The sequence below is a fragment of the Arachis hypogaea genome, chromosome 8 (genome assembly GCF_003086295.3).
Source record: "Arachis hypogaea cultivar Tifrunner chromosome 8, arahy.Tifrunner.gnm2.J5K5, whole genome shotgun sequence".
Taxonomy (NCBI): domain Eukaryota; kingdom Viridiplantae; phylum Streptophyta; class Magnoliopsida; order Fabales; family Fabaceae; genus Arachis; species Arachis hypogaea.
The window spans coordinates 14,737,931-14,804,818 of record NC_092043.1 but is presented as its reverse complement, the minus strand read 5'-3'; the positions used below and the strand labels follow the sequence as shown (position 1 = coordinate 14,804,818).

The window sequence follows — 66,888 nt, the reverse complement described above, 5'->3', positions numbered from 1 at the left end:
AAAAAACCAGGATTAAAAGGGATTAGGAATAGACTGTAATAAAATGTGAGTCAATCAGAAAATGGTTTGGACAAACTTTGCAGATTGAGCTCTTGCTTTCAAAGTATCCTTCTTTGATCTTGCCTCCTGCATCTTACTCTCCAGAAGCTACAGGCAATTAACAAAGCAAAAATGGGATAAACTTACATCACTAGTTATAACAAAAAATTCCTGCACTATAATTAAAATAGTCCAACCAGTTTCAACAGCTTATAGGATTCTGGGAAGATGCAATTTCTTACAAAAACAAAGTTACTGGCACACTATAAATTTTGGTTTCTAAGCATACCAAAAACAAAGCTGCTGCTCTTTTTTATTTTAAAAAAAAAACAAACAAAACATAAAAAAACTGGAAGGGCAGAACAAAGTTTGTTTCTAAGCATAAGCATAGTCCAGAAGGAAACAAGAATTAATTTCAGCACAAGAAGATATCCCAGAACTTGTTACCTCATGTATATAATGCATCAACATATTTTCAATGCCGGATTTCAAAGTCACCGAAGAGCTTGGGCACCCACTACATACTCCTTGCAGCTTAAGTTTTACTATTCCAGTATCCCTAGATAAAAACCACAATAAATAAATTAACTTGGTGCAAATATAATTCTATAGTGCCCGTAGTTGGACGCTCTTCCTAAAAGTTTCATCCATGTGCTTCAAAACCAAAATAACAAACTATTAAGAACTTACGGATCAAATCCTCGATATTCAATGTCTCCACCATCATCTTGAACAGCCGGCCGAATACGAGTCTCCAACAATTCCTTGATCATTGCAACAGTTTCAGAATCATCCTGTACAAAACACAGGCATACTACCATTTAGTTTAGGCCTCTCAAATATTGTTGAGTACATACTCAAATGTACTCCAGGGTTAAAACATTTTCATACTAAAGGTACTTAGATTAGTTAGATACAAGTATAGAGTATGTTAAGGAAAAAACCATCTGAACTGATTAGGTAGGGCACAAGGTAGTGAATGCCAATTTAGTGGGGAAATGGTGCCTTTACATCAAACCCAAGAAGAACAAAAAGAAAAAAGAAAGGTACAGGAACAGAGACAGGTTTTCTTCCAGTTGGCACAACACAAAAAATTACCAGAAGGAAAAACGATGCCTAACTTAGCAAAATGTTTGATGACTACAGTGATTAACCAAACTTAGTAGCATCTCATACATGATAGCAAGGCAAAGCAAAAGTCATTATATTACTGATATAAATCTAGCATTAGTCTTTATGCAACCAAGTGAAATAAAGGATTCAGTGACAAATACATAAATATTAATTTAAGGATTAAGTAACTAAAACAGAAGCATTAGAATAATTAAAAATAACAACAAAAATAGGCTTCTAAAGTGATGATTGAACAGCTGAGACATTATCTATTATCTCCTTGAATAGGATTGATTATTGGCTTATGCTATGTGTACCAGAGAGAGTAGCAGAAATTAAAGCTATGTAACAACCTGCACTGGATACCTATGAATGCAATCTTCCCAAGGAGACTTGGGTGAAGCCTTGACATGCCTAAGTGCCTGCCCCACTGCCTTGTTACACTTAAATCCACTTCCAAATGCAACCTACCACACCCTATTCCCCTTCCTCATTCTTCCCTTGGCTTCAGTGTATGCCAGCTCATACCAAATAGAGCTTGAAGAAGTGTTTCCAAATCTGTGAAGTGTCATTCTAGAAGCCTCAACATGCATAAGCAGAAGCTGAAGATTCTTCTCAAGCTCATCAATCACAGCTCTCCCATCAGCATGAATGCAGAAATGATCAAATGCAAGCTTGAAATCAGGTATATAAGGCTTCACTTTTGCATTCAGAAGCTTCTTAACAACCAAAGTAGCAAAGAACAGAAGCTGTTCACTTATTGGAAGAACAAGAGGCCCCAAAGTTGTGATGTTAGTCTTCAAAGCCCCACCAGCAATAGCCATAAGATCCTTTGAGAGAGAAACACCAGTTTTGCCATCATCATCTTGTTCTTGATACACACACCTGAAAGCTTTATCATCAGCACTCTTATGAGTCCTCACAACATGAACAAGCTTGTACTTTGCTCTTCTCTTAACAGAGCATTTGTTGGATAACAAAACAGCAGAACCACCAACACGGAACAAACAATTTGGGATCAGAATAGATTTCTTGTTCCCAAAGTACCAATTCTGAGTAATGTTCTCAATGCTAACAACAACAGCATAAGTGTTCCTATGAACTTGAAGCATGTTCTTAGCAAGATCAATGGCTATAACTCCTGCACTACAATCCATACCACCCAAATTGGAGCTTCTAATGTTACCCCTAAGCTTGTACTTGTTCACAATCATTGCAGAAAGTGAAGGAGTTGAGTTAAACAAACTGCAATTCACAACAAGAACACCAATATCCTTAGGCTTAATCTTTGTATTAGCAAAGAGATTATCCAAAGCACCAAACATAACATTCTTAGATTCTTCTCTTGCAGCAGCCATGGAAGGAGTTGGAGGGATATGATGCATGGCTTCGGGTACATACTGACCGTCGAAGTCTAAGGTTTTGTTCTTGGTTGAGCTTCTGCTCTCTAAACTCGAAGGAAGGAAACTGGAATGGAGATGGGTTTTTCTACTGAGCAGTCTGAGAAGAGGGGGGCAGAATCGTGACGGAGACAGAGGCCAGGCGACGAACACAACTCAGAAGACGGTGGTGGGTTGGAAGAATCTGCGACGACCAGAAGAAGATGATGGTGACTGAGCGCCCGACGGACGGCGGCAGGAGCGCGATGGAGCAGATGAATACCAGGAACTGACGCGCCGAGGTCGAGGAAGAAGAAGCTACGATTCTTGAAGGAGGAAGAAGCACGAACGACCAGACGACGATGGTAGTGCCTGAGAGCGACGGACGGCGGCAGTCCTTGCGGCGGTGGTGGAGAAGCTAGGGTTTAGGGGAGAAGCTGTTAAGATAGGGGTATTCAAAGGGTATTTTTGTCTAATCAAATAAAGGAAAGATGTTTAAGTCTTTTCATTCAAATTAAATAAAATTTATTTTTTATTTTTATTTAATTAAAATGGTGTTTTAGTAAAAGTGGTGATATATTATATATTTAAAAAAGAAAAAATTAAATGCTAACGTTGAAAATAAATTCCACTTGTCTTGATGTTATTTGTCTATATTTTAAACGTATCGGTACGTATTAATTTATCATTGTACCGTAGCAAACACCTTATATATTTTTACGAAAAATTATGTTTATAACTATCTTTTCAGTATTAAGTATTTTTATGTATTTTTTTATCTTTATTATTCATTTTTAACATATATATATATATATATATATATATATATATATATATATATATATATATATTAGATATTTATTTTACGTAAAATTAATAATTAAAAACTATTAAATAATTTAAATAATTTAACTAAATTTTTATTTAATAATTTTAATTATTAATTTTACATAAAAATAATTTAATATTATACCTCAATTTTCACGTATATTATTCTTTCAGATTTCAATGACTGAGCATCCTTATCGCTAATAAAGTCAAAGCCTATATATGATGTATTGTGAATGTGAAGCAAACCTGATATATTATCTTACCTGATGAAATGGGTTGCAGGTAGTTACTAACTATGTTAGAATAATAATTATTATTATTTTGAAATTAATACAATATTTTGTTTAGCATTAGGGTCTTGGGGGCCTCATTATCTCTCCCTTTTTAGTTTTATGCTAATATACTAACGAAAGGTATACTCAAAATAGTATATGGTGCATTGAATCAAGCACATAAGGTTAAGGTCATAAGCCGTCCAATTAATATTAGCTTGCTTGACCAGAAAGAACAGCTACCTTGTTGCATGTTTTCTCTGAAGCAAAGTTGCATTAAAGTAATGGCCAATTCTCTCGTGCTATTTTGTATCGAATTTTATCTAACTTTCTATTTAAGGTAAATTTTTAACCGTTTAAAATTATTTGTTTTTATATTATTAAATAAATATTGATTTTTGTTTTTTTAATAAATTAGAGATTAAAATTTAGACATCATAACAATACCAACATAATTACATAAATACACAGTTAGTCACATAAGAAATTTTAAAAAATATATCTCGAATACTGAGACTCTAATTTATGTAAAAAAAAATTTAAATAAGATCTCAGTACCCGAGGTACATACAAAAATAGAATATGACCTTCATACTTAAAATATACACAATGCACAAATCGGATGAAAAAAATTAAAATAGATGACTGTATCTTAGGTAACGAGTCACCAATTCACACATCATGCATATTTCGGATATTGAGTTCATATTCTATTTTTTTATATATCTCGGATATCCTAATATGCTCTAAGAAGAAGCAATGAATTACTAGAGTGAAAAATTTTAATTGAATTAAAAAGATACTAAATGATTTAAGTTTTTGTGTGAGCATATTGACAGCGAGACGTGAGATTCGTAATTATAAAAGCAATGGTATAGTTTGTAGAATAATTCAATTATATATATAGTTGTCACGGGTACATATATCCACTAGTAGTTGTAGGTGCTTTTAGAGTTTATTTTATATTTTATACTCAGAATAACTTTTAAGATTGTGGGTTTATTGTATTAAATAATTTTGAAGCTAAATAATACTTATATTATATACATTTGAAAAAAAAAATTACTTAACATTTCCCAGCAAAACTTTTAAGATCAAAGTTTTCTTAAAAGTACCTTAGTAATTTTATTTTTGGTTTCTTTTAGTTATTAAAATCTCAAGCTCAAAAAAGTTATTAAAAAACTCTTCTGCATTTTTTTTAAAGAAATTTGATATTATTGGCTTTTAAAAGAAAAGGTAAATATGTTTTTCAATCACAAATATTTTTTTAAATAAAAGCTAAACCAAACACCTTTAAGAATTCAAAGAAGTACTTGAGGAAATCTCTCTAAAAGCCAATATAAATGCACTTTTAATTTTCTATTGCATACAATCTTAGATTGTTCCAATATTAAATATTTGATATAAAAATAAATATAATTTTATTTCTCAACAGTATTGACTAGCTAATTATTTTTTAAAGAATTGTTAATTTACTATCAGATAATAGATAGATTATTTCATACTAAAAATTCGTTAAGAAAAAAAAACTATCTATTACATGTGTTGGTTGTGAAATAGTTTATACCTTTACACTATAAAACCAGTTAAATTATATTAAATTCCCTAAGCCACTTATAATTAGTCTTTATTTATGTTGAGGTGGTGTTTAGATACTAAGATTTTTTGTCCCCACTATTTTATTAGTAGGAATTTAGAATAATATCTTGTTATTATCTAGGTAGTAGTGAGTGTATGCACGATGAATGGTTGAGTACTCCATCTTTCTCTTCTACTAGGTACCTATTGAGCTATTGGCTATTGCTTCCCCCTTGTGCACACAGCACTACGATACTGGGAATGGATCGAGATAGATTCTCTCCATTGTTAAAAAAAATTAAAAGTATAATTTTTAATTTTTATATTTATTTTTAATTTTACTTATAAAATTAATAATAAAAAATTATATTTTATTTTTTTAATTATTAACAAAAATTAAGAAGATCTATTCCTTAATATACTCTTGTGTGCAGTACGTATCTTCTCCCTTGTTAAATTAGTTTTCTAAAAATTATTTCTTTTTAAATTAATTATTAAATTTTTTTTAATTAAATTTATTTTTTGAAAATTTTAAATTAACTATATTAATCTTTCTATATTTTTTAATAGAATCAAACTTTAATAATATAACACATTAAATAATACTATAATACATATCTAAAAATCTTAATAACAAAATTAATATAACTAATTTAATTTTTTTTTTAAAAATTAATTAAAAATTAACTTAAAAAATAAATAATTTTTTTAAAATTAATTTGACCGTCTACTCTTTTCTCAGCCTTCTGTTTGAAGTTTGAACTGGGTGGGTGTAAACACATTTACACCTGTGAGGCATGAGTCTTTAGCATATCGTTTATGCACGTAACAAAACATATAGAGGTGTCACAGGTGTGGATTGGTTTGGGTTAAGATTAATCCGTGAAAAAAATATTATGTGAATATTACAAACAATTGTTATATATTCATGTATAAATATATATTATTTATTAATTTATTTTAATATATATTTTATAAAATTTAATTTTAATGTATTAATAATATAAAATATTTTATAAAATCATATAATTATATTTTTTAAATAATTATTCATGTAATTAATATAAAAAAATAATCTTACTAATATAATATTATATGATTAGATGTATATATAAAATTATTTTATATTAAAAGTATATTAAAATAAAATTTATATTTTATATTAACTACTAATTTTAGTAGTTAATTGTTATTAATTTTAATAATTAATTTTAACTATAGTTTAATACTAATTCAATGAGCCTCATCGAAACAAACTATTAACAACGGAATTGAATTAGTTAGGGTTAAGAAGAAAAAAGACTGTCAAAATCCATTCATCCCACAAACTAATAAATTAATTAAAAACTATGTTATATCTATATTAAACATTAATAATAGCTAAATTAATTATTCGTATGTATATATATATATATATTCTAAAGTTAGGAGTGAGACTCGAACTAGTGATTTCTATATGAGTATAGAAAAATTATGTTATTTGAATTATAATACGTTGGTAATTAATAATATATATTAAAATATAAAATATATATTAAAATAAATTAAATAATATATATTTATATATAAATATATAATAATTAATCTTTTATATACAAATAATATTTTTAAAATAATTATTAGAGACCTTAAATTTTAATAAACTTTGCAAATAATTATCAATGTTCAACTATTAAGGTAAATTTTTAGTTGACTGAGTTCTAATGAAGTAACAATTAACATTACCATTAATAAAAAAGGGTGCACGCCATCACCTGATGGCAGACCCACCTCCTTCCCTCCTAATCTTTTTATATTCAATTTGGTTATGATTTTCCTTTCCCCTACTACAGCGTAAGGGCAGCATCCATCCATCATTCCAGCTCCAACCCATAACTCCGGTTTCCGCTGCTTAAAATACACACAACTACGTCATAACTAATCAACCCAACAAACACTCTCTCTGGAACCATTCCATGTTTTTTGTTTCTATCCATACCCAATAATATTCCTCAATCAAATACTCTCTCCACCGAAAACCCAAAACCAGTGCGTCGTGCATTGAATCAAGGTGAAGTACTAAGCTACATAGTATAGAATTATAGATCAGAATACAACTGTTTAAATTCTTAGCTATATAAAAGTTCTTCAATATATAACTCTCGTTAATGGGTTGAGGAAGAAAACGGAAGAGAAGGTGGAGGCGGCGCGAGGAGGGAGAGGGAAGACGGAAAAGAAAGAGGTTCGCATGTGCATGTGCATGTGCACGTGATCAGTGTGTCAAGAAGCTCGTGACTCGTGAGGAGAAAGAGAAAGAAGGATGCCTCACAGAGCCACATACATTTTCCCGCGTCAATTTGGGGAGAGAGGGTTAGATGAGTCTTCGAAACAGCTATTGGATCACGAGAAGAAGAAGACACTTACCTCATGGGTCAAATCGGAACCATCCTTCGGGATCGAAAGCGACGCTACTTCCAAGAAGTCCAAAAACGACGTCGTTGAAGATGATGAAGATGTCGTTTACTCTAAGACACACTCCGCTGTGTCGGAGCTCTTCACCGCCGTTGGTGGCCGCCGTGAGAATCTCCGGAATAAGCAAAAGCATGTCGCCCGTGCGTTCCGTGACTGGCTGATCGAGAGAAAAGGAGATCGCCGATCCAGTCATGATCACCGGAGGTTCTCGTTGTCCGAGGAAGAAGACGAGTGCGGGCTTCTGCTTCCTCCGTCGGCGGCGAAGGACAGTGCCGGTGGAGCATTGGACCAGAGTTTTGACCGGCAGGTGTCGCTTCCCAGAATGTCTAGCGGGAGCAGCTACGCCGGGAGCTTGTTCTCCGGGACGGCAACGGCTACGACGGTGGACGGGAATTTCTTGAGCGAGGTCGTGAAGGAGGAAACGACGTCGTCTTCGACGTCGAGTAGGAGGAGGAGGCAACAGGAGGAGGTGGAGGAAGAAGATGAGAAAGAGAGGATAGAGAAGGTTGCGGAAAAGTCGAAGGAGAGCTACATGCTGCAGGCTACAATGGCGAAGAGGCTCACTTGCTTGGCGAGTCTCGTGACTGAGCCCATTCTTGCTCCCACCACTGAGACATGGGATTCCGAATCCGTTTCCTATCGTCTATGGGTAACAATACGAATTCCCGTTGAAAATTCTTTTATTTTGACAAAATATTGTTTGGAAAATTCATTTCAAAACGGCTAGGATTATTAGTTTACTTTTTTTCTGTTTGGATAATTACGAAATCGCTATTTCGTATCTTGAAGCCTTAAACATTGCAAGCAAAATTTGTTTGAAATCACAATACGCAGTTGAATTGAAACTAAACATATTCGAGTATTTTTATTATTATTTTGAAATTGTAGCGCTTCTATTTCAGTATAAATAAATGCTTTTACTAAATTGGTACATAGAAAAATAATTTATCATGATGCAATTGTATCTGAATACTTGATTTTTCAATGTATTAATTTAGTCAAACAAAAGGCGAGTTTGGGCAAAAAATTAAATGCTGATCAATAATATATAGCATCTTTTTCCACCTTATTTTTTGCGGCACTTCAATTTCTCATGCAAAATAATTATTGTTTTCTGATGAATATATGATTGTGTGTTGTTTTATTATTTTGGAATTTTAGGTGAGTGGGTGTTTGTCATACTCAGACAAGATATCGGATGGATTTTACAACATACTGGGGATGAATCCGTACCTATGGGTGATGTGCAATGAGGTGGAGGAGGAAGGGAAAAAGATACCTAGTTTGATGGCGCTGAAGGCAATTGAACCCGGCGAGACGAGTATAGAGGTGGTTCTTGTTGATAGACAAGGCGATTCTCGGTTGAAGGTACTTCAAGATAAAGCGCAGGAGTTGTATGGTGCTTCAGAGAATACTCTCGTGTTGGTTGAACAGCTTGGAAAACTTGTTGCCTCATATATGGGGTGAGATATACCGTATCATATAAGAACCCGTCGTGTCTTTGATGCTGCAATATTCATCAAGTGTGGTGGTTCATTTTCGCTGTCAACATTTTTGTTTGTATATTCTTTTAAAGTGATTTTTGTCTTTGTAAAAACTGTATGCAGGGGTACATATCCGGTGGAGCAAGGAGATCTGCACAAGCGGTGGAAGATGATCAGCAGGAGGTTGAGGAATTTTCACAAGTGTGTTGTTCTTCCCATAGGCAGCTTATCTACTGGGCTTTGTAGGCATAGGGCCATTCTCTTCAAGGTCAAGAATTTATTATGCTTCCTCATTAGTTGTTTTCTACTTTCTAGTTTGTACGTTTACTCATTCAACACGGATTTACTGAATATGCATGCATATGCATGAAATGGGTGTATTAATTGATGTAGCTCTTGTTTTGGTGCGCAGAAATTGGCAGATTATATAGGTTTGCCATGCCGCATTGCTCGAGGTTGCAAGTATTGTGCTGCAGATCATAGATCCTCTTGCTTAGTCAAGTTCAAAGATGACAATCAGCTCTCAAGGTTTGGCAATCGCTGTCTTTTCACCTTTAATTTTTGGTTTGTCCTTTTCTCATATTGATTGTAATGGCAATGCAAACATCTCTTCATCACTTGCAAACCTTGCATAACTTCAGTAGTATCGATTCATTATCCCCTTTCACTTTTTGTAGGCTGTAGTTGATTACTTGGTTCTGCTCGTAACTTTTCATGTTCATCTTGGTTTCGAGCCCTTAAAACATGCATGATATATTCATGGATAAGTTGTATAATTGTAACGGCCTTTTTAGATTTATCATATAAGGACTTGGCATGCCACCTTCACATTTTCTGATGTACCTGTTTTGCTTTATTGTTTAACAGGGAATATGTAGTCGACCTGGTTGGGGAACCAGGAAATGTCCATGGGCCAGATTCCTCAATTAATGGAGCGTATCTTTCTTCAATGCCATCCCCATTTCAAATTTCTCATTTAAAAGAATCACAATCACCTTATATGGATGGCACAACATGTTCACAATCTCCGAGTTCCAACCACATTTCTGTAATCCCTGAAAGTCATCCGTATTTAGGTATGTTGTGCTTTAGAATTACATAAGTGGAAAGTTGATCTACCAACTGTTTGTAAGAACTTCACCTTCAAGGAAGGAATCTGTGCTACATAAGTTTATTTGCAGTAGGGTTCAACCACATGTTTTATTTTGCATCATTATCCTTTCTAAACAACTGTCAATTAATCATGCAAATGATGCACCAGGACACAAGCATTTGATCTCTAGAGTAAATGCATTTTGAAGCTTGCTTTAAGATTTCTGCCTCCTTATGCACGTTAAAACTTTAACACGGGTTGTAAAGTGTCTGAATAGAGTCTATACTTCTGTTTTAGTAAATCTCCACTAGCAGAGAGGACTTCTATAATTTAAGTTGGTCTTAGCTGCTATTTAATGTTCTGCAGGCTGTGAACAGGAAGATCAACAAATTAAAGAAGCTGAATTGCTAAAAAATCACAACAGCTCCATTTATTCTTCATTTGAGCAATCCCAAGAAGAAACAGTTCCACCTCCAATTCTTTTGGATTTAAACGAGAATAATAAGGCATGTGCAGTCCTGGACCCAATTTTGCCTTCCATCCATGAAGATGTTTCTAAAGCTCTTCATCCAGCTACTGAAGTAGCATTTCATGATTATGTTGGACTTGGCAAAGATGCAATTACTGTACAAGAAACTTACAAGAATGAGATCATTGTTACTGAAAGTTCTGTGGTAAAAACTAATTTTAAGCAATCTTTATTGTGCTCATCCAGCCAATCAGAACAGGTGCAGGTAGACAATGGAATCGAAAACCAGGGCTGTTTACCATCTGGGAATATTCCACGGTACCTGAATCTTGAGCCATCACTTGCAATGGACTGGCTTGAGATATCATGGGAGGAATTACGTATCAAAGAGCGTGTTGGTGCTGGTACTATTTCTGCTTTGCATGCTATTTTTTAATGCGTTTACTCCCTCTACCTCTTTTCCTTTTTATTCTTCACTACGATTTGGTACATCTGTAGATCAATGTACCAAGTCATAATGGACTTGTTTACCTACTTTATTAGTATGATTTTTCAACGGGAAACTTGAACATCCAACTTCCTATTTAACTTTTTTCTTTGCTTTAGAAGTCTTTCCATTCGGTAACTCTGATGCTATGGTCTTGTCTCTTTATAGGTTCATTTGGGACAGTGCACCGTGCGGAATGGCATGGATCAGTAAGTATTAATGTGCACTTATTTCTGAATATTCTGTAGGGTCATACTTTGTAGTGCATAGCACCTTTTACTAAAGATTGTAAAGAATTACGGGCAATGCACATTCTCTCTACATCCTTTTCACGCAATTCTATTCTCTACCAAGAAACTTCTATTCTGTATTGTAGGCACATTTTAGTAGACTCTCAGTATATTTTAGATAAAACTATGTACTTCCATTTTTTATTCTTTACCCTTTCTGGGAAACTTATTTATTTTTTCAAATTGTACAATTGCAGGATGTTGCCGTCAAGGTTTTAACAGTTCAGGATTTCAGTGATGATAAACTAAAGGACTTTCTGAGAGAGGTACATTCACGGATATTAACATGAGCCATTTTGGATTTAACTAAGCACTGTGGTTCAGCACAGTATGTGTTCCATCAGTGGGAGGATGCATTTCCCTCTAGGCTCTCATGCTTTACCGTTTCCTGTTTATGACCAAATTTACTTCTACGAGAAAAATAAACCCTGCTGTTTATTATATTGTTATTGTTTCTTTGTGAACTGTATTGTATATTTACCAAAAATGGAGCAGGTTATGTTGAAGTTGTTATTTGCATTGCTTTAGGTTGCAATAATGAAACGGGTTCGCCATCCAAATGTGGTGCTCTTCATGGGTGCTGTTACAAAACGCCCCCATCTATCAATAGTGACAGAATATTTGCAAAGGTAAGAGAATAAATTTTTGGTGCTGTTAACCATAAAATTTGTTGTTCTTTGGATGTCTCACTGTCACTGATTCCTGGTATGTGTGCGACTTGTATGACAGAGGTAGTTTATACCGACTGATACATAAGCCAACAGCTGGTGAACATTTGGATAGCAGGAGAAGATTACGGATGGCTTTAGATGTGGTTCGTACCATGTATTAGTTTTTGTTACACTGCTAGGTGCTGAATTATCTTGTAGGTGACATATGGCGTGTCTGATTGCAGGCTAAAGGGATCAATTATCTTCATTGTCTAAAACCTCCTATCGTGCACTGGGATCTCAAATCTCCAAACTTGTTAGTGGACAAAAACTGGAACGTGAAGGTGGAATGGAAACTGTTTTCTATTTTATTTTTTTTGAGATCTTAAATATCTTGTGCAAGCAGATGATAATTCTAGTTTCCTTATTTTCTCATTTCACAGGTTTGCGATTTTGGGTTGTCTAGATTTAAGGCAAATACATTCATACCATCAAAGTCTGTTACTGGAACAGTTAAGTCTCTCTTGGATTATTACTTTAAATTAAGAAATATAGAGATTCCAATAGATAAAGTAGTTAAGCTATCTGTTAATGTGCCTCGATCAACATATCCATAATCATGCTTTAGAGAGATAATTGATTATTGATTATCACTTATAAGAATGGAATGCATTTCTACTATCCTTTAAGGGACAGTCTTGACTTATTATTTTGACTTGTTATCCTAGATAGGGAGGCAAAATATTTTCAACATTGAAAATGATCATTCAATCAGTATTTCGTTGATTGAACTTTTACTCCATTGAGACTTACTCCCCAATTAGAGTTTAACTTTATTAATTCTTTTTTTAGCCTGAATGGATGGCACCAGAGTTTCTCCGTGGAGAACCTTCAAATGAGAAATCTGATGTATACAGTTTTGGAGTTATCCTATGGGAGCTAGTAACCATGAAACAACCATGGATGGGACTTAGCCCTGCCCAGGTAAACTTATGAAGTATTTAATTTGTGGTCTCAAACTCTCAATTAAAGAATATTTGAAGCCAGCTATTTTTATGTAATGTGTTTGTTTATTAATACAGTAGTAGGGATCATTTGCACGAAATTGTTAATTTTAAAGGACATATAATGGAGAGGAGAGGTATACATGTAAACTTGCATATCTCAATGTTGCTTGGCCAAGTGAACTTCTAAATTTTATGAGTAGATTTTCTGAAGTAATCATTATCGGGTGAACTATCAGGTGGTTGGAGCTGTTGGTTTCCAGAATAGGAAGCTTGCCATTCCTCCAAATGTCTCCCCAGTATTGGTCTCCCTCATGGAATCTTGTTGGGCTGAGTAAGTTTGTCTTGTTTCGTCCAGTTATAATAAAATTAATTGGATCTAAATTACCTTGGTAGTTCTCTGGGCACGTTCATAGAAGCTAGGTATGATGCTGTATGGGATGGTTCTAGTTCCATGATATAAAAATTATTTGAAATTTTCAATCGAAACACTCTTGGAGGGGTTAAGAAGCGGAAATTCAAATTTTTGGAGCCATATATTTATCAATCCTGCCAATGATGTGGATATGTTTTTTTACTCAACATGCATAATTGAGGTTTCTAGTGGTTTTATAAGATTGGACTGAATAATGCACATCTTAATTTAGGTTATTATTGGGTAAAGATAATCCAAGATTTAAACAGTCAAGTTACTCACTTTAAACCCACATGATTATAATAAGTTTTACTTAGTTGCTTGTTAATTATTCATGTTTGCAGCTCTTTTTTCTGTGCTAAACTCTAATTTAAGCATTGATATAATGCTCTGCTTCTGATGCTTGCTTTAATTTACTTGACAGTGACCCCGCCAAACGCCCATCTTTTGCTAGTATGGTTGTCTCGCTGAAGAAGTTGCTCAAGTCTCCAGCAGAGATGATAAAAATGGGCGAGACTTAACGTCTAACGTAGCCCATAATTCGGATTCTTGCGGCTGAAATTTGTTGCCCATGTATGGGAAAAAGGTTAATTAACAGTAACAACTAACGTGACCCTTGTGGTCATTCCCTCGGATTGAGGGAACTCTTGGTTGTTTGCAACTGTATATTAGTTGCCTTTTGCTAACCCGTTTTAGTAGGGCAATAAAAGTCTAAAAATGAATTCAAGCAAGTGTTAACATTGCTGCAAAAAAGCATAGGTTTACTTACTCTTAAATAAAAACAATAAAAATAAAAATGGACCTATGTTATGCACACTGCAGCCTCAGATTTATGTAATTTTTTTAGTGTTTACATTCCAAGTCACAAATGTTGTATTAATTTTTTTTGTTCCTTTTTCCCTAAACATGAAATGTGAAATTTGTTCCACCATGGTAATCGTTTGTACTCCGATTTGCATTTTAATACCTAAGGGTGCTGGTTGAGATGTTTCCTCATAAAAATATAGGAAATTTTAATGGAAGAATTCCATATATATTTCCTTTGATTTATCTGATATAAAGGTACAAGATGGTGGTGGTTGTTTTCCTTTTGTGGTATTAAAACGGGGCTATTGCCCCAAAAAAAGAAAAAATTAAATACAAACTACTTGGGGGTAAAGAAGTTCTCATTCTATCATTAGCTAGGAGTTGGATAAACTGTCTAGGAGGCGAATCCTAAAAGTGAAATCCTTGATTTAGATCGATGTTCTTTTGAGCCAGATAATTAACAGTAGATAGTCTTCTTAGTAGATATTAATAAAATAAACATTTCAATCTCTCTGTTTCCATCGATGTATGGTTCTAACTAAGGTATGGTGGTGGTTGTTATTACTATTATTGAGTACAATTGCGGTATTATTTAATACCAAACATTCATGCCATTAACATTGTCCAAGCGTTTTTAAGTCTTCAACTAAATTTATCGCATATTTCTTCTTGTTAATATGTACATATGCATTATTGTTGCTTCTTCTTTTTCTTCTTTTTCTTCTTTCTTCGTCATCTTTTTCCGTGCGCTTTTTTCTTCAATGTTGTCATCGTTGCTATTACATTCGCTATCGTCATCACTACTACCTCCTTTTTCATCGTCATTATCTTTTTATTTAAGTTTCTTTTTTCATCATCATTTTCTTTTATTATTATCATCGTTGTCATCTTCTCATATATATATATTCAGAAAACTAGAATATAAAAATTTTAATATACAATATTGAAATTTTGGTGTATATTATAAACAATTTGATACCCGACACAAACTTTTAAAATACCACATACCCAAAATATTGACATCCAACTAAAAAAATATGCATATCACATAGACGGTGTACAATACTAAATTTTTGGTGCATAGCACAGAAATTTTGATCTACACCACCACAATTTTTAGCGTACCACATATCCAGAATGTCATGGTCCAAAATGAGCCATGATTGGCGCTTAGGAAAATAGTCCCCTAATTCAAAAATGAGATAACATAAGAAGGTTAAAAATATTTTGAATAAATTTATAATTTCTAAAATGAATGAATACATAATTTTTTAAAAAAGAGATAAAATGAATAATTATGGATGAATCATGCCTATAACATATGAAGCAAATAATGTCTAAAAACTCAACAAAGAATAGGTATCCACTCCAGATCATTATCCTGTGTAGAAGATTCACATAATCAAATATTGTTTCTCATTTTTTTTAAATAAAGTGAGTTTTGCAATTCAGTGACTAGACAATACACCTATAATTCACATGAGACTATATAAATACTATCATAAAAATAATTTTATTTAGAAAATAATAATTTACATAAATAAGTGAATCAATAAGGGAGTTCTCAATACAGAAATCAAATCAAATAGTCCACACTTGTGCGGCTCCACCTCTGAGGGTAGCCATTTCCTCTCATGTGTTCGTCAAGAATAACAAATCCAACGTGTGACCTACACGTTAGGGTAGCAACGTTCCTGCTAGCTGAAGTCTGAGACAGATGCATCTAAGTTAATGTCATGACCGCCGTTAATTACAGTTTTCTAATACAAGTCCCACAAACCAATTCAAAACATATGATTTCAAATATTACATATTCTTGAATCTTTCAGTATATGAGGTAGCAAATCAAATAAAGTAATACTTTCTCATCCAAATCATTTTCAATCATATTTTCTCAATCTTAAGGCATTTCAAACATATTTCAAAATTTCAAAATAAGTAAGTACCAACCAATACTTCATTGCTTCAAAAATACATATTCGAATAAAATCAAATGTTTTAAAATAATATAAAGCTTAATCAAATATACATAGAATCTCAAAAAAAAAAACATATAGTCTCGTGTGCATATTAAATTGATATTAACAATGATAAATATTTAGTTTTAATAAATCGATTATTTAAGCCAATTTAAAATCTTTTGATAGTAATATTTGTAAATATAATTATAAGTTCAAAGCACCGTATATCAAAATAATTATAAATGTAAAACATACTCAAAACGTGATCCTAGGACCGAACCCAGAGTGCCAAATAGAAAAATTGAAGTAGAATGGAACGGAAGAGTGCAGAATTTGGACCGAGACAATAGCAACAACTTTAATTCTCATGGTAGCAACAATGACCACAGCACCAGGCATATGTAATAAATTCAAATCGAATAAAGAGACAAATGTAGATATAGTTTTGGAAAATCCAAAACAGAACAAAGATAGAAAAATAAATCAAAACAAAAGCATGGCAGAAAAATGAAAATGGTGGTAGAGATATGATGAAAATGGAACAGACTAAGGGAAGAAACTAGATCAGAACAGTGACGAGGAGTGTTATCGGCAAATTTGGAAGCTCCAACGTGTTTTTTGACAACAATAAAAGCAGCAGTGGTAAAGCAAAACAGTGGTGGCATCAGATCCTCTCCTCCAACAGTGGCATTAGTAACTCCGATAAAAATAGAGAGGTCAGAGGTCAACCACAGTAGAGTAAAGTAGGGGCTAAAGTAGCTTCGAGTGCACCAATGGTGAGCTCCAGTGACGATAGAAGCCTTCATCGTCACCTCTACTCGCGACTGCCACCCTCCGACGGCGGTTCCTTCAGCAGTGGTGGCAACGCCGTGCCTCCTCCCTCTCTTCGTCAAGTCGTCTCTCTCAATGCCTCTCTTTCTGGTTCGGTCTTCGTCTTTTCTTCTTTCTTTCGAGTTCGTGCTCGTCATTCCCTTTTTTTTCTTTTTTTTTTTCATTTAAGGAGAATAAAATATAATCTTTTATCATATATTTTATTGATAGGACAAACAAATATAAAAAAAATTATTAAAAAATTAGAGATCCATTTTACTCCTTCAGAATTAAAAGATCCATTCCCTAATATACATGTCCTTTTAGTTTTAACACACATGGTACATAGACACTTTTAGTTAAACTCTTTTTTTTTTCAAAGAATAAGTGTGTGTTTGGATTGTGGTTGGTCAAACTGGAGTTTGAATAAAAGTGATTTTATAGAATTGATTTTGGATAGAAGTAAGTTTGTGTCAACATGATTTATGTTTGGCAACTTTTTACCAAAATTGATTTTGATAAAATAAATTTTGTTTGGATAATATTAGTTAAAATTACTTTTAGATAGATAATTACTTAAAAGGACATTACATTAAATTATAATATTATTCTTTTATACATGTTTAATTTTTTTTATATTTTTTTCTTATATATTTTTTATATAATATATTTTTAATACTCTTAGTACTCTTTTTTATACATTATAATTTTTAACTATTATTATTATTATTATTATTATCTAATGGGATCAATAAATTCTATTATAAAAAGATAATAATTAATATAATACACAAAAATTATAACTATAAAAATATATAATGTCAAATAAAAAAATTAATAAAAAATAATAAAAAAGAATTCATATAAAGAGGAATAATAAGAATTCTATAAATATGTATAAAGGATAAAGTTAGTAAAAAAAAATAAATATGGAAGGTATTAGCTAAAAACACGTTAGTGCAACGGAGAAGTTAGAAATTATTGCTTCTTGTAAACGTGGGTTTAGGAACAAAAGCACTTCTGCGTTTGTAGAGAAGAAAATTAACCAAACAAAAAAGTGAAGCTTTCAAGAAGCTCTAACGTGCTTTTTACCTTCAAACGTGGTTACCAAACACACCCTAAGAAGTTAAGAGTTGACTTAAGAACCCAATCAAACACGGCGGCTGCAGATTAAAGTCTCCGAACACTGAAATTGAAATTCTTTCACAACAAAAAGCCACAAATAATCGACATAAATAAGTACCTAACTCCGAGGTCTCTGCCACCGGAAAAATCCTCAGATCCTCGCCGGAATAGAGAAGTTCACCGTCAAAATCAATGGAAGACACTGAGCAGAAACAAATGTTCCGCGACATCGTGCTCCAAGTCGTCATGGTCCTCTTCTTTGTAGTCACGTTCCTGGCCATGCACGGCATCCCTCAGAGGCTCCTCGCCTGGCTCCGCCTCCCAAGGGGACGCTCCGTCCGAGCCAAGCGCCACTTCGTCCGCAGCGCTCAGCTCCTCGCTGAAGCCCGAACCGCCAAGAAGAGCCGATCCTCCAGCTTGAATTCGCTCGCAAACGAAGCCCTAACCGAAGCAGATCGAGCGATCGCGCTCAATCCAAGGGATGCAGCTTCGTACCTACTCAAAGCAATGATCCTCGATCTGCAAGGGTTCCGGACCTCGGCGCTCGATGCAGTCGACGCGGCGCTGTCGCCGCTGGCAGCAAAGTCGCTCGCCGCGGAGGAGAGGGGTGACGCGCTGGTTAAGCGAGCGGAGCTGAAGTTGGCAGTGAGCGAGCGAAGCGAAGGCCGAGTTGACTCGGCGGTTGCCGATTTGACCGAGTCGGTGAAGCTGAACCCGAAGAACGCGAGAGGATGGTGTCTGTTAGGGCAATGCTATGAGGAGAAGGAAATGGAGGACGAAGCGAAGAAGGCTTATAAAGAGGCTCTTGAATTGGAACCGAAGCTTAGTGTGGCTGAGGAAGCGCTCAAGAGGTTGAGTTCTTCATAGGTGTTTGAAATTGGTGTCTTAATTACGAATTTGAATTTTCAGATTTTAGACAACTTCATAATTTCATTTGTATGCTGTAGTTTGGTTCTTAATTATGTACGAAAATGGTGCTTAATAGTATCACATGTGCACTAATCATTGGATGTTATGTGCGAAAATAAAACGCTGGTTGATGTATTGAACTGAAAAATCTGTAAGAGGGTTTGCAGAATATAGAGATCTGAAATTGACGGAGTTCTCCATTTTTTCGCTGAGTTTCTTGGGCTTATGTTAAGGTTTACGGGTGTACCATGCTCTGCGACGGGGAAAATGAAGTTTGATTATCAGTTATCATTACCAGTTATGATTTATGAATGAAAAAGATGTTAAGATAACAAAAATGGAAAATTTTAGGATGTGAGATTTTGTTGATTATGCAGATCAGATGAAGAATGAAGTTGCCCGCAGAACATTCAGTTAAAAGCACAAAGACAAGCAAACATTTGAGGATCTCACTTGGCAAGTTTGCATTGCATTATAAAGAGGGGTAACTCACACCTGCACTAACATTGCATTTGGTGTGGTCTCACCTTAAGACATAGAGGCAAAGATATAAATCAACTCGTGCTTTGCAAGGTGAGTAGACATATCATTTCATTATATTCATGGATAACACCAAGAAATTAGCTACTTAAGGACTAACCCCAAGGTGTCTGACCTTCTCCATCATGGTTTTAACTTTTGACTTTTAACCCAACCACTTGTAAAGGTGCAAAATGCAAAACCGTATTGACTATAAAAATATTATGTACAATCACTATATATTTGTTATAAATACATGCATGGTTAAACCCATTTTTAATATATAATTTATATTCTAACATATATTTTATACAAATAACAGATTTATTCTATACAAATAACAGATTTTTTGTGTACATGTAATATAATCATTTGACTATGATGGACGCTACTTAGATTTCTGAGAATATGATCTGAGATATCAAATGACTTTCACTTTCTGCTATGATGAAGGTACCGTCTTTGCCACTTTAGCCTTTACCATATTCCTACCGGAATTGCAATCCAAAAATAAAATAGGAATGATCTTCTAGTTTACCTTGTGTATATCCCTATTTAACGAAACCTAACTAGTTAAGAATAGAAATAAAAACTAACTAGTGAAAAATGAGAAGTAATTACTGAAAAGTGATTTTAGTTTTTAATGTAAATGTATGCAGAAAGACATGTATATTCAAAAATGTTATTCATACACTAAATTTAGTCACTAAAATCAGTTACCAATATATGTATATAAATACATGTATAGTTTAATTTATTTTTAATGTGTATTTGTATTACAACATGTATTTTATACTGGAAGCTGACTTTTGTAGCTGATTTTGGTATACATGTAGCATAGTCAATTTTCAAAATCCCCACATTTATATCCAAAAAACAGAAACAAAAGCTCAAATCATGTCCCATCTTGTGGACAAAAAGGGAGCAGACAGTTGAAATATATATATATATATATGCAACAATACAATACAATAAATAACCAGTCTCAAATGGCATGAGTTAACTGATAAAAATTATCAACTTGCTTTGAATAATCTCATAGCCTATATTTCTACCTCCCTAGATGAGTGACGGCCAACAAAGAAAAACCGTTGGGATCCTCAAGGTTTTGTAACTCATAAATAGTCTACTCCAACTTGAATATTTTCTTGAATAGTAGTCATGATTCAATCAATACTCGAAGCCTATATAACCACCAAACCCACCCCTCCCGCACCCGGGCGGGGCACCCCAAAACACATACCAGTATTTGTCACAGTTCGTTTATGATTTCTCCATTATCTTGCTGCTTGTTCAGCTCCACACTAGCTTCTGGATCTTTGGAATGCAATTTTGTTGAGTTCCCAATTTCAACAGATCCATTGCCATTCATCACCGGAGAACCTTCCTTAACCAATACTTCTTTCTCGCAATAATTAAGCAATATCCCATTCTCAGAACTCTTCATGGCTTCTGAAATGAATGCTCCATCACATTTTGTTTCCTTGAAGCCAGACTCATTGCTGATATTTGCATGTGACTCTACCCCAGGATTAATATTTGCTCCAGTGCCTGCATTTTCAGCATTACGGCCAGTCTTGTCTTTAGAGAATTTCCTTTTTGAAGATTTCTTCCTAAATCGCTTCTTTGGCTTTGAGGGTTTCGAAGTCTCATCAACAGGGGGAGCAGTTTCTGCTGCCCGTTTCCGGCATGGAATTACTGTCAACTGTGAATGACCCAACTGGTTTTGGGAAGAAGATGCACTTGATTGGATAGCTAGCAGAGCAGTTCTAGCTGCTTTTATTTCTGCTTCTTTCTTTGTTTTTGCCGCTCCCCCAATATAGAGAATACCGCCAATGTCAACGGTACATGTAAATCTGGGTGCTCGACTTGGTGTTTCATCCTTTTGGCTGTGATACATGGGCATTGCATAATTCATCTTCTGCGCATACTCCTGAAGTAAGTTCTTGCACAATCCAGTTTCATGCTGGAAGAAGTGGCATCAACATGGTCAGAGGCAGCCATACATAATAACTAGAAAAGCTGTAATAGAATAGAATGCAAAAAAAAAAAATTTCGGAGAAAATACAATCATGAACCCCTTACATCGTGCAACAAAGCTATAAGCTGTTGAAGTATTACATCAGATGAAGTAGTAGAAATTAATAACTGAGACAGGTGAAATACACAGAACAATTCTACACATCTTGAAAAAATTTAGGCAGCCTTTAGATAAAACGAAGATATGAACCACGGGCAGTTGTTAGACTTAATAAACATCCAACTCATTCTGTTAACATTTATGATTATTGGCTATGAAACATTTCCATGCACAGATATGCTATTCAACAAATATATCAGCCCATAGTCAAAATGGAGAAACAAAGAGTGGCTTTCAACAGTGAGGGCTACATATTGATGAGTTATCAAAAACTCAGGTTAAGCCATAACAGAAACAAAACATTAATGTTTTGGGTCTCAGCCAATCACCCTCGTACATCATTTCCCTTGTGCATAATCTTATGGTAGTTACCAGATGATTACTGCATTGAATTCTTATTGTACAGAAATAAAATCTCTTCACACCCAGGTAGACAATTTTCTAGCAATCAAAATCATATTTTATCTTCCTAAACCCCCCCCCCCCCCCCCAAAAAAAAAAAGAAAAAAAACACACACACACACACAGACATATTCCTAGAAACAATCTTTGCTAGTAGTAACAAGAGCTGCTAACAGCCTAGCAAGCAGATAGAGAATTGTATAAGCAGAAGGCCCTTTTTAAAATGCTATTCGCCGGTCAAGATCTGTTCTAAACCTTGTTAAAAGAACATTATCTGACCCACTGATGGGATTGAAAATTATGAGTGGGAACGACTTTAGAAGGGGAACTTGTGTTATGAATTAATGGAGAGTATCTTGTAAAGCTGTATTTTGCTGAAACATGATACTTGCACCACCAATTAGTAGACCATAAGTGTATGCCTTCCCTTCTCTCACATTAAAAGATAAACTTTTAACATTCTCTCTTCTTAACTTTCACTTTAACTAATAATAAGGGAAGGTATATACAAAATAGTCATATTACATTTCTCGGAGAACTGCAATTGAAGAATTCCAGCAGGCAGGAGACTACTGCATACAAAGAATCGAGTAGGGTTGTGCAGCACATCTCATGAAACTAACATTGATTCCACTACACTATCTACAACCAAAAGCCACCGTATTAACACCTTCACAAACAAAGTGGGGCCGATCAATCCCTATCAGCAACCCAACTTTAAAAGAAAAAGGCATTCATGCCACCAGGCCACCACATATCATACACCAAGAAATACAAAGATTACCAGATCAAGCAGAGGACACTAATTCCACCAACAGATAGACTAGATTTTCCAGTGATAGAAGAGTACTCAACACTGCCAACAGACAGATCACTCTGCCAACAACCTCCACCATACACAACCAACCACTTCATCCCGGTGAGGTTCCCCCACATGCACACCTTAAACCTACGCAACCACAGTTATGCAACAATTTTGGCAGTTCAGCAAAACCCTTGTCAGAAAACATTCACCAAGAAAGAAACAAGTCTCCGACCAACAAAACAGAGTGTTTTTCTAGATTAAGAATGACATATAAAAATAAAAGGGGAGCTTTATTTATCAAAATATAAATGACACAAGATTAGGAAACCATTCAAGGACCTCTAACTAGTATAAAGTTACATGGTTGCATATAGACTATAGTACTAATTAACTCACAAGAGCATCATACCATTAAGCTAGACAGAAATATCATCAGAAGGGCATTTAAGAGGAATCTCTTGTAGACAATAGAAGTTGTATTAATCAAGTGCAAGAGTTTTGTGATAAGCATGATAAGTATTTTTCTCCTAACAAAATAAAAGGGCAATCAAATAAACAAGGCATTAAGGCAATGCACCCCAACCCAGCTGCAGAGCATGAAATACAAGAAGGCAAGTTAACAATTAACCAAGGGAAACAAAACAATGTGACATTTATGTAATTAAAATTAAAACAGAATAAAAATCAACAGAATTTTCTAAAAGCAAAGAGACCTAACATTATCAACAAAAGTTTCATACTGATTAAAAGTGTAAAAGACTACTCACAACAGGTTGTTTAATGGATTGATTAACTTCATTAGTCTTGGCCAGCTCCATCAAAGCAACCTCAGCAGCTGACTGCTCCGCCGCTTTGCGGTTGAAGAAGCCGGCGAGAGAGTCATACCTGACATCATTGACTATCACTGTGGACCTGAAGGAGGGTTCATGAGAAGGCCCTTCCTTGATAGTTTCATATACAGGTGTTGGAAGCCCCACCTTCTGTGCATACTCCTGCAATCTGCTCTTGAACACATAGCAATTCGAAACACCTAACATTTTTCCCCCAAACAATGGAAAAGGAAAAAAGTGTATTAATTAATTAGAACGAGAAATATGCATCCAAAACAAAAGAACCTTCTGCTCCGTAAATACAGTGTTACAACTAAAACCAGTTTCTTTCTTTTTCTTTATCCCGATGAATGAAAATTAAAATAGATTCTTGTCGATAGTATTACAAAGAGGGGGGAACTAGAACAAAAAAAAAACAAGAAAAAGAAAAAGGTCCAATCAAGAAATAAATGAGACAATCTAACAGAAACGAGAGAGAGAGAGAGAGAGAGAGAGAGAGAGAGAGAGAGAGAGAGTACCTTGGAAGTCTTCATTAGTGGGCATAGTGGGCATGGGTGAAGACGAGGGTTGATAGTCTGTGATTGGGTAGTTTCAAACTGAAGAGTGATGAGTATCAGTGTTTTGGTTTGTGTTGCGTGACTGTGTAATGTGTGTTTGTGTTTGTGGGAGGGAAGTGAGAGTGGAGGGAGAGAGGAGAGAGAATTGGTGCGTGTGTTGTGTGTTGATGCGGCTGTGGGCAAATCCAATGCCGGAATCTGCGCCGCTTCGTGGATGGGACGCGTTTGCGTTTCTTTCTTTCGTAATTCGTATCATGTAATGCAATCTTATAAAAGCCCTCAATCACGATTCACGCACATCCGCATCCGGTGCCACTGCCTTTTCGTCTCGCCGTCCATCAGACTTAAGGGTAGTAACAGGTAGAGTAGAATAGGATTTCGAGTTAACCTTAATTTTATTTATGAATTAAGATTTTTATATAAATTTATTTTATTTTATTTTTAAATCGAAAATATCTCGATCCTAATTCTATCGATTTTTAATCTACTGCTATTTGATTCTACTTACAAATTATAAAAAAATATAATATTATTATATAACTTGATGATAATTTAAAATAGAATTGACTTTTATGTAAAAAAATTAAATTATTAATTAATAATTTTTTTAATGGCTAAAGATCTTTTACATTTAGTAAAAAGTCTTTAATTCAGCATTCACTTAAATATATTTTTACATAAATATATAACATATACATATATAGAATGCGGGTTCGTCGAACAGGGTTGAGTTTAACTCACACCCTATCTTATCTGCTGCGGTTTGGGTTGATAATTATATTTCTACTGGATGGGGTTGAGTTAGGTACCCACAGATAGGGTGCATGTTGTCACCCCTAATCAAACGGTGCTTGCTCCAGATTAAGTGGGGATGGTTATCTTGTCCCGCCCACAATGAGGATGGTGGTATTATCCCAGTCACGAGAGAACGAAATTGAGTATTTGATAAAGAACTGGGGTTAAAGAATCTAATAACTTATAAAATTGATTAAAGTAAATAATTATGATTGGTTGTGGCCTGAATGACTGATTTGGTAAGGACGGTAGTCTTATCCTACTTGCATGTTTGAGATTGACAAAAGTTATTGAGAGGCAAGGTCAGAGGTTCGTTCCACTTGTGAGGGAAGGTTGTGGGCTCGATCCACTTGCGTATTGATTTTGCACATGCATCGGATAAGGACGGTGGTTCCATCCTGCTTGTTTCGTGGTTGCGGTGTGACATGAAAAAAGTGACAAAGCACTATCCCTCTAAGACAAAATGATACCCCCAATGAAAAAGTGACAAGGCACTCTCCCTCTGAAACGAGTGACAGAGAACTCTCCCTCTGAGACTAGCTTGTGATAAGCTTGGAATGTTTCTATTGAGGAATGTGGTGGGTTGTTTTGTCCACGTTCTTTCTTATTGCAAGATGATAAGGCATTCTCCCTCTGAGACAAATGATAGGGTACTCTCCCTCTAAGATAGAATGATACCTCCAGTGATAAGGTGATAGGGCACTTTTCTTCTGAGACCAGTTTGTTATAGTCCAGAATATGTTTTTTTGAGTGTGTCGATAGACAATGTCCGAGATAGCTACCGGATGTGGCGGATTCTGGCAATTTAATAGACATGTGAGCTCATGGCCAGTAGAATTTGTTTGTTATTGTTTGAGTGAGCAGATTTGTTTGGTTTGCCTAACTGTATATTTCTATTTAATTACTAATAGTTGTCGTACTTGTTCTCTACTTATATTTGCTTTGTATCGCTTGTTGTTTGTGTATGATTTTACTGTTGAGACATGAGACTTGGAATTAATGATGATTATGACCATGGGAATAAATAAGATTGGTGATAGTTTAGAAGATGCTAAGCATAGCGAATTAACCTCGTATTGATTAATATTTGTGATTAAAATTACTAAACTAAATCCTAGACCAAACAATTGTGGTATTGGGATTTGGATAGTTATACATTGGAAATGATTGAAATTAGAGGTAGATATGAAACTGAGATGTAGTAACTTAACTCTGTTTGGATTAGAAAAAATTCTAGGCTTAAATCTTGTGAGTTTTGAGACTAAAATTATCTAGTGGGTTCATATAGTTTTACATAGTCTCCATTTTGAATTATTACCCTACTAGAAACCTTCGGGTTCTCACCCGTTGTAAAAAAGTTGTTAGTTTTTCAGATAACAGAATGTGACGCATCTCACTAATAGTTCGGAACGTTAGTGAAGTAAAGAAGACTTTATTTTTGAAGTTTATTTTGTATTTAGCATATTTCTCCACTGTTGAACATGTATTAATATACTTTCCTCTTATAGGTTTTATTTTGGAGACACAAGATTGTATTTTGTATTTCTAATTTTGTAATATTTTCTAGTTGGCATTATCTTCACGAGTCAAGACTAATGATTATTATGTATCTATCCAAACCTTTGTGTATTTTATATATATATATATATATATATATATATATATATATATATATATATATATATTTATTGTGCTTTAGCATACAGCATTCACTCGTATTAACATTTTTCGTGTGAATATCGGTCATTCGAAATTTTACTTTCTTCACGAGCTCCTAGTTGTGATGTTATTCTTCTATATCTATATTATATTTTTTTTAGACGTCGTAATACCTAATCACATTTGATTTACGATTTAAGTATAAAATTCTGTATAATAGAGTATTATATGATGGATGATAAAATTAATACTTATAAAAAGAAGAATAAATTTTGTTTCCAAATCATAGATATTGTTAAAAAGTAGTATATACAAGTTCAGTCTTTTTAGACTGACAAGACTCAATAGTCAAAATTGCCACCAACTTTTTTTTAAATTGCTTTATGTGTCTCATCATGTTATCCATTTTTTTAATTTTGTTTTTTTTTTCCAAATTTTGGTTTTTGAATCACGCCCAGCTTGTCTGGACTCAATTTGTATCAATTAACTAACTATAATTCTATAGAACTCTACTATAGTCTAGAGGTATAGGCATGAGCAAAAACCATAATAATAAGTTCTATCCGTAATCATACTCTTAATACGTTAAACCAAATATTTTGTCCCCAAATAAATATTGGGAATGGATCCTCTCATTTTTTTTTTACGATTGAGAAAATAAAGTGTGATCTTTTATCATTAATTTTATAAGTAGAATAAAAAATAAATATAAAAAAATAATAAAAAATTAAAAATTACACTTTAAACTTTTAATTTTTTTAACAATTAAAAAAATTCATTTTTGTAAATATTTTGCAGACTTCATGAATGTGGCGTAAAGATCGAACTCAGCTAGTTTTTTCCAACCACAATGATGGGGCTATCGAGGCACCATTTTTTACTCTCATATCATACAGTTTTACACTTCAATCTTTTGCTATTGTGATTTACGTTTCTTTTTTACTATAGGGTTGACACACACACAAAAAAGTCTAAATTTGTTATGAATTTATAAGATAAGAAAGTATAACTGATTAGCACTTTTATTAAAATTTGGTCAGTGTTTAATTATAAAAAAAGTAAATAATTTTATATCATTAAATAAAATCTCACACCATTAAAAATATCAATAATAACTAATTAATGGTTACAAATTATAAAATTTATTGGTCACTAACACTTCTCTTATGAGATATTTTTTATTCAAATAACCTTATTCAAAATATTAAAATTTTTAATGTATTCAATATTTTGAGAAAAATTGATCACGTTCTCTCTTCAAATTTTTAAAATATAATATTTTTATAAATGATTAATTTTAGTATATTTGTTAAGGATATTAAGTGTAGACAATTTTAATAATAAAAAACTAGGCTTTTTTTAAGGCTTCCGCAATTTTAATCATAAAAAAATTGAAAAGGTTATTTTTACCCTTTTTAACAAGTATGCTAAAGTTACTTCTTAACAAAAAATAAAATTAAGAGGATAAATTCCTCAAATAAACAAAACTACTCCATATATATAGATATAAATATATATATATATATATATATATATATAATTTACATAAATCCAATTTTTTGAAAATAGGTTATATTTATGTCCTGATTTAATTTTATATAAACTACGGAAGATTATTATGATTTATGATTTTTATATATTTTTTGCATTTTATAACAAATTATGAGCAACATCCATTTAAGTCTAATATGCTATATTTTGCTACGATTTATGTTTAAATTCATACAAAGTATAAATTGTTACACTTCTACTACAGTTTATGCTCAATGAAATCGAAATATAAATTACTACATAATGTAGCGGTTATGAATAAACAGAATAAATTGTTACGATATTTAAAAAATGTCAATGATGTTCTAATGGTAAGTTTTTTATCTATTTTTTTCATAAACTTTTGTTTTATGAGGCGGTTTATTATTTTATTCTACTTGTTTATATACCGTCCTTAGTAATTATTATGGTTCGATTTAGTTGAGTATAAATCGTGATAGGAGTGTAACGATTTATGTTTTGTATGAGAATCGTAAATTACTGATGCGGATTAGGCTTAAGCGAGTGTTGCTCGTAATCCGTAATAAGATGTAGCGGATTATATAAGAATTATAAATTTTGGTAGGCTGTCACAATTTATGTAAAGTTAAATCAGGACACGAATGTAACTTGTTTCAAAAAGTTGTATTTATGTAAATATAATCTAAATGTATATAACGCTTTACTATTTACATTAGTAAATTACTGTCAGTTACAACGATTTACTATGAGAAAAAATTTCTTATTAAAATTGGCCTAGGTGATAATTTACCATGAACGAAGTGGCTATATAATTCATTATAGGTTAGAATGATTTTGTCTTGCAACACGCTTATATAAAATGCTGGTAGCGTTTGGTAGAGAGATAGAGACTGAAAGATTGATACTGAGAGACAGAGACTTAGAGATAGAGACTGAAATAAATTTTAGTATTCTGTTTGGTGCAATGTGGGAGACAAAAATTGAAACAAGAATGAAGTTCTAATTTAATTTGTACAAAGGATAAAATTAGAATTAATTAATTGAAGTGAGGGTATTTTAAGTATGAAATGTTATTAAAATTTCAGTATCCGTCTCTAAAAGTTTCAGTCTCCTGTGTCCCTACTTTTTAGAGGTAATGAAATACTGAAATTTTGTGGACAGAGACGGAAATTTTAGTACCAGTCTCTGACCCAATAAACATGATACTAAATCTCAGTCTCTGTTTCAGTACCTCAAAACAAACGCTAAGAGTCACAACAATTTAGTGTGCTAGGAGTGTGGATAAATCATTTTAGGCAGAACGAATTATTAGGATCCATTGGTCCATATAAATCGATTTGAACCCCAACGATTTAGCGGGAGAGAGAGACGAATCGCATTGGGTTAAATTTATTTCATTTACCTTCAATCGTTGAGTCATGAGATACAAACAACGTAAAGTACTCTCTGGTGGATAAATTCCTTATATTATTGTATATAAATGAAAAAAGAGAGTATATAAAATTTGTTTATATATTATATTAATAGTATAGGTTTTTTATTACTAATATTTTATAAAGACCGAGTGTTAGTATAGTTAGTTTCTATAGAGAGAACTAAATTAAGATGTGGCATATATTTGTAAGGCTAAATCGTTTTAACCTAGAACAAATTATACAGCCACTATCAATAAATCATCACCTAGAGTGATTTAATTTTTTTTTCATAGTAATCGCCGAGTCTTATTTATTTGAGTGATTTACATATTAAAGGAGTTAAGTCTCAATGTAGTCTCCGAAGCTGCACTCGAGTTTTATAGTAGTTTCTGAACTTAAAAGTTCTACAAATTTATCCCCAAACTTGTACTCTGGGACTCAAACTTGTCCTTCCGGCAATTTCTGGCCACCTGGCGCAACCGAAAAGCAAAGCTGGCAACCTTCGTAACACATGGGCGTTACAACGGCTAGCTGATGTGGCAGAGTGAACTCTCTCGAATTAATTTGGTCCCTCAATTGAAGTTAAAACACTAATCCCCAAATTTGAAGGTATGTGTTCTTGTCTTCTCCATTTTTGAAGTCCGACGGTTATGGCAAGCGCGAGCAATGCAGCTGGGAGCTCGAACAACCCACGATCATTTGGAAGCATCATGAGGAGAATGAACAGAAACAGAGAAGCTCGTTTGCCAGAATGGTGTGCCTGCGGGTCGAGACCAGTGCTGCGGTGGTCAGGGACGGATTCAAATCCAGGGAGACCGTTCCTAAGTTGTCCAAACTACAATGTAAGTACTATTGTTGTTGATTGCTGTATTTATGGATATAAATTTTGCTGATTCAATTTTCTTGGCTGTGCAGACTATGGGTAAGAAATGGTGTGGATTGTTTTTGTGGGTTGATAAAATTTTGGAAGATGTCATAGCATGTGATGATAGAACAAGACATTCAGTTGATGATGAAGAATGGAAGATAAAAATTGCTTGAAAATTTGGTAAATTAGAGGCTGAAATTAAGGCTCTAAAAATGGGGAAAATTTTGATGTTTGTGTTCATGCTGCTGATTGTAGTTGGTGTTCTTGTATTAAAGTTGGATAGACAACAGTGTCAACTGTATCTAGCAAAAAATAAATGACATGCATGTTATATGCATATGTTGTTTATGTACTTGTTCCTATCCTTTTGTTTGAAAGAAATGCAAATTAAAGTGTTTGATTATATGCATACTTATGTTGTTGCACTTCTGTCCAATGAAATGAAAATGGACAGGATTTGAATTACTTTTAAGTCTGTAACAGAGGATAAAACATAACCAAAAGGCTGACAAAACTCAATTCAATAAAGTCATAATTAATATTGGTAATGTTTCATTAAAAAAAAAAGCATTATAGAGGCAAAACACTAAGTATATCAAAGTTGTTAACATATTGACCTGATAAAATTCAAATACTAAAATTCCCAACACTAAGACAACGTTTAAGAAAGCATACATGGTAAACAACTTCAGCAAAATAGATACACAAAAACAACATGTGTCCCTAAACATAATCATCCTAATCTTCATTTTTTGTGTCTGGGTGCCTTGAATCCAGAATTGGGCACAAACTTCATGAAGTTTGCAAGTCTTGTAGCAGTCTCCTGTGTTGCACCTTGCATAGGGTTAGGTGGGGGATTCCTTGCTGTATGACTGCTTCCTGGTGGGGTAGCAGCAGGTGGGGTGGTTGCTGGTGGATTGCTACTCCCTGAAACTGTTTTTTCATGATGCTTGGCGAACTTTCTTTTTAGAGGGAGCTTTGGCGGCCTAACCGGTGAGGGTAAAACCTATCAGCGAAAACATATAAAATAGTTAGTAAACTAGGTAAGGATGTGAATATAATAAATTAAAAGTCATCTAAGTTTGTGAACCTGTTGAGAGTCATCAGTTACTTCCAAGGGTGGTTCACTTTGGTCAAGATTGATTTCAGTTAGGGCTTGTGGGACAGGGGCAGTAGAGTTGGCCTGACCTTCACCACCATTAGCAGCAGTGGGTTGTGCAGCGGCAAACTCTGCAGCTGCAGCAGCCTCTTCAGCAGCAGCTCTCTTTGGACAGTTCTTTTTGGTGTATCCTGCTTCGCCACAATAACGACATCGATCTTTTTTATAAATTCTTTTCATCTTGGTCTTCAACTTCTCCAACTTCTAACTTCTTCCAAGTGTGTGATAATAGGATTAGCTCTAACATCTTTGATCTTGGAGTTGAAGACTTAACAGGTATTGTTGCAGATGTTGTCTATTTTAGGTGCGTTACTGAAGAATGCCCGGCTCCAAGAGTCTCTAGGCCACTTGTTCAAATACTCCCAGGCTTCTTTATTACCCTTTCAATCTTTTTTATGATCTCAAGGAAGCCATCTTTGCTAGTACACCTTGTACAATCCCATAGTAGCCTTCTAAGCTGGAGATCCTTCCATTGCTTATTGAAGTTCTTCCACAAATGCCAAACACAGAATCTGTGATGGACATCTAGAAAAACCTCCTTAACTGTATCTATAAAGCCCTGTTCACAAGCCAAAAAAAGGGTCAGATACTTGTTTTTGGGCATCAAAATAGTCCTTACACTTGTATAAGTGACATCAAACTAGTCTCTAGATTTATATAAGTGACATCAATCTAGTCCCTACAATTATGTAAGTGACATCAGACTAGTCCCTCAACAGCACTGTTACATACAAACAGGACATTATGCAGTATGTAATCAGGCTAAGAATAATTCAGCATGTATAGACAGCAGCCCAGTTTATAAACAACATGATGAAGCACACCCAATAGGTAACAACTAATAAGTAACAATAGATTAACACTAAATAATTAAGAACTAATAAGTAACAACCAATAGAAACAGCAAATATTGCATACCTTCTGCATATCTGAGATAAAACACAACTTGTTCTTCTTATAATCCCCCAAGTCTTGATGAAGTAATTCCAAGAACCATCTCCAGTTTTCAATGTTCTCAACAGGGACAATTGCATAGGCAATCACATATATATGGTTGTTTGCATCTTGGCCAATAGTAGACAGGATCTGACCACCATGCCGGGTCTTTAGAAAAGCTCCATCCAAGCTTATGAGGAGTCTACAACCAGCCAGAAATCCTTTTTTACATCCATCCAAACAAACATACATCTTTTCAAATATTGGATCATCATCAGGGTTGGGTTGAGGTATAACACCAACTGTGACAGTGGAGCCTAGATTGCTCTTCAGCAGTGTCAGCCCATAATCCCTCACCATGCCATATTGGGCAGCTGCATCACCGTACACAACAGATCTAACATCTCCGAAGGCCCTGGTCAGTGAAGACTTGTTTAGATCCAAATCACATTTAGTTTTAAAATATTGTGCAGCCTTGGAGTGTCTCAGAGTCGGATATTTTCTTAGCTTCTTCACCAATTTGCAGGCTAGCCACTTCCTATTAGCTAGTCTATTTTTTGTCTCTCTTATACAGATGTAGTCATCCATAAACGTCTTGATCTACCAGCAATTATTCTTAGTATAATTAGAAGCATACACAAGCCAGACACAGCTCTCATCCTTACACACAGCCCTCATCCTCATGTTATCTTCTTAAACCAAATCCTTCTACCCTCTTGTATACAATATTCACGCACAGCCACTTTGAACTCCATCTTTGTAGTGAATGTCATTCCAACCTCAAGCCTAAGCTCTCCAAACCTCCCTCCTTCTCTAAACTCAGAGAAGATGTCATCTGAATCAACTTCCTCCAACTCATCCTCAGAGTTCGGAGGAGTCTTCATTTCTTCCGAGTGCCATGAATCTCCACCATCAGAATCATTATAAGCATCATCCTGCACATCATGATAAGGAGAAACTGATGATCCAAACTTAGGAATCGGTCCAAAAATGATTTTATCATCCTCAGAATCTGAGTCTGCACAAACAGAACCATTATTTTCAACCATAACAGCCTTCTTTCCTTTTGTAAGTTTCTTGTCTGTCCTACTTCTCAGTTTCACATTAGTCTTTGTTGCTGATCTATCCAGAGGTAAGTCTTCTTCATTGGACACCTCATCACCACCAGGCCTATATGGTTCATCCTTTGCACTATCATCACTGTCATGGCTGTCTGAGGATTCCTCTAAACTAGACAAAGCAACAAAGGCTGTCTTGGGCTGTTTTTCCTTACGAATTATTCTTGCGATATTTTCAGTAGCAGCAAATCTTATCAGTGGCCTCCTTCCACATGCTGCTGCTATTTTTACATTCTTACAGCCTTTCTTTGGTTTAGCCTTCTTGGTTTCCTTCCCTTTGGACAAAGGTTTCAGAATTGCAGTGGGTTGGACCATTTTTTTGGTGGAATTTTGGGCTTGGTTTTACTGGATTGGGCCATTATTTTTTGTGGTGGATTGGGCTTAGGTCCAAGACTTGTGTGGGTTGGGAAAAGTTTTTTCTGGTATGTTTCGGTTACCAGCATAAACCAAAGAAGGTGGCTCCTTTGGTTTTGTTGTATCAGTAGCATTTTTTGGTTCAGAAGCTGGAGTGCATGGTGTTGTGGTGAGAATTGGTTCAGTTGTGGCATTGGTGGTGGAGTTTGGGGTGGGAAAAAGGTTGGTATCAGCATCAGCTCCTTGCCTTTAGATGCCACTGGTTCTGCTTCCTCAATATACACAGGTTCAGATACCCCATGTTTATAGTACACATGAATAACCCCCTTGTTTTGTTGAGCCAGGTAACACATCTCCATGAGCTCCTTATCATCTGTTATTGCTCTTAAACCAGTTTGCAAAGGCCTATTAGGCACCAGCCACCAAGTTTGGCTAACCTTGTCATAACCAATTTTTTTGTGATAGTATCTGACGAAAAATACATCCAATGTGTCTGTATCAATGTCTGGCAACTCATAAATCTCTCCACCGTTGTAAGACATACTACCATCAGCCTCTGCGATAAACGACCCTCCATGGTAAAAAATAATGGTAATCCACGGATCACCCATCTGCAATTTAAAAAAAAAAGGTTCATCGATCAGAGTCATTACCCTAAAACACATTAAGAATTTGAAAACTCCACAACTAACTGCAGTAAACCCTAACACATAAAGAATAAGTTTCCATATCATCAAAACACAAGAAACACTCTCAGTCTAGGATTTTGTTGGCCAAACCACTAACAAACCTAGTCATGATCAAATCCTAGCACAGAGCACAAAACAGAGGCGTTCATACCCACAGATTACAATCGAAAGAAAGGCCTGAACTTTGGTGAATGTTAAATTAACAACACTATCAAAAAACAGAGAAAGCACATATTTTTTTCATTTTTGGCTTACCTGTGTCAGAGAAACCAACCTTCCCAACTCTGTGTATGAAAGAGATGACAACAGCGATGCTCCAAAGCCTGAGTTTTCGACTGAAATCGGTGCGGTTAATGCAATCGCACATGCACAATTGGTGACCGTATCGGAGAAGAAGAAACCTCACTTTGTGTTGTGATTGTTTTGTGTTTTGAGAGGAAGAGGGAGATCATATTAGTGTAACGTTGAGGGAGGGAGGCTTTCAGCATGAAACGACGCTGTTTCATATCATTTTGGCGCCACAGCCAAAACGGCGTCATTTCTGTAACGTCCACGTGTCACGAAGGCTGCCAGCTCTGCTTTTCGGTTGTGCCAGGTGGCCAGAAATTGTCGGAAGGACAATTTTGTGTCCCGGAGTGCAAGTTTGGGGATGAATTTGGGGAACTTTTAAGTTCAGGGACTACTATGAGACTCGAGTGCAACTTCAGGGACTACATTGAGGCTTAGCTCCACATCAAAGATGTAATTCTCAATCCAAAGTTAAAAAAAAAGTATTGTTTTGGTCCCTAACGTTAAGTGTTAGAATCGAAATCGTCCATGATGTAGTTTTTATTTAAGAAAGAATGCATTGGGATGGAGGGAAGGAAAAAGGGTACGCGCAGCGAAGGGGGGCAGGGAAAGGGGAAAGGAGAAAGTGGGAGGGGGAAGGGGAAGAGGAAGAAGGGAGGGGAGACGGAAGCGGTGGCAACACGGTGACCACTCACCACCACCGTCGCGTCTTCTCCATCTTCGCGGGCTCTCTCTCTCTGTTTCTCTCTCTCTTCGGCGGCGATGCGACGACCTCCACCTCGCGGCGGGACGAGGCTGAACGGCGGCTGGGTGCGACGTATTCCTCACCTCTACGGCGACGCGTGTAACAGCGGCGACTCCTCCCTCTTGGTCACTGGCTCTCTCTCTCTCTCTCTCCTGGGTGCGACACAATGGCGACAGTGACGCATGTGACGGCGGCGACTCCTCCTCCCTCGGTCACTAGCTCGCCGTCACCCCTTCTTCCCCCTCTCTTTTTTCTGTTTGAGCTTCTGCTTCTGCTTCTTCGGCTTTGCTTCTGTCTTCTTCTGCTTCTTCGGCTTCTGCTTTTGTCTTCTTATGCTTCTTCTGCTTTTAATTCTAATTCTAACTTTGATTTGTTATTATCGAATTTCTTTGTTGTTGTGTGTTAATTTTTTGTTATTGAATTTGATGTTGTTTAATCTGATTTGTATTTGGTGGTGGTAAAGATGTTAATGGTGGTAGCAAAAGTGCTGGTGGTGGTGAAAGGTATTTTTATCCATAAAAAATTAAAAGAACGATTTTAATACGAAATAAAACGTTTAGGACGATTCTAAATTAAAAATTACATCAGGGACGATTTTGATTTTGATCTCAATGTTAGGAGCAAAACAATACTTATCCCAAAAATATAAAAATAATGTATAAATATCAGCCACTCACACTGGTGAATTGGGGGTTGATTGAATAATTTGAATAATGATTCCAAAGTTATACAGACGTGGCTGATTATTTCATTTTCAGTTTGTTAGGCTTAATCTGATAAAGTTTTTATTTTGTAAAATATATTATTTATATTTAATAAATTAAATTAAAAATAATATTCAATAAATATAAGTAATAATAATTATATTCGATAACATAATTTTTAAAATTTAAATATAATATAATAGATATTAATATAAAAATTAAATTTAAATATTAACTAATATATAATATTATATTAATCTTTTTAAATTTGATAAACACAAATAATTTTTAAAATTTTTTACCTTAAATATTTAGAAAAACAATTCATCTTTTAAAAATTACAAATATACACATAATTTTTTTATTTATCAAACACAAAATAATTTTTTTTTTTTTAAAAGTACAACCATCTTTTTAAAATTTTTTGTCAGACCCGAGTCTTGACAACCGGGCAAGCATAGTTAGTTATAGGCTTATAGACTTGGTTTTAGGTTTACCCTGTGGTCTATAACAATTCGACAAACTTATAGTTATAACACACAAATTGGAACAATTTGGTATGGACTGTGGTTACAATTTATTCAAAGTTACAACTTACATTTCATAAATGAGGGCATGAGACTTACTTCATAACAAGCACTAAGTATAAATTATTACCCATACAAATATAATTCTTTTTTAATAACACTATAAAACTCTTTTCCACCAATTAAACTCTATATTTATATTATTTATTTATAATTTTATTAGATAAATAATGACTTTTGTAAACAATGTGAATAATAAATTTTAAAATTAATCAAATAAAATAAAAAATACTCTATCCCAAATTACTTCCTAAACTATAACATTGGGATAATCATCTGCACAATTAATAAATTGAATATTAAATTATTATTAATTATGCATGAAACATTTTACATTATTTACTATTCTTATTGTCTACCTATACTTTTCTATTTGTTTATTATATTTGAATGGAACACAAAGTTTGAACCTCGGAGAATTTGGAACTTGCAATCAAAATCCTTATGCAATTTCATTAACTTGTTTGGATCTTTGATTGATTTAATTAAAACCGCGACAGAATGTAGGTCCATCCCATTTCCTCATCAACCATTTCCCCAACCATCCCTTGTAAATAAATTTAGAGTACACACATTACTCAACTTTTCTCAACGCATAACCAACATAAATACCAGCCCATAGAAGCAACACTTTATCGCTCACCCACTCACCCCCCAAAACGCACCGTTTCGGATTTCACATTGCCAAAAGGTCAAATATGGGTTCACTGGGTAACCTCGAAGCACCACCGCTCCTGACTTCAAGAATCTCAACGGTGGTTCCCGCCACCCCGCGAGGTGACCAAAACAGTGCGTATCAGCTCAGCTACATGGACCTCCTCATGAAGCTCCACTACATCCGACCCGTATTCTTCTTCGCTTCTGAGTCCGTACAAGGCCTCACCATCTCGGACCTCAAGACGCCAATGTTCCCACTTCTTGACACGTGTTCACATGTTTCGGGTCGGATTCGAAGATCCGAATCTGGAAGGCCGTTCGTGAAGTGCAACGACGCCGGTGTGCGTATCGCTGAGTCGCACCGTGACGTCACGCTCAGGGAGTGGTTCGATGAGAATAATGGATGCTTGCGCGAGGTTGATGATGGGCTCGTCCATGACCACGTGCTTGGCCCTGACCTTGGTTTCTCCCCTCTGGTTTTCGTTAAGGTTTAGTCTTTTATTTTTTCTAATATTTTTTTATTATTATTATATAATGAAAATTTTAAAAAGTTTAAATTAGAAATTTTTGTTTTAATTTTTTTATTATACATATTAATAAAAATAATTTTTTGTATCCATAAAATTTAAATATAAATTCTTTTAACTAAAATATTTAACATTTATTATCTTGTCCAATTTTATATTTATTATTATTTTATATATTTAATTAATATATTATAGCCTAATATAAATAAAGTTTCTTTTGGATTGTTTTCAGAGATAAATACAGATACAATTTCATTTAGTGTTTTTAAAGAAGAATAATTGAAGATGACACTATTTAGAAGATAATTGATAAACGTAAAAAAATTGTTATATTCATTTTATACGTATGTATGTATTCATTCTTTTAATTAATAATCATGATAATAATTTGTTTTCGAATAATATAATAATTTTTTTGTATCCATAATATTGCTAATTATTATCATTATTGTCAAACCTCAAATTATTTATTCAAAAAAAGATATTAACTTTTTAAAATTTTATATAAAAATTAAATCTTATAAAAATAATAAATTTTCTTAATAATAAAAAATATTTTTAAAAATTAATTATAAAAATAATTATTATTTCTCTAAAAAATAAGTAAATCCCACGAGAAAACAAAATTGTATAAAACCCATGAAGACGTTAGTTAAGACGCATGGTAAAAGGTGCTAAAAGAGGATCTGTTTTGTTGCTATCCTGACAGAAAATCAAATCAGTATGATCGGTAGCAACGATGTCCATGCAGAAAAGAATTTAATGCACGATACGTTTTTTTACAAATTTATGCAAATACACAGGGCAAAAATAAGTATATATGAAGTGGTATTATTAAAAATAAAAGTATAATTATTATTTTCAGATAATTTATATTTTTAATAAAAATAATTTTATAAAATAAAAAGAATAATTAATTTATGAAATATTTATAAATATTGACAAAAATAATTAAATGTTAAATATATATTAAAAATTTAAAAATTATATTTTGATATAATTTTTTACAAATATTATTAAAAAATAAAACATTTTTATCCACAAATTTTAATAATTTTAAATGAAGTGAGTTTTTTTTAACAAATTAGAAATTTTCTTAAAAAACTGAAAAAATTAGAGATAAACTCAGATTTCTTATGTGTGATATTTAAATATTTTTACAAAATTTTAGATCAAAGAAACATTATTTATTAAGATAAAAATTATTTGTAGTTTATAAAAAATATAATTTTTTATTATTTTTATCATATTTTATATTTTTAAATTAGTTTTTGAATGGTATAAACTTTCTAATATTATTTTAATATTTTATTCTTTTAATCAAGATAATGCAATCTTGCCTTTGTTATTAGTTGGTAAGGACGTGTAGTAATTATATAATTCGTGTTTGTTAATATGATTTTTTGTTTTAAGAAAAACTTTTAAAGCTTCTTACATTTATATCCTTTTTTTTTTATATTTTTCACAAGTAAAATTTAGAGAAAATAAAAAAGAAAGAAAAATCCATTTATTTTCATGTCTTTATCTAATATTATTGATGTGCTTGGATTTATATGATGATTATACCTAGTAATTGTGCGGCAAAGGCGGAACAAAACATATTATTAGGTGAATTGATTATTTTTATAATTAAATTAAACTAAACTTTTTTACATGTATTTTTTTTAACTAGATATTCTGATTATCTAATAAATTATTAGACTAATTTATTTACTAAAATAATTTAGTTATATAATATTGCTGAAAGTGTAAATACTCATCAAATTATTTTACAAAAACAGTATCATTTCGTTTCGGGATAATAAAACTGGAATTCTTTTACTAAATGAGATCAGTTAAATTGACTTTTTAGTAATTTGTGTTTTTTTTAATATTTACATTTTTTTAATATGTATGTCTTTCTGAGTATTCAAGTAGTTGAATTTATAATTACAAAATTTTGAATCACAATTTCATACAAATTCCAATCTATTTTTTTTTAATAAGAGCGTTTGTGTTTTGTTAATATTTTTTTCTTTCATTTGCTTTTTTTTTTACAATATAATTAGTTAATTGAATTCTTTTTTATAAGAAAGTTCATCTTATTAATTTTACTAAATACTAAATAATAGAAAATAAAAAATATATTTTCAGTAATAATTTTAATATTTAATTTAATAAATATATTAATATCTAAAAATGAAAAAAACGATCATATTTGTTGAGCTACTACTTATTTTTTTTCAGTTAATATTAATTATTCTTCAAAATTATTTTATTTATTTTAAATTCTAGTATTTAAATCGTAAACGGTTAATCTTAACTTCTAAATTATAGCTTTAGAGTTAACTAATATTTGTTAACTAAAAATTAGTTCTTAATATTTTTCTAATAATAACAACAACAACCTAAGTATTTACTATTTAGTAAGGATAAAAGTGCAAAACCAAATTTAAAATATGCCAAATATAGATATATTTAAGTTAGAGTAAAAAATTATATCTGACTATAAAAAATTCAAACATTAATAAATTTATTAACAAAAAAATAAAATTATAATTATAATCATAAAAAATAAATTTTAATTGTTAAAACTACTTAAACTCTATAAATTTATTTAAAATTCTCAAATTATTCCTTGTAACTCAATCCAAACTTTCTATAATTTAACTCTAGAGGGTCAATATATTTGGTAATTTGTAGTTATTAATTAATCATCATTAGTATTTTTAATAGTTTGAGATTATATATTTTTTTATGATTAAATACTGACTAAATTTTAACAAAAAGTGTTAATTCATGAGATTTTTTAATTTTAATTAAATTTAAATTTTATTGTCATCCATATCAAGGAAAAATAACAAAACACTAATATGTTTCATTTGCTTTTGCATTTAGTTCACCTGGTTCAAATGTGGAGGACTCTCCGTGGGCCTGAGCTGGGCTCACGTGCTTGGCGATGCATTTTCAGCTTTGGACTTCATAACCAAGTGGAGTAACATCCTTGCTGGTCACGTGCCAGTGCCACCAAAATCTCTTCAGATCCCAAATAATCTCACTGCGCCTGACGAAGAAATAATCATTCAACCAAATAATAATTCCCTCCTTGTTTCTGAGAATCCTACTTCCATCAAAAGGGCCACAATTGTTGGGGAATACTGGCTTGCTTCCAATGTCAGCCACGTGGCCACTCACTCTTTCCATATCACTTCTAAACAACTTCACCATTTGGTCAAAGCCACATCTAATAATAATAATGTCCTAATGAATAAATATTTTGAAATAATTTCAGCGCTAATATGGAAATGTGTTACACACATTAGGGGGAATGTTGGACCTAAGGCTGTGACAATATGTACGAAAAGTTGTAATGGATCCAAACGTGGAGAAAATGATATCCCCACCAATAATGGTTTGGTCTTAAGCAAAATTGAACCTTATTTGGCATCTGGGAAATCTGATATTTCAGAATTGGCTAGGATCATTGCGGAGAAAAAGATGGTCGAGAACCACATAGTGAAAAATTTGGTGGAAAAAGATGAAGGGAAAGAGGACTTTTTTGTGTATGGTGCAAACTTGACATTTGTGGATTTGGAAGAAGCCGATTTGTTTGGGGTGAAGCTGAATGGGCACAAACCAATTGTGGCAAATTGTAGCTTCCGTGGAGTAGGTGATCAAGGGGTAGTTTTGGTATTTCCATCCCCATCAAAAGAGGATAGTGAAGATGGTGGTAATAATGGAAGGATTGTAACCGTTTCCCTCCCTGTGAAAGAGCTCTACCAGCTGAAAAATAAGCTAGGAGCAGAATGGGGTATTGTTTGAGATAATTAAGACACTAGTTCATGTTAGTTATATTTTGATATTCCAAAAGGGTAACTGGGTCTATGTTTACGTGGATTATTTTTCATGTATTTTCCAGCTACTATTCCATTATCATCCTTAACTCCTTATTATCTCTGCCAGCAATAAAAGCATATATCAAGCATGTCATTGTTTCCATATGTTTTAATACTTGTATTACTTTGTTTATATTGATGATGGGGATATACAAGAGGAAGTAGGTGATTCGTGTTCTCAATATTCGTGATACGAAAAATTTAAACATTATTTAATAGTTAATAATTTATATTTTTAAGAATTAAAATATTTAATTTTATATATTTTAATTTTATTTATTTAGTTGTAGATTGGGCTTTACATTAGTAAATTTAGAATTTTTTTTTTTACTTTAATCTAATCCAAAATTATAATTGCGTCATAAATTATTATAACCATCAATTCATCATAGAATGATTTAAAAGCTCAAAATTTTTTTTTAATTTTATAATAAAATCATAGTATAGAAAAAAGATTAAGATTAAAAAATAAAAATTAAGAAACTGAAATATTATATTTTGTATAAAGTGTATATAATTGAGTTCTATCTTAATATTTTATTTAATTTAAGATAAATATAAAGATAAAATAAAAATATTTACTTAAATATTTTTAATTATTAAAAAAATATTATTAAAATTTTAATCTTCTATATTTTTATTTTTTAAAAATATTAAAAAATTAAACTTTTTTATTTTTAAATTAAAATTTTAATTTTTAATCACTAAATACAATACTAAATTCTAATTCCTTAATCCCAGTTTTAATATATGAAAACAAACACTACCCTTATGCATTAAGTGTACCACATCGTAGCATACAAGTACCTGACCGCTGTGTACGTGCACTTTATGGAAAAAATTAAATTACTTTACTCAGGGTTTACTGGAATTTATTTATGGGAAAAAAGATAAAAAGATAGGTCCTAACTTTTTAAATTTTTAACAAATATATTTCTGACAAAATTTAAATACAAAAAGTTTCTGATTTTAATAAATAAAGAACAATTTAGTCCTTCCGTCTATTTGCCTCTCATACACCAAACGGAACTGACTGACGTGACTAAAACGGTGTCCAGGTATTTGTTACAGTGCCACGTTAAAAGGGGAATAAAGTTCAAAGGACAAATAAGTCCTTGACGTCATTTTGCAAATAAAGTTCGAAGGACAAATAGGTCCTTGAGAATTTTTTTTTACATTATGCTTTTATTATGTTTCTATATGAGAATTTAGTTTATAAAATTATACTTGCATTGTATTTTGAAATCTAGTTAACTTGTTGTATTCTACAATTTAAATTATTTGTATTAAAATTGCAGAAATTAGGCTTGTTCTGTTTCTATTTTTTTCTTAAATTGCATTAATTCAGTTTTCATCATACCAGTGGCATTAGTTAGCATCAGTTCATATATGCATCAAGTTAGCATTAGTTCATTTGTGCATCATTTATGTATTAAGTTAGCATTAGTGCATTTGTGTATTATATTAGAACTAGTATTTTTATCCATAATAACATTACGAGAATAATTTTTTTTAAATTATAGTTCACTTTGTTCTAACAGTATAAATTATGCATGACATAAAAGATTTATAAAATCAAAATACTTTTACAAAAAAGTCATAAGTTGACAAAAGTTTCTCACTAAGAAGACCAAAATATCCGCAGATAAAAAAATTAAATAATAAGATTTTTAGTTATTATTTTTATATGAAAAAGTATAATTTTTTATTAATAATTAATTTTAACATTCGTTATCTAAAATTTAAAATAATTTAATGTGTATGTTTTTACATTTAAAAATATTTTAATTGTAAAAAAATATCAAATGACATATTTTGATTTGTCAAATTACTAATATAAAATATAATTATATATAGAGTAAAAATAGTAGAGAGAAATATAAAAATGGAGAGAGGTAGATGAGAGAATTTAGAAAAAGAGTTTATTAATTTTAAAAAAAAAATCTCAAGGACTTATTTGTCCTTCGAACTTTATTTATAAAATGACGTCAAGGACTTATTTGTCATTGGAACTTTATTTCCCTTCCAGCGTGGCACCATAACAGACACCTGGACACCGTTTCAACCACGTCAACCAGTTCCGTTTGGTGTATGAAAAGAAAATAGATGAAAGGACTAAATTGTCCTCCATTTGTTAAAGTCAGAAACTTTTTTGTATTTAAATTTTGTTAGGGATGTATTTATCAAAAATTCAAAAAATCAGAGACCAATATATTTTTTTTCCTTTATTTATTTATTTAACTTCAGAATCACTTTACAGACGAAAAAGAAAATATAATATTTTATTAATAACTATTTTTTATTAAAATATTTTTATATAAAAATGATATTATAAATAATTAAATAATTTAATCAAATATATTTAATTAAACGTATAAAATTATCTAATAATTTATAATATTTTTTTATAAAATAAATAATTATTTTTGAGTATAAAAGATTGATACACTGATAAATCTAACCATAAATAATTTAAATAAGTATTGTATTCATAAATTATTATATTTGTTTGATAATTTTAATCAAATGTTAATTTGATGTGAGTCGGTAGTTCTGATCCTAACTAATTCTTACTCTTTTGTGGCAATAATTAATTTTATTGTGAAAATTAAAATATTAATAAGTGAAAGAAAGATAAAAAAACGTTTAGTTATCCCTAATCGTTCTCTTTCTTTCAAAATGTAAGAAGAATTCACGTGAAGAAAAAAGTGTGAACACAATGACAATACGTCGTCTCTGCTAACCTCAATGGATCGTGATTGTTCCAAGCCTTCATCGTGCATGAGTTTGGGCGTCGATCACTGTTGCAAGTGCAGCCTTAGCTTGAACTGTGGCAGCATCACCGCGGAGGAGGAAGATCCAATTGGAGACATTAGCGATTCGATTTTGAAAGGTAAACACTCGCACAAGCATGGATACTTGAATATTATGGTTTGATTCATTTCATGTCCGGGTTCATTGCAATGAGACTATGGGATTAGAATTTGTGTTTTTACTATTTGCAATTCTTTGATAGTTCTTAAACCAATTTTTTTTCTTCTGTTAATTTTGTTGAGGTTTTTTTTAGTAAAATATCGTTTTTGTTTCAACGTTTGGGGTAAGTCCCAAACGTTTCAATCGTTCTATTTAAATCCCTAACGTTTTAAAATTGATTCAATGTTGTCCTGCCATTAGGGATACGTTAACAGAATTGATGGCGGAACAAAATTGAGACGATTTTAAAACGTTAGTCCTTAAATAGGACGAAAACGTTAGGGATAAAAACGATATATAAAAATAAATTTTAATTTAATTTTATCTTTCAATAATATTAATTTTTTACTGTACATAGCATTCAATTATTTTTTAATTACATCTAAATAAATTACACTTAATCACATTACTTTCATTTTAAATAAATATTTTTTTATAATTTTAAAGAATTTTGATACGTTAGAGACAAAAGGTATAATTTATATTTTATTGTATACATATATATATATATATATATATATATATATACAACAACAACAACAACAAAGCCTTGTCCCACTAAGTGGGGTCGGCTACATGAATCAAACGACGGCATTGTGCTCTGTCATGTATCATGTCTACAGAGAGACCGTTTACATGTAGATCTCGTTTGACCACCTCATGGATGGTCTTCTTAGGTCTTCCTCTGCCTTTCGCCCTTTGTCTATCTTCCATCTCATCCACCCTCATGACTGGATGTTCTATCGGTCTTCTTCTCACATGTCCAAACCACCTGAGACGCGATTCAACCATCTTTTCCACAATAGGTGCTACTCCAACTCTCTCCCTTATATCTTCATTCCTTATTTTATCCAATCGCGTATGACCACTCATCCATCTCAACATCTTCATCTCTGCCACACTCATCTTATGTTCGTGCTCCCCTTTAGTCGCCCAACACTCCGTACCATACAGCATAGCCGGTCTTATAGCGGTGCGATAGAATTTACCTTTAAGTTTTAAAGGCACTTTTTTGTCGCATATAAAACCAGATGCACTCCGCCATTTTGACCAACCTGCTTGGATCCTATGATTTACATCATATTCAATCTCTCCATTATCCTGTATGATGCACCCAAGATACTTAAAACTTTTAACTTTTCGTAGGGTGTTCTCTCCAATTTTCACCTCTATATTGGAGTTTTCCCTTCTCAGACTGAACTTACATTCCATATATTCCGTCTTGCTACGGCTTATGCGCAGACCATACACTTCTAGAGCTTCTCTCCATAACTCCAACTTCTTATGTAGGTCTTCCCTTGACTCTCCCATAAGGACGATATCATCGGCAAAAAGCATGCACCATGGCACAGGCTCTTGGATGTGCTCTGTGAGTACTTCTAAGACTAATGTGAAAAGGTATGGACTTAAGGATGATCCCTGGTGTAATCCTATACCAATAGGGAATTCCTCTGTCACACCACCTTGAGTCTTCACACTAGTTGTGGCCCCATCATACATGTCTTTAATTGCCCGAATATATGCGATCCTTACTCTCCTCTTTTCTAAAACCTTCCATAAGACCTCCCTTGGTACCCTATCATACGCTTTTTCCAAATCAATAAACACCATGTGTAGATCCCTTTTATTACTACGATACCTCTCCATCATCCTTCTTAATAGGTATATCGCTTCAGTGGTAGATCTGCCTGGCATAAATCCAAATTGGTTCTCTGTTACTTGTGTCTCTTTTCTCAACCTCCGTTCTATCACCCTTTCCCATAACTTCATAGTATGACTCATAAGCTTAATCCCTCTATAATTTCCGCAACTTTGTATATCCCCCTTATTCTTGTAGATAGGTACCAAGGTGCTCTTTCTCCACTCATCAGGCATCTTCTTTGACCTTAAAATCTCATTAAAAAGCTTGGTTAACCAGTTGATGCCTTTTCCTCCAAGACCCTTCCAAACCTCAATCGGGATATTATCAGGTCCTACTGCCCTGCCATTTTTCATCTGCTTTAGAGCCTCTTTTACCTCGAAGTCTCGAATCCTTCGATAGTAGTCAAAGTTTTGATCTTCTTCCCTTGTGCATAATCGACCAAGGCTCGGAAGAGTCTTCTGTCCCTCATTAAATAACTCGTAGAAGTAGCTCTTCCACCTTTCATTAATCTTCTCCTTTTGAGCCAACACCTCTCCATCCTTATCCTTTATGCACTTAACCTAATCCAAATCTCTCGTTCTTCTTTCCCGGCTCTTTGCAATTCTATATATACCTTTTTCTCATTCTTTCGTGCCCAAAGACTGGTAGAGACCCTCATATGCTCTTGTTCTTGCTTCACTTACAACCACTTTTGTCTCTTTCTTAGCCGCCTTATATTTTTCCCAGTTATCTGCATTGCGGCATAAAGACCACTCTTTAAAGCATTCTCTTTTTATCTTTATCTTTTCTTGTATACTCGCATTCCACCACCAGGACTCCTTGTCTCTTGGTCCTATTCCTTTAGATTCACCAAAACTTTCTTTTGCTGTTCTTCTAATAACTTCTGCCATCTCCCTCCACATCTCTTCCGCGCTTCCATTCCCATCCCACTTTGCCTCTTCTCCTACCCGTCTTAGGAAGCTTCTTTGTTCCTCACCTTTCATCCGCCACCACCTCGTCCTTGGGTTCTTCGTATGATGTCTTTTCCTCAACTTTTGCTCAACGCGAAAATCCATGACGAGTACCCTATGTTGTGTTGTCAAACTCTCTCCCGGGATAATTTTACAGTTAATGCAAAATTTCCGGTCGACTCTCCTCAACAAGAAGAAGTCGATTTGAGAGCTTGTCATGCCACTCTTATAGGTTATAAGATGTTCGTCTCTCTTTTTAAAACATGTATTTGCGATGAGAAGATCAAAAGTTGAGGAAAAGTCCAAAATAGTTTTACCCTCGGCATTGATCACCCCGAAACCATGGCCTCCGTGAATACTCCCATATCCAGTCACTTCTCTCCCAACATGGCCATTTAAATCTCCTCCTAAGAAAATCTTATCTCCCAAAGGTATGCCTTGAACCAAACTCTCTAGATCCTCCCAAAACCTTATCTTGTGTTGTTCGTCCGAACCCACTTGCGGTGCATAGGCGCTAATCACATGGAAAGCACCTCCCTCCACCACAAGTTTGATAGAGATGATCCGATCTCCCACCCTCTTGACATCAACTACGTCCTTCTTCCACTGCTTATCCACAATTATTCCAACTCCATTCCTATTCTTCACCTTTCCTGTATACCAAAGTTTGAAACCAGAAGAATCCAACTCCCTAGCCTTTGCACCAACCCATTTCGTTTCTTGTAGGCACATAATGTTAATCTTCCTCCTTGTCATGGTGTCCACCACCTCCATGGACTTTCCTGTTAGAGTGCCTATGTTCCATGTCCCAAATCTCAACCTTTTGTCGCTTCGACCTTTACCTTTTCCTTTGTGAACTAGCTTATTTACCCTCGTTCGTTCACGAAAACGCGAGAACCCTTGCTCATTTAACACTACATCCGGGCACCGATGCAGCGGCTCTTGCTTTGACACCGTACTCGAGCCATACGGCGCGTTACTTCCGAGTAACGACCTAGCTTTAGCGCAATAATGTCTTTGATTCATGTCATGGGGGGTTCGGCTATATTTTTACGTTGGTTGCCGAAGACCTAACACAACCCTCCTCCTTTATCCGGGCTTGGGACCGGCTATGTACCGCAAGTGTAACATAGGCGGAGTTATATATATATATATATATATATATATATATATATATATATATATATATATATATATATATATATTACAAGTTTATATACTAGTCATTCTACAAACATTTCATGATAATTAAAAATCTTTAAGAGTAAAATTATAAAAAAATTAATTTATTTAAAATAAAAGTAATATGATTAAGTGTAATTTACTTAGATGTGTTTAAAAAATAATTAAATACTATATATAGTAAAAAATTGATATTATTGAAGGATAAAATTTAAATTTATTTCTATGTATTATTTTTGTCTCCAACGTTTTTGTCCTATTTAAGTCCCTGACGTTTCAAAATCGTCTCAATTTTATCCCGCTGTCAATTCTGTTAACGGATTCCTAACTGCAGGACAACATTGAGTCAGTTTTAAAATATTAGGGACTTAAATAGAACGAGGAACAACTTTGAGACTTACTCCAAACGATACTTTACTCTTTTTGTTTTCAATTTATTTGATTTTTTTTTGTGTTGCGAACGTTTTTTCATTTAGACTTTGTTTTTATTTTTTTTGTCTTTTTCTGTGTCTGTGTTGTCATTGTTAGAGAGACTAAAAACTAAGAATTTTGTCATTGCTGTGTTGAGACTACGAGAATTTGTGTTATAATTTAGTTATGGTTTTTTTTTTGCATTGTCAATATTTTTTAAAAGAGAAGTGTTAGAAGGCTAATAAATTTTGTGATTTATAACTATTAATTAATTATTATTGATATTTTTAATGGTGTGAGATTTAAAATTTCATTCAATAGTGTGGAATTACTCATTTTTCTTTTGCTGATTAATTACTAACCAAATTTTAATAAAAGTGCTGAACTATTAGATTTTCTCTTTTTAAAAATATGTTTCTTCTCCTTTCTCTTCGCAATTGAATTTCTGGCGATACTAAAACTTATATTTGATGCAGACGAATTCATCATTCAGCACCTTGACATTCTTTTTCTAAAATTATCTATGGTCTCCTTTTAAATTTGTCTTCCACTTTTACAAATTGGGGTTTAGGTCAATTTGGTTAGGAAAATGAGAGGAAGAATGAGACCATTCATAGAGGAAAAAAAAATTAGATGACATCACTAACACTATTTATCACCTATAAGAACTCTATGCCACATAAGATCAGAACTAATAGTCTCTCTCACCAAATTAATGTTTGGTTAGAACCGCCAGTCAGCTATATAATTATTCATAGACACAATGCATATTTAAATTATTCATGGTCAATTTTATGAGCGTTTCAATTTTTTATAATAAAAAATAGCTATTTACTCTGTTTTTATAGGAGTAACATTGTTTTGTTCAACATTCACTGTTGTGAATACGTGATCACTTTTTAGGACACAACACACGATATTTAGACTCTATTTGGTTATATCTTAGACATAGGTATAAACACTGAAGCATATATTAAAAAGATAAAGATACAAATTACATGTATATATATTTTATGTTTGACAAAATAAATACATAAATATACAAAATAATAAAAAGTCTATAATATTTTCATATTCTATTTTTACTACCATCATCATACAAACTTTTAATCTACTACCACTTATTTTTCTCCTTTACTACCATTCATATAATAAAAAATAAATTATTCAGATATGAGAAAATTCTAATAATTTAAACAACAAATTCAATAATATTAAAAAAATAACAGAGATGAATAATAAAAAAAATTTTAAATTTTATTTTAGAAAAAAAATAAAGAAAGAGACCGGAAGAAGAAATATTAGATAAAGAATAAGATAAAAAAGAACAATAGTGATAGACTAAAGAAAAAAAAGAAGAAAGATAGTAATGCAAGTCAGAAAGAAAGAGAGAAAAAGAGAAAGAGAGAGAGAGCTGAGGAGGAAGAAAAAGCAACGAATTTGGACAAAAAAAAGAGACGTGACAGGTATGGACCAAGGTAGCAGAGACGGCAGATCTAAACGAATGGTGAAGAGTTATAAGAGAAAGATGAAGAGAGAAAGGTGTAGCAACAACGTTAATAGAAATGGTGGAGAGAAAGAAAGTGACAACGGAAATAGGGAGAAAGAAAGAGAGAAGAGGAGGAGGAGAAAGATGGAGCATCTAAGAACAGATAATGAATAACAAAAATAAGAAAAAGAGGAGTTAGAATTTGAAATAAAAGTGGTATTTTAAAAAATAATTAGAAATAACAAAATAAAAATTTATATATCATTTAATGTATCTCAGTATCTCATCTTATTTTAAGGAAACCAAACTCATGTATTTTATGTATGTTTGTGTGTCACTGTGTTTTTTAAGATCTGCGTCTCAACAATCAAACAATATTCATGTGTACCAATGTGTATGTTTTTATAGATTCGAATGTGAAACAAAGACTCTCTTAAATACTGTACGGTATATAGTAATAAATTCAAAAAATTTTAACAATAAAAATAAAAATATATATAAAATAATAATTTTTTTGGTTTAAGTACTTTATTATTTCTTATACTTTATTAACTTTTTAGTTAAGTACTTATAGTCAAGAGTTTATAATTAAATTATTATATTAGATAAAAAAATTAATTAGATCTTTATAAACTGTGTAGTTGTCCTCTTTTAAAAAATATACTAATCTTAAAATATGCTGTTTTTAAAATATTTTAAAATTCGTCCTACATTAAATATAAAAATAAATATTAAAAACAAGTTAAGAAGAGTTTAATTAAAGATTTTTATTTAATATAGGGACTCAACATAATTATAAACTTTTAAATTATAAAAATCTAAATAAAATTTTGATAAAATTATAAAAATTAATAGAATAATTAAACTTAATTTTTATAATTTTATTTTATTATTATATTATAAAATATGATTAATTTTAAAATGATCTAACTAACAAATTAAAATACTAAAATAGTAATTTAAATAATAACATATACTTTAAAATTTGATTATTTTAAGTTTCATATTTTAAAAAACTTGAATAATTTTTTGGTTATCAATATAATCAAATGTAGCTCTTTATAAATATATTACTAAATAATTATTTAAAAATTCATCTCATTTAGATCATAAAAATGACTCTTTATAATATTCATAACTTAAAAAGTTTTTTCAACGGTTATAATTGCTATGACAAAATTAAAGATAACTTTAAAAAAAGAAACGGACATAGAGATAAACAATATTCTTTCAAATCTCAACCAATTTCTAATAAAAAAAATACAAATTTATTTAAGTTCAAGAATTGATCGTGAAATGCAAATCTAAAATAAAATTTTCAAGTTGACTATCAAGTATGATAAAATTGAATATAAAATTTTTTAATGGGTCAAATTAATTAATTTAATGGAGCAAATAATTAATATTGTTTTATTCTACTAAGAAAATTTTTAAATTGTAATGGAGAGACTTCCTCTCACACCCTAATACATAAATCTGTTTTTAGTAATATACATTTAGACTGTGTTTGGTTTTGAGAACAGGATAACATAAGATACTGAGAATAAGACACAAAAAACAGAGACACAAAAATATTTTTTTTTATATTTTATTAGATGATAAATTAGAACAAATTATGAAAGTCTAATTTATTTTTATTTTTTTATTCGAAGAATTTGAGGAGAAAAATATAATTATAAAAAACTAACAAAAATAATAAAAAAAATAAAAAATAAGTTGTGTTTTTTATTAGTTTTTTTTATGTTTTTTGTCGAAATAGACATAAAATATACTAATTCAGTGTTTTTAAACATAACTAGTGTATAAACCCGTGCTCAGCACGGAAAAATTTATAAAAGTAAGAAAAAAATTTATATGCTTCGATACTTAAAAAAAATACAAAATAATTATTATTTTAAGAAATTTATAAAATTATTATCAAATTCAAAGTTTAACTTAAAAAAGGAAGTAATAATTATTTTATATATTTTAAAGTAAAATAATTATACACTGATACAGAATTTAAAATAAAATTAAAATATTTACATTAGAATACTATTTTTTCAAAGACTTCTCTATAAACAACATTGATAGTTGAATTTGCAGACATTCCTACGTGATTCATAAGTAAAACTTTTAAACCCCTCTTACTCTTAACTCTTGAAAGTGCCACATATAGTTGGCCATGTGTAAAAACTGGTTTGGGTAAGTACAATCCAACATGAGATAAAGTTTGTCCCTGAGACTTATTAATTATCATGGCAAACGATACTATTATGGAAAACTGTTTTCGTTGGAATCTAACTGGGACGGTTTCATTTGTTGGTACCATATTCATTCTTGGAATCAAAGCAATATGACCAACATTGTTACCCGTTAAGACTTCACATTTCTATGACATGATTTTCAAGCTTCCTAACTTGTAGTCTTGTACCATTACAAAGACCACTGGATTGGTCAATATTCCTCAGTAACATCACCAGAACACCAACCTTGAGTATTAATTTCTGTGGAGGCAAACCAGAGCAATTTATGCTATTCAGTAATTCAGGACCATAGAGATCTAGTTGACTCTCCATATTCCCTTCATCCATACATATGGAGTCTGAACTAAGATATAATTTTCTCCTCCAGGAATGATAGCCATCATATGGTTGTTGACCTCTTCAACGATGTCTAGTGTGGGAGCCAGTATAGTTCTTGCTTTGAAAAAATCCTTTGAGGACATGTTTTCCAGAATATTTGGATAAGAAAAATGAACTAACTCATCAAATGTCTGGTCCGAAGAAGGAATAACAATATCTCCTGGAAGACATATCTCAGATTCACCATCCATATTGTCACCTATTAGACCATCACCAACTTTCAATAATCACTCACCAAATTGCTCTGTCTCATCTTGATCTGAAACAGTCGTCCCTACAGAGAGTCTCATGTTTTTTGTTAGTTTGAGCACCTGACAAAACTTCCAAAGGTAAGACGAATTCACGGTTGAATGAACGATATCGTCTTGATCCTTGTGGAATGACAGGAAGAATTTGTCTAAAGTCTCCACCTAGTACAACCACTTTTTCTCGAAAGGGCAAATCTTTTCTATATGTTGGAGAACACCTCATGATGTCACCCAAGAATTTATCAAGCGCTTCATAGCAGTACCTACTAACCATTGGGGCCTCATCCCAAATTATAAGTTTGGCTTTCAACAGTAACATTGCTTGAGGGGAACCAGGCTTGATGTTACATACAGAATCCTCAGTTATATTCAGCGGTATTTTGAACCTTGAGTGTGCCATTCTTCCATTGGGAAGAAGTTAAGATGCAATACCACTCGAAGCAACGTTTAACACTATATCACCCCTTGAGCGAATCTCAGCAGACATAAGGTTCCAGAGAAATATTTTTCCAGTACCTCCATGACCATATACAAAGAAAAAACCCCCTTCATCACAATACACAGTTGTAACAATTTTATCGAATGCATATCTCTACTCAGGTGTTGCGATGGCTAACATGTCTGAGGCATTTTTCTTTAAATCATCCCTGTTAAAGTTTAGCTCTTCCCTTATAACCCTTTCGGTTAACAAAGAATTATCAACTTCAGTTGCTAAAGGCATAGGAGGATAGTCTTTCAAGGTTTTACCATAGGAATGTAAGATCTTGTCTATATCCATTAAGCACAACTACTTAATCTCATCATCTGACATTGTTAACTCTGCATATTATACGATACCATAAAAATTCAATCAAACTAAAAATGATTAATAAGGAAGAATTTTTATCATTGTAATTAATAGAAACTCACCGCTCATGTTCATCACAACTCTCTGTCGATACAAAATATCATCTGAGAGTTCATGCCAACATCTATTCCAAACATGTTCTGGTCTTGAGATATTGTTGGATGTTAATAAAATGACAAATAACCTCCTAACATATGATCCTGAGGCCCATGAGCTTGCTTCCTTAATTGCATCAATGAATTCTTTGTCATCTTGCAAGAGTCCAAGGGCGAAGCATGCATCTCTATACGTAGCATAAATTGTTCCTCTAACTGTTCTTATATCTCGAAAACTCGTACATACTCTTTGAGTATTCAAGAGAAGTCGTTGGTAATATTATTCGGTATTTGCTGCAAAAAATTTAGTTAAAATCCCACTCTTAAGTTGTTAAATGGATTAAGCTACGCTATTTTAATTATTATGTAGCTTCACATCCGCTTAAGAATAATTTTTCTAAAAAATATAGAAAAATAACAAATCGTATAATCTACAAATTATAATTGTTGGAAGTTATTTGAACATTTATTTTCTAGTGTAGATAAATTGAATAAAATGGACATGGGGTACAGGCTGTTAGGATTTTAAATTTAAATCCTTAAATAAGTAAGATCAAAATTGAATGTAAACTCGTCATTACCTGCAGGTACATGAGTCAACCTTCCAATTGCGAAGCCTTTCTTTCGAGGAAACCACTTTGAAGAATCGTCCTTCCAAACAAACTTGGTTGGAAACTCAGCATAAGTCAGACTTCAAGCATAAGGATATGACATGTTCGCTGCCATCCATCCCAAAAACATGGACTTATGAGATATTGCTCTTTCGACGATATCATTTACATTAGAAGTTTCACCATAAACCACAGGTTGCTCATCCTCCAAATGGAATGGAAGTCTAATCACAAATGGTTCTTTCTCTTAGATTTCATATCCAAATAGACGCCAGACTGCCTCACATGCCGATATATACCTACAATCGTAGTAATTCCTAATTTCATCAATAACTTGTGTGGCTTCTGAAGGATCACCAGCATTGTATAGAGTAGCTGTTACGCGGTCATTACCCTTGTGTACATGCTTAAACAGATACTTAATAGAACTTGTTTGGCATGTGTATTCCACATTTATGTGGCACCCGAACTTGAGCAACAATTCTGGATTATACGGAACAATAAACTTATTGTCTAGTACACATTCTCTTTTCTTCACTGTTCGACCGTTATCAGTACGCCTATATTTGGGAAATCCGGCCTCATCAATGAGTGTTCGCTGTCTAAACTCTTTAGGATAAAACTTTGAACAGGATCCATTCTTCATGCAAGGTGAATTCTTGTTGTACGGACCACATGGACCATGTACCATGTAATTTTGAACAGCTCTATGTAGATTTGGCCTTTCATTTTCATCAGGAATCTCAGCTGTTATATGTTTGTCTATGTCATCTGGTGTTTGTGGCTTGAACTCGTTACTCATGAATAAAAGGATATGTGCATGCGGAAGCCCTCTCTTTTGAAACTCTACAGTGCAAACGTCTGAAAATTGAAAAAGACAAATGAGCAAAGCATTACAACATAGGATTTCAATAAAGCGTTGCATAAACACAGACTTACATCCCAAAATTTTGCCAAAGATTTTTCCCTCTTTGAGGTCATCTATCAAACCATCAAGCTTGATCTTGAAAACTCGACACAATATATCAGGACGGTCTTCTGCCTTCAATCCAATGGAAGTCACTTCTCTTCTTATCTCATCCCATTCAGGGTTACAGGTCATGGTGATAAAATAGCTAGGATATCCTGCATATCTGCAAATTGCAAACGCATCTTTACAATTATTCATCATATACCTAGGTCCACCGGTAAAAGTACTGGGAAGAATTATTCTTTTGCCAAGCCTTGCAACATCTACATCCCCGTTTATAAGATTTTCATGCAGACATTTGTATTTATCAACCCTCAACTGTGGTTGTTTACACCTAAAGAATTTTAACCTCTTTGATTCCACCATTGTGTAGGCATCTACCAGAAACTATTGGAATAATCTCTTTGATCTCAGAATTAATGAAGATTCACCCGTCATTTTCTGTAGTCGAAAAGCAAAGAATTATCAAAGTGATTGTTTTGTTTTTCTTTGTAGGTCTAGCGGAGATAGAATCTGATGCTGCAATACCCAAACGAAATACATCCTCCCCATACGGAAACAACAATGGATATTGCAAGGCTAAATAAGATGGATGAAAAACATCAATCCGCTGGAGCTTTCTAGATTGACTCTCTATAATAATATCTCTATCCTTGCTAAGTTATTCGACATCGCCAACAATCAATGCAGCCATTTCAGATGCAGATGGCAAGTTGTATGTCCTGCCATCTGTAGTCCTTTTACTAATCAACTTAAGCTTTATGTTTGTGCAATTTTCCTGTTGGTACCTATCTCTTGCATAGCGAAAACTCTTTGCCAAATATTATATCTGTCTAGCATGTTTCTTAATATTGCCACAATTTCCCTATCCCGCTCATTTATAGCTTCATTGGAACTGCAAAAAAAAAAATAAAATTTATGTTATTTTCTCTCACAGATAAGAAATAACTAAAAAAATTTGACTGGTTGCATGAAAATTACCGAAGTGTGCCTATTCAATTATCAATCTCATTTTCTGTGTCATAGATATATAGTTGGGCAAATGTTGGTCGCAAACTATCAGGAGGAAGTAAGCTACCAATGCTATGGTAGTTTTGACCCCCAAGCTTAAAAATTGGAGGAGCAGTCCCATTGTTCACCCCACGGTCAATTTTTCCAGCCATTGATGTAAAACAAAACATTGAATTAAATGTCCTTATATTTTTTAGGAAATGAATACTTCTTTGATCTCCTCCAGTATGAGTTGAATGAGCTCATCAGGAGGCACAGAAAGTAGAAAAAGCTCGATCTTTCCTTCCATACAACATAATGAAAACTTTGGTTGGGGCGACTGTTTCGATTTAGCAAGCCTTTCTCCAGACCACATCCATGCTTTACAGTGTTGACATTGATAAATAGGATTTCCTATATCCCATACATCTGCCGAATGAACTCTCTTTAGCTACTTAGTTGTCATACCGATACAATTTAGTCCATGATGTACACAGATGCAAATAAACATACAGATAAAAATTTTATATACCGTCTAAAGTTTCTGAGGACGGTATAAAATTATCTTCCATATCCACATCCAACATTGAATCATCATAACCATTCAAAACTACAGTAAAAAAAAAGTATAAAAAATGCAAACATAATCATTTTGATGTATTACTAATCATTCATATCTCTTGCAAACTACAAACTTAAATTCTTGATATAATGAGAAATTACCTTCATCATCAACAAAAGGGTCAACACGTTGGCCACTGTGTGTGTCAGCGCTTAGTGGATGTGTCTTAACAGTCGATAAATTTACATCTTCATAAAGTTGTGCCAAATTAATAGCGACCGAAGCAACAACAGAAGAAGATTGTCCTTTTTGCACCCCAATCATAGTAGAACTTCTTTACAAAAAGGTTCAATTTTATTCAAATAAACCATAGAAACTATAGAAAATATAGAATATAATAATGATGATTATCTTTTCTAAATTACCTTTCTCTTAGGCACGATCGGTGGGAACTGGAGTGTGATGGAAGCTGATTTTGTGGAACGACTTCAGTTAGATTATTGACGGGTCCTTGTACACTGGAGTATGTTAGAATTGTAATAAATCTATGTTATATAAATGATTTCCGATGAAGTATACTTTTTGTTAAATATTGGTGTATGAATCATTTGGCAATCATTAACTATACGTACTATTTGTTAACACGGACAGTGGAGTTCTTGTCAACGAGGGATCTGTCTGTAGAGTTAAAGATTTAGATCTTATCTCTGATGTAGAAGGTCTTACATAATTAGGAGGAGTATTTTCCTATCCAAAAATTCCATGCGAGGCACAGTGTATACCATGCATAGATAGTTGCTTCCCTATGAATGAGTAATGAGAAATATATAGAAAATTTTCATCATTAAACCGATATAAATTAAATTTAGATAAATATGAGTCAATTACAGTGAAAAAAATGTCACATTTATCCTCACTGGAGTGTAAACTGAGAATATTAGATGAGGTACCAGTTTCTCGACACACTGTTCTTTGACTTGTAGTAATATGATGCACATTTTTATGTACGTCAAAATTTGTATTATTGTTGTTCTTCGACACTGTTAAGTCAAAAAAAATAAATGAAACACAAATAATAATTATTCAATTAATTAATCTCGTATTTGATTTTATATAATTTTAGTGGTATACTTTCGTAGTTAAATTTTTTTTTTTGTATTGGTTTAGTTTTATTGAATTATTTTTTAAATTATTAAACTAAATCAATGAGTATTCATATTATATTATTCAAAATATAACCAGTCATCAGTTAAAAATAAATACAATTCAATTTAAATAACAAATAAAACTCTAAATTTAAATATAATTTTAAAATTTCAATTTATTTAAATCGAGTTAAATAGATATACACAAAAGCATTAAATTTTATATTTTCCCAATTAATATAGAGTTTTATGTATTAATTTAGGATAAATAGCATATTATTTTAAATTATGATAGAGTATATTTTAAATAATATTAAATAATTAATTAACCTAAATAGTATATGAAGATTTGAAGATTGCTTAGTTTTTATGTGATTTATAGCTTATTAAATATGAGTTTAAAAAAAATTATAAAGATGAATAGTTATTTATAGTTTTCAAATCACTAAACTAAAATATTTAAAAAATTATGTATAGTACAAACTACTTCGCTAATATTCTCGACAACGATAATAGTTTAAACTGTAATTCCCATAAAAAATAGAAATTAAAGAAGTTTTAGAAGAACACTTACCAGAAGCACAAAAGAAAGCAGACTCATTATCATCAAGTCTTTTTTGTTTTCTTGCCAAAATTATCTTTCGTCTTAATCTTGCAACCTTCGATTGTGTGATTGGAGTGGGATACATTATCGTTGTTAAGTCACTTATCTACAATGTACTTCTTCCGCAACAATGAGCTACGAATACAAATTTTAAAATTTTAATACTTATTTTGAAGTTAAATTTTAAATATCCATTAACTTACAATACTGATTATTTATTGATTAATTTATGAGGTATCAATTTTTTCTTAAAAAATAAAAAACTTAATTTTTAAATATGTAAAAATATATTAATAGACTTTTAATTCACAAATTAATAATCTAATTAAAATGGATATATATATATATATAAGCCAAACCAATTTAAATATAGCTATCTTAAGCAAACTAATTTTTACATTATATATTATCAAATAATTGATTGAAAATATACACTCCTGCACGACAATTTTTAAAAAGTGAATTCAGAAGTGATCAATAAATCACATTTTTTAATCAACGTATAACAAAAAAAATAGTTAAAGACAAAATATTCAACACAGAATAATTTTAGTCATTTAAAATTTAAATATTAAAAATTAGATTACCTATTAAAAATTAAATACAACTTTATGGTATGCTTCAATAATAATAATAATAATAATAATAATAATAATAATAATAATAATAATAATATACTTTTAAAAGGTGGTACTGCATGTTTTTTGTGATATATAATTTTTAAATTTATTTTATAAATAATAAAATAATTTTTTTGGATAATTACATTGAGTGAATAATAAAAATTAGTATTTAAATTAACAAACTTTAACCCATCTGATAAAAGAAAATGAAACTTACATAAAATATATAAAAATTACATAAAACATAGTGTATTTTGTAGTAATAATATTTTTAGAGAGTGTATAATAGTCTTATTTTTTTCAAATATTTAACAATTAAGCTATATTATATTAATTCTTTTTAATTACTAAGCTAATAAGTTTATAACATGTGAACAATAAAAAAAATAAAATTGTAAAAAAGTTGAACAAAATAAATTGAAAACACTAATCAATAGAAGACTAATCAACACTTAAAAAATTTATTTGAAATGAAATAAATAAATAAAACTTACATAAAGATGTGGTGCAATGTGCAACAGTAACACCTTCAAAAGGATGTCTAATAATCAAATATTGAATATGAAAGATTATATGTAATTGTAGAGTTCTTATATAGAGCTATTGTATTTTGGGCTGGGCTAAAATATTAATGTGTATATGTTATAATTTGTTGGAAAGAATCAAAGATATTATTTTATTTTAAATCAATAGTTTTCTTTTTTGAACGAAATAAAAAGTTTCTATTTATGGAGTCATAAATATAATATAACATACTTTAATGAGTCACAGCAACATACAACACTAACACCCTAATAATCACTCTCATTCAGTAATCACTCTCATTTAATAATATTTTTTATTTCATAATTTAACGTTCAATGATTAACTAATAATAAATTAAAAACACTTTTTATTACTGTTATTATTTTATTTCAGAAAAATTCATATACTAATTTTTATTTGCGGATTTTGAGTTTAGGTTGAAGAATTTAGAACATGATTAATATATATTAGTCCCATGTCATGATTGCTTAAAATTTATGCCATCTTCTTCGTGAACTACTCCTATTTCTGAATATTTTTCTGATCTCTAAACAAATTCATGAATAAAAATTTTTCTCTAAATCTCGATCTTAAGGGAGGGGAGGAGGGAGAGTGGAGGGTCACTGTTGTCAAAGTAGAGACAACGACAGCAACCCTCCCACATTAGCTAACTGTGTGTTACCAGAAGAAAAAAGAGAATTTTTATCAACAGAGAGAAAAAATTTTTTTACGTAATAATATAATTGGAATAATTCCACAAAATTATATAATTTATTTAATTAATTTTATTAAAAATCAAGAGAATTAAACATAAGTCACCTAATATAAAATTAATAGTTCAGTATTAGAATCCTAAAATAATGCCACATGAGAATATAATCGAATATTGAAATTTTATTATTCTTAAAATTGATAATGAAACCTTTTTATTTCATTATTTTATTTTTCATAAAAATTTTTTCATTAAGAATAAGTTAAAAATAGCATATAATAAATAAGTGACTCTATTAATTAGAAGTTGGTAAAATCGTTAGCCTTCGAATTAATACTAAATTATAAAATTGGAAGAAAAAAAAGTGTTAAGTGTACTGGTATTTTGGAATCCATGATGAACATTTTAAAAAAAAAAAACACCACCAAAAAGCTTAAATTATTGTATCTTCTTTAAAATATGATGATTGATCCCCATCCAAATAATAATAACTTGAGGAGTAAGGTCGCTGAACGCCAATGACTATTGTTTGATATACAAGTCAATTAGACAATTACTTTCTTGTTCTTTTAGTCAATTACAGAAATAGCAGATATAATTATATAGTCAAAAAATATGTATTCTAAAAGTATTCAATAAATTTTAATAAAAAAAATAACATCTAAAATAATATATATATATATATAAATATATATATATATATATATATATATATATATATATTATACGCTAACAATACCCATAATTATCTAATTATATATTAGAGTCATGTTCGACTTGTATCAAAATAAAAAAAAAGTACTTTCAATGTCATTAGCATGTCCAAAAAAACATAGATAATTAAATAAAACAAAACAACAATTATTTAATTTAAAATATTTTAAAATTTGAATAGTATCTGCTCTCTCAATAAACAATAGTCATAGCCAAGACTCCACCAAACCTTTAAAATATACTCCTTTATCTCTATTATATGAAAAATCTCATGTTTCACAGCAGCTACTTTTTAATGGAAGGAGCACCAGACATGTTGAACTCATCCAACAGACGCTTCAAACAAAACAAAACAAAAAAGTATAATTAAGATTTTAACCAAAAAATAAAATCCAAAATATAAAAGAGGCCATATAAGTGAAGACTAAATGAATACCCTCACAACAGGTCTTTTAGTAACAGACAAATTTTCCACAATTGGATCAGGTGACTCATCACAAACAGAACATCCATCTTCACCTCGAGGCTACATAAAAAAACAATGAAATAAATAAATAAACAACCCCTCATATTTGGCAAATTAAACCTTAATATACATAGTCTAAAAATCAACAAAAAAATAAAGAAAAAATCATACATGCACAGGGTTAATAGGACCAGCACGGGATACACCAGATTTTACCGGGCCTTGAGTGTCCCTCCACCTCGATAAATTGGTAGAATCAGAACGTATCACCGATACATCATAAGAATCGCACCATCCAGTAGTTTCTACTTCGACCTTGAATAGAAACTCCTTATCAAGGAAAAACTCATTAAAACCAGTAGGATCTTTGCTTGCTTTCCCTTTTTCCTACACCAAAAATTTTACATTTATATCGTTCTAAATAAACAAACATTTCTTATTGACAATCATAACGTGTTCAACAAAATTGGTTTCACGTACATTCAACTCTTTCACCATCTCAGTACAGGTTCGTCCGAATAGTGCTGCGACCTCCTTATCGAACACAACAAAGTTTATTGTATCAGTACCATCAAAAACTAACAAATTCAACTTATACCTATTTTTTTTTATTCAAAAACATCAATTAACACCTGGCCTATCACCCTTTAGTTACAACAAAATCATAAAAATGATATTCAACATAATTTAGATGCATAAACACATTTTTTTTTTAGATTTATCAGTTTTCTAGATTTTAGCCTAGCAAAGGAGACTTTGGTATAAAAGTGTTGTAGGTATATGAATTTTTTTTTGTTCACTCTATCTTTGTTTGCCATCTTTTTTTTTGTGTGGCTAAACCAGATTTCCATCAACCAAAGCAGTTTTTGTTTTTAATAAATATTAGTATTAAGCCAGATATCGCTAAATCATTAAAAATCAACATAATCAATTAGTTAACTATATTGAATTTTTATGAAAAGATTGCACAAATAAATCTAATTAGAGTAATACCTGTCAACCACATTATTCACATCCCTATTACAGCCATCACAGAAGTATTCATCTGCATTAGCTTCTGCCTTCACGCTGCAAACACATGATTTATACCACCAACTTGGAACGGGTTCAACATCAAGAACAGTGGCTCGAACAACATAGAATCCAACCTATATAGGAACAGTTTGAAAATTTTTAAAAAAAATGAACCAAATGAAAAAAAATAGTTTTATATAAAGCACTCACATCCGCAGCAGCACGTAACTTTTTTATTGTCTTCCTCCAAGTGGAATATAAAACTTCATCTTCATCAAGATATGCTGGTTTGCCAGAAACCACAGACAGGTACTGCGAGATCTCTCTATAGTACACACTACTTATCAATCACGATGCAACAAAAATACAGTCAATATGCACAACCATAAATAGTTCACAATATTGTTACAATACCTTTTTCGAAGCATCAAAGTCTCAGGAATATCTGGATTTATCAAAAGTTTAGTACCATACATAATGTTCTGCACAATATTGGTACCTATATATAACAACCATTGTTTAAATGAGTTGTACAATTATACATAACAGAAGAATTATCGAATGGAAGGTAATCAAAAGTGTACTTAGATTTAAAAAAACAACTATAACCTATCATGAACCTAATTAAATATTAAAACTTTTTTTTTTAGCAATGACATATAAAAAAAATATTCAATGCAAATATAAAATAATAAAAAGTATTATATAATAACAGAAATATAGTTTAAAATTATATATTGATTAATTAATTCTCGAGTAATTCAACATAGGATTTACAATCAACAAAGAAAAAAAAACTGCTGATACCTTGTTTATCCAATTTTATATACTAATAGTTTGTATCACTTCAACCAATTAAATTTTAGAGATTAAAAACAAAAAAGAGAATTTCCAATGATATTTAAAAAAATCTCTACTTATCTCAACTGTTTTTACTATATGAAAATATTGATGGCATAACTTTCCTTCTATTGACAACCTTTCATGAGCCACCCCTTTCGATATCAATAATTAGTAGAAATAGTTACAATAAGAATATAATAATTTGACAGTAATCAAATTCTCATGTACTCCAGTACTTTTTACTCTTACAAATTGAAAAATAACTATTGGCAGTTGTTGATCGTCCGATGCCAGAAAATCCTTGATCCGGTCCACCATCTCTCCAAGAACAACAATATTAAGCTGTAAACTGTATAGAAATGCAAATTATTTAGAAAATAAAAGATTACTTATTTAAACATATTAAGTGGTGAGTAAGGATTGTTGGAAAAAATGCACCCGTCATTCTCAATATGAATGACCATCATGTTAATAAGTTTGCCATCGTTCATGTATTTCCTCTCACCCTCTACGCCGGCCATAACTTCAGTAACGTCTTAAATAAATATCAAATAGAAAAATGTGCCCAAATCACACGTTTTAGTGATATTTTGTCATAATTAAAAAAAATCAACTTCTGTACTTGCCATAAATTATACACTTACCAATCAAAAAAGAATGATGAGGAGAGTATCCCATAATTTTCCTAAAAGGGACCAACTTAATACCATATAACGGTATTGCATCACAGAAAGAGAGTAAGACAGTAGTTCTATCTTGAAAAAACAACCGAAATTAATGTGATGTTGTGCGATACAACCCACAGTTGTTGTTAACTCCAAAGTGTGTAAAAACATACACAGTTCCTTCCGATATCAATGGCTCGAACACAGATATCAGATCCTCACCTACAGAAGCATGCATAGTTGTTCCCTATTTTTTCACAAAGAAAAAAAATTTATTACTCACTTTCTACACCCAGTACCAATAAGGTCCAACTAAATAAACAAAAAAAATTTATATAAAAATTTTCTTTCAATATTTATAACCGAATAAATTAAAAATATGATTTAAATCTAGAATATTAAGTATTAAGCATTAATAACATATTTATATGCAACCAAAGGAAGAATATACACATAATGGATTCAAATGTTTAATACTTTAATATATACTATCATTATATTTTAAACATATATTTAACTATATATTGAGAATAATTAGAATATTTAATTTTAACTGTATATCTAATTAGAACATTTTAAAAAGTTTGCTAAAAGTCTCTCAAAACCCCCTCTTTATTGGCCAAACACCCCTCCCTCCATTCTCAATTTAAATGATTCTCTTTTCCATTATAGTTCCTCATGGCCGACAGTCAAACCTTTTGAATCTTTTTTTTCCCTGGTGTACATTTTTTACAAAAGGAAGAGTTAGTTTTATATTTTGCACCTAAATTTTGTTCTTTTCTATATATATATATATATATATATATATATATATATATATATATATATATATATATGTGCGTGCTAGTCACAGTTATTGAAAGACTTGGTATTTGGATTGAATTCTTTTCCTTTAAATTGACTCTTAATGAGGACATATACTGAATTATCTAAAAAATTCATGAAATAAAATACAACAAAATAGAAGACAAAGATTAATTTTTCTGATATATGTAAGTCGCAAGCAAGATGGGGATATCATTGTGACATGACTTCATCAGATTGAAGATAAAGTTGTTTCATATATATTAAAAATAAAAATATAAAATACTGCTAATAAATAGTTAGGACCTAGAAATCGAAGTTCGTGAAAAAACCAAAAAATAAATAGATTAGTACTCCTTACCAACGATACCTTTAAGGATACTAATTCTTTAGTTGTTATATATATGAAATCTATCTTTAGATGTGTTAAAATAAAATGCATAATAATATAAACAAAGCCAATAAAAATTGAAGAAAAATTTTACTAAATAATACAATTTTTTTAGTCCTATACCTATAACAAAAAATGACGCATCATCCAATTCAAATGAAATACACTAAATATAAACATACTATGTAATACAATCAGATTGATAAATTATTTTGCCTTAAAAAATTATATTTCCTTAATAGAATTTTTTAATGCAGAATTTAAACCAAAATAAGACACATTAATTTTTAAAGCATTATTTAATTGTTACAGGACATTATAAGGATAATAATTAAAATTATATAAATTTTCTTATGAAACAAAATTTAAATGAAACAATATTTAACAGAGTTAAAATTTAAATCTTTTTTTACTGTAAAATATTCTTTTATAAAAAATTTTTTTGCTTTTCTTGCAAGGAAATATACAATTGGATTTTAT

General features: G+C 32.0%; 5 protein-coding genes and 1 pseudogene across 6 annotated transcripts in view; 3 read left to right on the top strand and 3 right to left on the bottom strand.

Moving 5' to 3' along the window:
* LOC112706254 (3-ketoacyl-CoA synthase 4-like) overlaps nt 1-2,996 on the bottom strand; it is a 5,008-nt pseudogene extending 2,012 nt beyond the window's left edge.
* A 3,918-nt stretch (nt 2,997-6,914) lies between these two features.
* On the top strand, nt 6,915-14,557 carry LOC112706253 (serine/threonine-protein kinase CTR1). Of its 2 annotated transcripts, XR_011864551.1 has the most exons (16): nt 6,921-8,312; nt 8,825-9,126; nt 9,271-9,415; nt 9,560-9,675; nt 10,015-10,223; nt 10,607-11,113; nt 11,365-11,405; nt 11,684-11,752; nt 12,015-12,115; nt 12,216-12,300; nt 12,382-12,480; nt 12,580-12,648; nt 12,989-13,120; nt 13,219-13,277; nt 13,380-13,474; nt 13,980-14,557. XR_011864551.1 is itself a non-coding variant. In XM_025757452.3 (15 exons), the coding sequence occupies exons 1-15, from the start codon at nt 7,512-7,514 to the stop codon at nt 14,074-14,076; spliced, it is 2,868 nt and encodes a 955-aa protein (XP_025613237.1). In that variant the 5' UTR covers nt 6,915-7,511; the 3' UTR covers nt 14,077-14,557. The 2 variants fall into 2 exon arrangements, 1 of the variants encoding a protein (XP_025613237.1); XM_025757452.3 differs by lacking the exon at nt 13,219-13,277 and having other exon boundaries at nt 6,915-8,312.
* A 2,143-nt stretch (nt 14,558-16,700) lies between these two features.
* LOC112706255 (uncharacterized) lies at nt 16,701-19,367 on the top strand. The gene has a single exon (XM_025757453.3). The coding sequence runs from the start codon at nt 18,451-18,453 to the stop codon at nt 19,123-19,125; it is 675 nt and encodes a 224-aa protein (XP_025613238.1). The 5' UTR covers nt 16,701-18,450; the 3' UTR covers nt 19,126-19,367.
* Nucleotides 19,368-20,613: 1,246 nt separating this feature from the next.
* On the bottom strand, nt 20,614-24,810 carry LOC112706252 (double-stranded RNA-binding protein 1). The gene is made up of 3 exons (XM_025757451.3): nt 24,382-24,810; nt 23,801-24,063; nt 20,614-21,652 (listed from the first exon to the last, which is right to left on the bottom strand). The coding sequence occupies exons 1-3, from the start codon at nt 24,413-24,415 to the stop codon at nt 20,939-20,941; spliced, it is 1,011 nt and encodes a 336-aa protein (XP_025613236.1). The 5' UTR covers nt 24,416-24,810; the 3' UTR covers nt 20,614-20,938.
* Nucleotides 24,811-37,828: 13,018 nt separating this feature from the next.
* LOC112706251 (protein ECERIFERUM 2) lies at nt 37,829-42,411 on the top strand. Its single transcript, XM_025757450.3, has 2 exons — nt 37,829-38,394; nt 41,311-42,411. Exons 1-2 carry the CDS (start codon nt 37,948-37,950, stop codon nt 42,232-42,234), a joined length of 1,371 nt encoding a protein of 456 aa, XP_025613235.1. The 5' UTR covers nt 37,829-37,947; the 3' UTR covers nt 42,235-42,411.
* Nucleotides 42,412-62,510: 20,099 nt separating this feature from the next.
* The window catches only part of LOC112708344 (replication protein A 70 kDa DNA-binding subunit D-like), a 4,680-nt gene continuing 302 nt past the window's right edge, over nt 62,511-66,888 (bottom strand). Inside the window, exons 2-12 of the mRNA XM_025760515.3 lie at nt 65,387-65,460; nt 65,193-65,233; nt 64,987-65,083; nt 64,785-64,897; nt 64,120-64,204; nt 63,916-64,042; nt 63,685-63,839; nt 63,172-63,289; nt 62,863-63,078; nt 62,662-62,751; nt 62,511-62,561 (exon numbers count right to left, since the gene is read on the bottom strand). Of these exons, the coding sequence (XP_025616300.2) occupies nt 62,511-62,561; nt 62,662-62,751; nt 62,863-63,078; nt 63,172-63,289; nt 63,685-63,839; nt 63,916-64,042; nt 64,120-64,204; nt 64,785-64,897; nt 64,987-65,083; nt 65,193-65,233; nt 65,387-65,460 (1,167 nt within the window). The remainder of the gene's footprint in view (nt 62,562-62,661; nt 62,752-62,862; nt 63,079-63,171; nt 63,290-63,684; nt 63,840-63,915; nt 64,043-64,119; nt 64,205-64,784; nt 64,898-64,986; nt 65,084-65,192; nt 65,234-65,386; nt 65,461-66,888) is intronic.

Excerpts from the sequence above, each read along its gene's own strand:
- LOC112706253 (XM_025757452.3), top strand. The coding sequence starts at position 7,512 with ATGCCTCACAGAGCCACATACATTTTCCCGCGTCAATTTGGGGAGAGA. Across the intron at positions 8,313-8,824 it reads CCGTTTCCTATCGTCTATGG|GTGAGTGGGTGTTTGTCATA; the intron begins GTAACAATACGA and ends TTGGAATTTTAG. Across the intron at positions 9,676-10,014 it reads GATGACAATCAGCTCTCAAG|GGAATATGTAGTCGACCTGG; the intron begins GTTTGGCAATCG and ends ATTGTTTAACAG.
- LOC112706255 (XM_025757453.3), top strand. The coding sequence starts at position 18,451 with ATGGAAGACACTGAGCAGAAACAAATGTTCCGCGACATCGTGCTCCAA.
- LOC112706252 (XM_025757451.3), bottom strand. The coding sequence starts at position 24,415 with ATGCCCACTATGCCCACTAATGAAGACTTCCAAG. Across the intron at positions 24,064-24,381 it reads CACTAATGAAGACTTCCAAG|GTGTTTCGAATTGCTATGTG; the intron begins GTACTCTCTCTC and ends GAAAAATGTTAG. Across the intron at positions 21,653-23,800 it reads AATCCATTAAACAACCTGTT|CATGAAACTGGATTGTGCAA; the intron begins GTGAGTAGTCTT and ends CACTTCTTCCAG.
- LOC112706251 (XM_025757450.3), top strand. The coding sequence starts at position 37,948 with ATGGGTTCACTGGGTAACCTCGAAGCACCACCGCTCCTGACTTCAAGA. Across the intron at positions 38,395-41,310 it reads CCCCTCTGGTTTTCGTTAAG|TTCACCTGGTTCAAATGTGG; the intron begins GTTTAGTCTTTT and ends TTTTGCATTTAG.